The 65,714-nt window shown below is 65.8% G+C and overlaps 5 protein-coding genes across 13 annotated transcripts; 3 read left to right on the forward strand and 2 right to left on the reverse strand.

Moving 5' to 3' along the window:
• The first annotated feature begins 10,135 nt into the window (after positions 1-10,135).
• NR2C2AP (nuclear receptor 2C2 associated protein) lies at positions 10,136-12,351 on the forward strand. 2 transcript variants are annotated; one of them, XM_082330936.1, is made up of 6 exons: positions 10,136-10,142; positions 10,768-10,829; positions 10,991-11,081; positions 11,224-11,329; positions 11,665-11,732; positions 12,040-12,351. In XM_082330936.1, exons 2-6 carry the CDS (start codon positions 10,789-10,791, stop codon positions 12,154-12,156), a joined length of 423 nt encoding a protein of 140 aa, XP_082187062.1. In that variant the 5' UTR covers positions 10,136-10,142; positions 10,768-10,788; the 3' UTR covers positions 12,157-12,351. The 2 variants fall into 2 exon arrangements, with proteins under 2 accessions (XP_082187062.1, XP_082187061.1); XM_082330935.1 differs by lacking the exon at positions 10,136-10,142 and having other exon boundaries at positions 10,657-10,829.
• A 583-nt stretch (positions 12,352-12,934) lies between these two features.
• Positions 12,935-18,308, reverse strand: RFXANK (regulatory factor X associated ankyrin containing protein). Of its 2 annotated transcripts, none has more exons than XM_082331106.1 (10): positions 18,185-18,308; positions 17,528-17,742; positions 17,218-17,295; positions 16,428-16,508; positions 16,002-16,067; positions 15,722-15,822; positions 14,575-14,700; positions 13,990-14,056; positions 13,672-13,752; positions 12,935-13,303 (listed from the first exon to the last, which is right to left on the reverse strand). In XM_082331106.1, exons 2-10 carry the CDS (start codon positions 17,733-17,735, stop codon positions 13,245-13,247), a joined length of 867 nt encoding a protein of 288 aa, XP_082187232.1. In that variant the 5' UTR covers positions 17,736-17,742; positions 18,185-18,308; the 3' UTR covers positions 12,935-13,244. The 2 variants fall into 2 exon arrangements, with proteins under 2 accessions (XP_082187232.1, XP_082187231.1); XM_082331105.1 differs by having other exon boundaries at positions 13,939-14,056.
• Positions 18,309-19,098: 790 nt separating this feature from the next.
• On the forward strand, positions 19,099-27,423 carry BORCS8 (BLOC-1 related complex subunit 8). Of its 7 annotated transcripts, none has more exons than XR_014230336.1 (6): positions 19,099-19,166; positions 20,882-20,994; positions 25,397-25,461; positions 25,866-25,973; positions 26,472-26,605; positions 26,899-27,423. XR_014230336.1 is itself a non-coding variant. In XM_082331550.1 (6 exons), exons 1-5 carry the CDS (start codon positions 19,130-19,132, stop codon positions 26,589-26,591), a joined length of 477 nt encoding a protein of 158 aa, XP_082187676.1. In that variant the 5' UTR covers positions 19,099-19,129; the 3' UTR covers positions 26,592-26,605; positions 26,899-27,423. The 7 variants fall into 7 exon arrangements, 6 of the variants coding, with proteins under 6 accessions (XP_082187676.1, XP_082187680.1, XP_082187675.1 ...); XM_082331550.1 differs by having other exon boundaries at positions 26,438-26,605; XM_082331554.1 differs by lacking the exon at positions 26,472-26,605.
• Positions 27,415-33,513, reverse strand: TMEM221 (transmembrane protein 221; the record flags this gene model as incomplete). The annotated part of the gene is given in 5 exon segments (XM_082331548.1): positions 27,415-27,669; positions 27,671-27,749; positions 28,952-29,465; positions 29,740-29,825; positions 33,218-33,513. Coding segments are annotated over 5 exon segments (1,056 nt in total). The 3' UTR covers positions 27,415-27,588.
• Positions 33,514-44,792: 11,279 nt separating this feature from the next.
• MEF2B (myocyte enhancer factor 2B) lies at positions 44,793-48,486 on the forward strand (the record flags this gene model as incomplete). Its single annotated transcript, XM_082331024.1, has 8 exons — positions 44,793-44,851; positions 45,046-45,249; positions 45,320-45,448; positions 45,549-45,711; positions 46,658-46,803; positions 47,390-47,501; positions 47,597-47,687; positions 48,174-48,486. The coding sequence occupies exons 1-8, from the start codon at positions 44,798-44,800 to the stop codon at positions 48,484-48,486; spliced, it is 1,212 nt and encodes a 403-aa protein (XP_082187150.1). The 5' UTR covers positions 44,793-44,797.
• Between the last annotated feature and the right edge of the window lie 17,228 nt (positions 48,487-65,714).

The following is a 65,714-nucleotide window of genomic DNA, read 5'->3' on the forward strand; positions in this document are numbered from 1 at the left end:
CCCCCCGCAGCACCCACAGCACCCACCTCCCTCCCAGCGCCGCGATGCCTCCGCCGCCCCAACGGGGAGGGGGCATCCGCCGAGGGCCCCCCCCGGGGCTGCGCGGCCGCGGCGGGAGCCCGGCGGTGGGGCCGGCTCCGCGTCCCCTCCTCTCTGCCCACAACAAAGGAATTCTGCAAACCTCGCTGCCGTCACATCTCACAGGCAACGTGATGCTTCCCGCTCCCCCCCAGCCTGCGAGAATAAATTAGCACCTCGGAAAACTGTGATCCCGTCCAATATGGGCCCTTTGCTGGGTGCGATTTTTATTAGGCAGACAGTCTGCAGCCTTTATTTTAGAATTTGCTCTTCTTTTTATTTTTTTTCTTTTTTTCTCCCGCTTTCTGTCTCTCCCTGAGAAGCTGAAAGCGCCACGGGAGCCCCAAAGCCGGCGCAGCATCGCGGCAAGCCCCCGGCCCCATCCCTGTGGATGGCTTGGCCACACGCCGGCGAGTGGCTCCAAAAGCAGCGCCGGTGGCCAGCACCGAAAGCGGGGAGGAGAACACCGGGCCGGTGGGCCTGGCACAGAGCTGGGCCTCCAGCACCGTCCTCCCTGCCGGCGCTGGGTTTGCCGAGCCCCCGGGCCGGTGCACAGGAGCGAGGAGCCCCCAGGCAGCTGCAGACCCCTCACTGGTACCCACACCCGTGTCCGTCCATCCCAGCAGCCCTCTGTCCATCCAGCCCGGCCTTGCTGCGTGGCGTCCCCATGCTGGGGCATGCAGGCTGGGACTCATTCTGCCCATAGTGCTGAGCCCCCACTGCGCTGCCAGCCCTGCCTGCTCCCTGGCAGCCGGGGGCACCCCGGGGATGCGAAACGTCCCGGCTCCCTCCCTGCCAGGGAACCACCGGCAGCACCAACGGGGACCCGGGCGGCCAAGGCAGGGGAGGGGGCCGAGGCGCACCCAGCTCCGGCACCGCGGGGGGACGGCTCCCCGGTGGGCACCCATCCGCCAGCACCCGCTGCCCTCCTGCCAGCCCTCGCCCCTTCTCCCTGCCCACCGCCTCGCTGCCAGCCCCTCTGCGGGCTGGCCGGGGGGTCAGGGCACAGCGCCGTGCTGCCTGCCCTGCCGGCGTCCCCCAGCCCCGCCTGGCCCCGGTGCCGGTGTCCCCCAGCCTGTCCCTGTGCCAGAGTCCCCCAGCCCCTCTCAGCCCCAGTCCCAGTGTCCCCAGCCCTGAGAGCCCTGGTCCCCATAGCGTCCCTGTCCTGGTGTCCCCAGTGTCCCCCTGTCCTGGTGTCCCCACAACGCCAGTGGCCCCAGCCCCATTGTCCATCTGCCCCAGTGCCCCCAACCCCACTCCTGATCCCCCCCAACCCCACCATCCCCTCCAGCCCCCCCGTCCCCAGCCCCAACCCCAGCGTCCCCATCCCTGACAGCCCCAGTCCCCTCAGTGTCCCCAGCCCTCAGTCACAGCATCTCCCCAGCCCCAGGGCCAGCATCCCTCATCCCTGTCCACCCTGGTCCCCACAGTGTTCCCCAGCCCCAGTGTCCCCCCATCCCAGTGTCCCCAGCCCCGATCCCAGTGTCCCCCCCATCCCAGTGTCCCCAGCCCCGATCCCAGTGTCCCCCCCATCCCAGTGTCCCCAGCCCCGATCCCAGTGTCCCCCCCATCCCAGTGTCCCCCAGCCCCGATCCCAGTGTCCCCCCCATCCCAGTGTCCCCCAGCCCCGATCCCAGTGTCCTCCAGCCCTGACAGCCCCGTTGTCCCCACCGCGTCCCGCAGCCCGGATCCGTCCCGCTCCTGTCGCAGCGGTGCCGGTGCCACCGCCACCGTCCCCGTCCCCGTGCGCTCCCACCGCCCGGCCCGGCCCCGCCAGCACCGGGCACCGCAGCGGGGGCGCGGGCGGAGCCGGAGCCGGAGCCGGAGCCGGTGCCGGAGCCGGTGCCGCACGTACCTGGGGCCGTGCTCACGGCGCGCAGGGGGTCATCGCCGCCGGTGGAGCCGAGCACCCCGCCGGCACCGGGGGCTTAAAAGCGGGGGCGCGGAGGGGGGCAGCGGGCCGGGTCCCCCCGGAGGGGGCCGAGCCGGGCCGGGCCGGGCCAATCGCGGCTGGCGGCAGGCGCGGCCCCCCCGCCGGTGCCGCCGGTGCCGCCCGCCCGCACCTGCCCGCAGCGGCGGCGAACCCGCGCCCGCTCCGCGCCCCGCCGCGCTGCCCGGCGCAGGGCGAGGGGCGGCCGCGCATGCGCCGCCGCCCCCCCCCCCAAAGCGGGGCCGCCCCCCCGGGGCCGCCCCCTCCCCAGCGAGCGGGGCCGCCCCCCGCCGCGGGCACCGCAGCCCCCCGCAGCCGGGGTCGGCAGGGGTTTGGGGGGGGTCCCTAACGGGGGGGGGGGTCCCTAAGAGAGGAGGGGGGGTCCTTCCAGCCCCTCCGCAGCCCCCCCGGGTGGGTGGGGGGCTCGGGGTGCCCCCCCCCGTATGCACCGCACCCCCCCGCATCCCTGCGCTGGGAGCCGGCTGCATCCAAGAAGGATTTTAAGGGGTATCCAAAGAGGGGGGGCACCTCCCAGCCCCTCTGCAGCCCCCCCCAGGTCACTGCAGGGGCCCTTCTATCACTGCCCTGGCACCCAGCAGGATTTTAGGGCGCCTCCAAAAAAGGGGGGGCACCTTCCAGCCCCTCTGCAGCCCCCCCAAGCCAGAGTGAGACCCATCGTGTCCCCCCCTGCACACACCCAGCATCCCTGCCCTGGGACCCAGCAGGATTTTAGGGGGTCTCCAAGCAAGGGAGCATCTTCCAGCCCCTCTGCACCCCAAAATCCCTCCCAAGCCACACAGGCTGCATCCAGCAGCATCTTCCAGCCCCTCCGCGCCCCCCACATGGGGCCGTACGGGGGCGCGGAGGGGCTGGAAGATGCTGAGGATGGCTGAAGGCTTGAAAAAGCCCAAACCACCCCAATAAAACGGGTGAGACTCCAGGGAGCTGCGATACCCGAAACGAACCCCAACATAGGAGGAAAAGCAGCGCTGAGCTCTCAGGGAAGGGGTTTTGGGGAGGGGGGGTCACCTTCCCGCCGGTGAATGGAGAATGCCACCCTGTCTCCCACCACTTGGCAACAACCGGTGCAAAAAAAGATTCCCCCCCCCCCCCTCTTCATTTTCCCCATAGGATGGATCCGTGGAAACCCGAGAGCAAAGTTCTCATTTCCGACTCCATTGTGCCAGACTTTTCGCGGCGTTTCCTGCCTTTTGTGAACCCCCCCCCTCTTCGGCACAACCCCGGCATTGCCGGCACACAGAGCTCTTCTGTTCCCCTTCTTTATGTGGCTGCAGCTGGCGTCGCCGTCCCCACGTAGGTGCCCGAGCGCAGGGGACAGCGACAGGGGTTAATGCCCCCATGGTGTTTGCCAAGCAGGATTGGGGAGATGGTCCCAGGGGATTTGCTGGCACCCTGATGTCCCGGCTACTTCCCGCTCCGAGCAGATCCAGGTGGCCGGTGCTGCCACCCTATGGGTCTCCATCCCGCTGTCCTGCTTTGGAAATGGCACCCATGGGTGCGGGTTGGGAGGAGGGTGCTGCACCGGCTGATGTGCCTGGAAAGGACGGCCCAGTGTGGATGATCGCAGCTCCCGGTGGCGGCAGGACCGCTGCCCGTGCGCGGCGGAATGGGGCCGGCTCCGAAACGCTTGCCCTGCTCGTGCAAGGGCCTGGGCACCCTTCGGGGTGAAGATGCTCCCGCTGCCCCCACCGCACCCGCAGCAAGACCCGCATCCCACCTGCCTGCTGCCCCCATGCTGCCCGCAGGGCTGCCCGCAGCCCGCTGCCCAAACCTTCCTCCTGCCCGCTTCATCTTCCTAAGCTTCATCCGGAAAGCCGGCGGTGCCGGCAGGGTCTGATCCGCACGACGCATCGGGCACAGGTCGGGGATTAAACAGGTCCATCCGGGAGCCTGGCTCCTTCCCGCCCACGGCGGCAAGAGGTGGGTGCCGGGGGACCACCCCACGGGCCACCCTTCGCTAACGAGCACCGGGCGCGGTGACAAACACCCAGCCTTGACGCGGACCCGGGACGGGTCTGCGGAGCAAAGGGGCTGTGGGGAGAGCGGAGCCGGAGCCGCTCGGGGACTCAAACCTCCCCGTGGGCTCGGAGCAGCAAGGGGCAGGCGAGGGGGGAGCGGAGGGACCTTGGGCACCCACCCGTCCACCCCCCGGCGGGGAAACAGGGCCCCGGCTGGGCCCCGGCAGAGGCAGCGTGGCTGATCTGCCGCCGGCCATTTGTCTTGCTGGGGAAGGTGCCGGCAGTGAGTTATCGGAGCTCTCCTCTCGAGTGGAGATAAATGTCATAACAGACACCAGCCAGCGCGGCTTATGGATGGGGATTTAATAGACACCTCTCCCCCCGCCCTCCTCTCCGCGCCGGCAGCTGCTCCACGCCCGGGGACCGCAGCCTGCGGCGGGGCGGCGGTGGGGACCAGCTCCTCTGCTGGCACCGGTTGGGAGCCCCAGTGTCCCCCTGGCCGCTCCCTGCAGCTGGGAGGTGACTTCATGGGGTCCCCCTGCCCCCCGGGCCCAGTCTGGAGCCCCGACATCCCGCTGTGCCCATCCCTCCGTCCGGGTGGGACAGCCAGCTCCGCCTGGCATGGAGGGCTGTCCCCATGTCCCCATCCTTGCCCGGCTCAGGGTCCCTTCCGCACCCCCAGCCCCAGGTCCAGCCAGTCCTTGCGGCGTCGCCCAAGAGCACCGACGGCTCTGTCCCGAGCTGCTCCCACGAGGCACCACCCGCCATCGGCGGGTCCCCGCCGTGCCCCGTGTCCCCCACCCCACCGGGGACAGGCCGGCTCCCGGGGCAGCGGTGGTTGGGGTGACGCCATCCCTCGGTCCCGCTCGCTCACCCCGGCCCCATTGGGTTTTGCACCGGCGTCTGCCTGGGTGAGCAGGGAACCGAGCGTCTTTTTGAGCCGGAACGCTGGGTTTCTGGTGAAATCCTGCAGCAGTGTTGCCGTGACGACCCTCCTGCAGTTTCCATCCAGAGATGTTTTCCTTTGTTGTGACAGGGACGCTGGGAGGTGGCCGCTGGCGATTGGGGTGCGCAGCGGCGACGGCGAGGGGCTCCCACTGCAAAGGGCCGGGGGCCGCCACTGCCCCCGGGGGGACCCGGTGGGGCTCCGGCGTGGGGCTGGGGGGTCCCCACGGCTCCAGCGCAGCCCTGGCTTGGCCCCAGCCACCCAGGGGACAGCGGAGGGGCCAGGAGCCACGTGACGTGAGTTTGATAGGTCTCAGCCAGGCCTCGCTCCCATCAAGAACCACAACAGAGAGGTGACGTGGCCAACACACGGCGTGGGGACAGGCGTGGGGACACCGCAGGGTCGATGGCGACCCAAAGGGGATGGAGGGGTTGGCCCTGCAAGGGCAGGAGGCGAAACACCCTCGTCACCCTGATGGCAGAGCCAGTCTGGGGGGCAGTGAGGCCAGGAGCCTCCCAAGCTCCGGTGCTGCCCGGTTTGGCAGCCGGGACCCCGGCGCCGTGACTGGTGTGCTGAGCAGCACCGCCGCTGCCATCCCGCAGGCGCCGAGCACCAGGGGACCGGGGTGGCAGGGACCTTCCCTGCGCGGAGAGGGGCCCCCCACCTCCCCGCAGCTGGAGCACGGCTGCGTGCCCCGGTCCCCGCATTGCCGGGGGTGCACGGGGGGACCCCATCCCGCGCCCCACGGAGCCGCTTGTTATTCCGCTCAGGTCCGCCGGCGGCTAATGAAGCCCGTTCCAGGAGAGCTGCCACATTCATCGGGAGAGCGGCTTATTAATGAGGCCTCTGCCACCGCAGCTGGGGCCAGCGCTCGGGGCACTGGCACAGGGACAGGCAGCGGGAGGGCGGGTGGACGGATGGACAGACGGACGGCTCCGTGGCAAGGTGAACCAGCAGCCAGTGCCTGTCCTGGCTGAGACACTGGTCCGAAGCCAGGACTGGAGCGGGGCAGGATGCCCTGACCCGGGGTCCGCTCCGGAGGGGATGGGCTGAGACCCGGCGGCGTGGCCCCGCTCCCACGCTGTCCCCGACCCCTCGCCGGTGGCTCCTCGCCCCGGCTGCCGCTTGTTTCTGCTTTCGGCCAGGGCCAAAGCTGCCCCGTGGCACAGCCCGGGCATGGCGGCGAGGGCCCGGAGGGGCCCGGGCTGGGGGCTGCGGCGTCCCCCCAGGGACGCAGGGACCCTGCCCTGGCCAGGCCCAACTTCCCTCCAAACCCGCCGGCAGGATGCATTGATTTTATTTTCTGTTTCCATGGCAACTGCCTCCTTCCCTTCCCCCTTCCGGCAGCCGGACCCGCTCCTTCGCCCTCCGACAGCACCCGGGCCCCCCAGCACCCACCCTCCACCGGGGACACGGGGGACACAAGCACGGTCCCCTCCTCCTGCACCCTCCCGGCTGGCAATGCCACCAGCTCAGCACCCGCGGGCAGGGCCCAACCCTGCGCCCTGGTGCCCACCGCGGCACCGGTGGGGGATTTTGGGGGAGCAGCTGGCAGGGCTGGCACGGGGCTGGGAGCGGGCGCGGGGGACGCCAACCCCGGTCAGCCCCTCGCTGACACCAGCAATAATTAGCAGCAGGGCCGGCAGGACGCCGTGCCGGCTCATTAGCCAGGGCGGTAATTGCCCCCCCGGCACTGCCCGCCCGGGGACACGTAGCAGCATCTCCCGTTAGCAGAGTCAAGCTCATTAACGGCACGTCCTACCCCGACACCTGCTCACGGCCGATGTGCCGCGTCTCCGGCACCCCCCGCACGGCAGCACCGGAGGGGAGGGCACCGGCACCGCAGCAGCCCGGCCACCAGCCTGGTGCCCTCACCCCTTTGGGAGCAAACGCCAGTTTGTGGCTTAAAAGCAGGGCTATGATAAAATAATTATAATTATATGCTTTTATCCATCCCCTTCCAGAGGGACGCACCCGTCGTCACCCTGCACGGCTCCTTCCCAGCACGGAGATGCCACCACATTGTTATTTAGCATTAATTACCGGCAGTGCCAAATCCTGCCCTTCCCGGCCCCCCGGGACCCCCGGTCCCTCTGCGCGGGCAGGGGGAATAAAGGCAGAGGCGCATCCCGGAGAACAGGCAGGGCCCTGTGCCGGGTGGAGAGGCCGTGGCCTTGAATAACGCCGGTGCCGCATTCACCGGTAATCTCCAGTGTTTACACGGAAGTGGAAATCAATCGCCGCAAGTAATTAACGGCGAAGGGCACAACACCCGCTTCTTCTTCGGAAGCGGCTCTCGGCGCCAGCCGGGGTTGCTCAGCAAAACTCACACGCCGGCACCCGCCGCACAAAAGGCATCGGCACCCGTTTCCTGCACCGCCGGCACGAGGTGGCCACGCCGGCACAGGGCCAGCATCCCGGCGGCGCGCGGGTGGGCGCTCGCGCCCGGTGGGAGCAGGGGGGCTGGATCCGTGCCGGCGCCTGGTTTGGCACCAGCCTTTCTATTAGCTCTTGGATAAAACGCAAAGGCCCCCCCGGCGGGCGGCTGAGGGCCGGGCTGGACGGCAGCCGGGAGCCAACGTCGCCAAGCTGCTCCCGGCACAGCCCGGTGCGAAACAGCTGCAGTTACCGCCCGCCTCGTTCCTCGAGAGCGAGGAGGGTGAGGAAGACAGCGAGGCCGAAGAGCCCCCGGCCGGAGCGCTGCCCCCTGCTTCCCCCCAGGGCTGGAGGGGCCGGGGGTCACGGGGGCGAGGGGGGACGGTGCCGGCAGGCGCGGGCAGGAGGTGACGCTGACAGCGGTGGCACCGGTGGCAGACCCGTCCCCGCCGCGCAAGAAGCCGAGGGGCAATTAAGGCTCCTGTGGTTTTTGACCCAATTTCTCAGGCAAAACTCGGAGGGGGGAGAAGGGGGAAGGAGGAGGCAGACGGAAGACGTCACGCGCGTGCTGCTGTGTGTCACCGCGTGTGTGCGCACGCACGGGCACACACGTGTGCGCTCGCTGACATGCATGTGCGGCCGGGGGCCGAGCCGTGCTGCCGGAGCCCCCGGAGCCGCGCTGCGAGGGGGAGGTGACGGCTTTGCAGCGCTCGGCTGGTTTTATTTTTGCTTGTGGCTGAGCGCAGGCAGCCTCGGCGCGGCCGCCGTGACTCACGCAGGCAGCCCAGCACCCGGGGAGGTTCGGGGGGGCTGCAGACGCCGCTGTGCCGTTGCCTCGCGTTGCCTCCCCCAGCGAGGTGGCCACGGGGGCCGGCTGGGGACGTGGGACCACCACGGGGTCAGGGCTCGGCAACCCCGCTGAGCACCAGGGCACGTCCGCAAAGACCCGGGGCCGTGGGCAAGCGCGGCGGCACCATACGCCTGCGAAGGATAATTTTAAGCAGCTGCTGTGCTATATGTGTGGGGGGTGATTTCTCCCTGCACAGCGGCTCCCCGCGGCTCCCTCGCAGGCTCGGGGGAGCTCAGCCCTGCCTGGCCCGGGCGCCCGCGGGAGAGCCGGCCCTGCCGCGCTGGCCGAGGGGCAGCAGGGTGGGGAGGCAGGGAGGGCTTGGGTTTCCTGGTGCTTTGTGCCGGTGACCCGCACCGGGGGGGTGCTGGGGGGCGCAGGGGTGCTCCAGCATGCAGGGAGGCTGGAGCGCGCAGGGATGACAGAGCGTGCGGGGATGCTTCGGCGTGTAGGGATGCTGGGATGCATAGGGATGCTGGAGCTTGCCAGGATGCTGGGATGTGCAGGGTGCTGGGATGTGCAGGGTGCTGGAGCACACAGGGATGCCGGGATGTGCAGGATGCCGGGATGTGCAGGATGCCGGGATGTGCAGGGATGCTGGGAGGTGCAGGATGCTGGGATGTGCAGGATGCCGGAGCATGCAGGGATGCCGGGAGGTGCAGGATGCTGGAGCACACAGGGATGCCGGAGCACACAGGGATTCTGGGATGTGCAGGATGTCGGAGCACACAGGGATGCCGGAGCACACAGGGATGCTGGAGCTTGCTGGGATGCTGGGATGTGCAGGGATGCTGGAGTGTGCAAGGGATGCTGGAGCATGCAGGGATGATTGAGTGTGCAGGAATGCTGGGGTGTGCAGGATGCTGGAGCACACAGGGATGCCAGAGCATACAAGGATGCTGGGATGTGCAGGATGCTGGGATGTGCAGGATGCCAGAGCACACGGGGATGCCGGGATGTGCAGGATGCTGGGTTGTGCAGGGTGCCGGGATGAGCACACGGGGATGCCGGGATGTGCAGGATGCCGGAGCACGCCGGGATGCCGGAGCACACGGGGATGCCGGATCACACAGGGATGCCAGGATGTGCAGGATGCCGGGATGTGCAGGGTACCGGGATGTGCAGGGTACCGGAGCACACGGGGATGCCGGAGCACACGGGATGCCGGGATGTGCAGGGTACCGGAGCACACGGGGATGCCGGAGCACACGGGATGTGCAGGGTACCGGAGCACACGGGGATGCCGGAGCACACGGGATGCCGGGATGTGCAGGGTACCGGAGCACGCCGGGATGCCGGGATGTGCAGGGTACCGGAGCACACGGGGATGCCGGAGCACACGGGATGCCGGGATGTGCAGGGTACCGGAGCACACGGGATGCCGGGATGTGCAGGGTACCGGAGCACACAGGGATGCCGGAGCACACGGGATGCCGGGATGTGCAGGGTACCGGAGCACACGGGGATGCCGGAGCACGCCGGGATGCCGGGATGTGCAGGGTACCGGAGCACGCCGGGATGCCGGAGCACGCCGGGCTGTGCCCGCAGGGATCCCCGCACACCCCCGCCCTCGGCTCCCCCCGCCGCCGGTCCCAGCCGCGCTCCGGCAGTGCCACCTACAGAGCTGCCCCGGCAGCGCAGCCGCCCCCGCGCCCCCCGCCGCGCCCCCGGCGCCGGGCCGCGGGTGGGGGTGCCCCGACCCCGGCGCCGTGCAGCGGCCGGGCGGCGGCGGCGGCGGGGGCGGGGGGCGGCGAGGCCGTTGCGGGGGGGGCGCAGCCCCGGGGGGGCCGCACCCCGCGGAGGCGCCGGGCCGGGGGTGCTGCCTGGGTGCCCGGGAGCTGCGTGTCCCCCCGGGGGGCGCGGGGGGGTCAGGGCGCTCCCGCACCCCGAGTCCCGCGGCGGGGGGGGGGGCGGGGGGCGGTCCCGGGGGGCGGGGGGCGGTCCCGGGGGCGGGGCCTCTCCGCCGCTTCCTGCGCGGGGCGGGCGGTGAGTGCGCGGCGGCGGCGGGGCGCGGCGGGGCGGGGGCCGGGGGTCCCCGGTGCTGCTCAGGGGTCCCCGGTGCTGTCCGAGGGTCCCCAGTGCTATCCAGGGGTCCCCAATGCTGCCCGGGGGTCCCCGACGCTGCCCGGGGGTCCCCGGTGCTGCTCAGGGGTCCCCAGTGCTGTCCGGGTGTCCCCAGTGCTATCCAGGGGTCCCCAATGCTGCCCGGGGGTCCCCGACGCTGCCCGGGGGTCCCCGGTGCTGCTCAGGGGTCCCCGGTGCTGTCCGAGGGTCCCCATTGCTGCTCAGGGGTCCCCAGTGCTGCGTGGGGGTCTCCATTGCTGTCTGGGGGTCCCCAATGCTCCTACGGTGTCCCCATCGCTGCCCAGATGCCCCCAGTGCTGCTGGGTGTCCCCAGTGCAGCCCCAGGGTCCCCAATGTTGCTCGGGAGTCCCCAGTGCTGCCCAGGGTGCCCCCAGTGCTGCCCAGGGTGCCCCCAGTGCTGTCCGGGGGTCCCCAGTGCTGTCCAAGGGTCTCCATTACTGTTCGGGGGTCCCCAATGCTGCCCAGGTGTCCCCACGGCTGCTGGGTGTCCCCATTTTTGCCCCTCGCTGACCCCGTCTCTCCGCAGGCAGCGCGGCCGCAGGCAGCAATGGCCGTGGAGCCCCTGATCTGCGCCGACACGGCCACGCGGTGAGTCCCGGCCCCCGGGGGGACAGCGGGCAGCGGGGTGCCGCGGCCACCACCCCCCGGCCAGTCCCTCCTGGGTGCCACGCACCCGTCCTGGGTGCCACAGTCCCATCTCTGACGCTGTCCCCGTCGTGTCCCCGGGACGGTGGCGCGTGTCCCCGCAGGGTGAGCTCTGTGCTTAACCGGGATGTGAAGCAGTTTGGGAAGAAGCACATGTTCGACGCGAGCGAGGAGACCTGCTGGAACTCGGACCAGGTGGGGGGACGAGGACAGGGGAAGGCGGAGGGGTGGGACGGGAGCCGTGCGTGGGACGGGAGCCGGGGACGGGAGCCGTGCACAGGGTGAACCCCCCGCTCTCCCCGCCGTGACGCAGCCCCGGTGTCGTTCCTGCCTTCAGGGCACGTGCCAGTGGGTCACCCTGGATTTCCCCCGCACCGTCAAGGTCTCGCAGCTCCACATCCAGTTCCAGGGGGGATTCTCCAGCCGGCTGTGCACGCTGGAAGGTGAGGCGCTGGTTTGGGGGTGGGGGGGGCCGTCACCCTCTGTTTACCCACATCTGGATCCCGCAGCTGTTTGTTGGGAGGCGCAGAGGTGTTCGTTAGCCATTCCCCAAACCCCAGAGGGGCTGACGCCGGGCGCTGGAGCGGAGAAGGGTGGATAGCGAGGAGCTGGGGTTCTCCGGGACGCTTCGGGCGCAGACGGGAACCTGGTCCGTTAGCTGGACCGCTGCTCCCGGCCCCGCAGCAGGGAGACGGAGCAGCCGAGGCCGTGGCAGCCGTCGGAGGCTCCCCCAGCACCCGAGCCTCCGCGCGGCTGCCTCCACCTTCATCCTCCGCAGGCTGCAGAGCAGGCGAAGAGCTGGTGAAAATATCCGCCCTGTACCCCGAGGACATCAACGCCATGCAGATATCCTTTGCCGCGTTGCGGGCTGGGCGGAACGGCTTGGCGGGGGGGTTCAGAGCCACCCGCGGCTGCGGAGGGGCAGGGGGGCGACGGCAGAGCTGCGATTTAAACGACAGACCTGCGGGCCTGTGCCAAAGTGCCGAAGTTGGCACTTTGCTACCACTAAAGCCACTCAGCGGAGCTGGAGCAAATCCGGACATCACTGGCCGCGGTACACCAGGGTGCGAGCCCCACGCGGGCCCGCTCGGAGCAGGTCTCCCACGTGTCGTGGCGTCCCCCTGCCTGTTTTTCTCCTTCACGGCCCCCGCACAGATTCCAGGTGGAGGAGACGGTGCTGGATAAGCTGAAGATCACCTTTGAGAACAGCACGGACTTCTTCGGGCGGATCGTGGTGTACCACCTCGGGGTGCTGGGGGAGCGGCTCTAGGGCAGCGGCGAGGGACAGCGTGGGGCCGCTCCCCCCTCGCCTGCGTTCCCCCGCAGGGGCTGCGCTGCGCGGGGCGGACGGGACAGCAAACCCTGCCGGTGGGGACGTGCTGCCCCCCCTTGCACCCCGAGGCGCTGGAGGGAACCCCTGCCCCATCCGGAGGGACACCGGTGCCGAGATCCACGTGCTGGACTTCCGAGCCTTTGGGGGGACGCAGCCTGTGTAACCGGCCGAATAAACGGTGTCCCCGCTCCTTCCTGGCTGCTCCTTGGGCAAGCGGCACCCCGGGAGCGAGCCCTCCGGGGTTTGCCGTGGCCATGCCGGCGCGTGGCTTGAGCAGGCCGGCATGGAGAGAGGAGAAGTGCCGCCTCCGTGTGCTGTGGGCGCTGGCTGTCTCTCGCCTTTGCTGCCCACCCCTGAACTTCTCGGAGCGGCTTTTTGCAGCCTCGTGGGGCTCCGGCTCGGGATCGCGGTGTGCCGGCTGTGGTCCCGGCTGGCGGGGTGACGCTTCCCGCGGGGTTTGGCTCCTGCCTGTGGGTATTTCCCTGGCTGGTTATAGCGCTGCGTGCAGGGAGGGCTTGGCAAGTTCATGGGCGTAAGAGGGAGCTTCCCTCCAGAGACAGCTCTGGAGAGGAATACCAGGGCACTGGGGGGGCGCAGGCCTTGAAGAGGCTGCTTGGCCCAGTTCCCCTCACGGTTCCCCAGTAGCTGTTGCTGGGATCGGGGACTGGCAGTGGTGACAGGCTGAGGCAATGGACAGGGCTCCACACGGCTGCTTTAGAGTTTATTTCCAATAATGCCATACCCGAGCGCGCACACGCACGAAGCAGCCGAGCCCGGACAGGGCAGAAATGCGGCTGCCCTGAGGAATGAGCGTCCCCGGGTGCGAGGCACCGTGGTCAGGCCACCCTCCGGGAGAGGCACCGAGGGCAGGCAGTTCCCGGCTCCTTCCGCGTGCTCCTTGCTTGAAGCATGGCGCCGCTGCCCGTTTCGGGACGGCTGGGTGAAGCCGCGTTGGTCCCAGAGGAGAGCCCTGCGTCGGCCGGGAGAAGCGCTGGTGCTGCAGCAGTGCAACGCGAGCCGCCGCGTCACTCCAGCTCCTTTTTCTGAAATAGCTTGAGGATGTGATTTTCGATAACCTGTTGGACTAACGAGGGGAGAGAAGTGAAACCCAGGGAAGCCAAGCCTGCGAGACGCCAGTACCACTGTGGGCAGGACCCGATCACCATTTTGCTCCTGTTTCCTGGTGGGAGGCTGGAAAACCCATTTCTCCCGGGGCCTCTCCCCATCTCCCCTGTCCCAGCCCTGTCTCCAGCACAGCTCTGGTTTGGAGGGTGAGCAAGGGGAACAGGACGCATCGCGATTTCTCCGGCACGGTTTCTCTGCATGGCAGAGCGGGGAGCTGTGGTGGAAGGTCAAAAAAAGCCTGGAGCAAGGCTGGAAGCTGGGAATTGCCTGGAGGCTTTTTGGGGAGGGAAGGCAGGGCTCCCGGCCAGGCACGGAGGGGACACTTGCCTTTCTTGTGTCCCAGGGCCACGGCCAGATCCATCGGGGTGTAGCCAGAATCTGCCTCCGTCGTCAGGTCGGCGCCGCGAGCTGCAAGCAGGCAGCGGAGATCAGGGCACGGCGCTCCCCTGCCGATGTGGCGTCCCCTCCGAGTCAGGCACAGGGCGAGGGGACCCCCAAAAGGTGCCCGTCCTGGCTGGGCAGCCCCCCGCGACACCCCCAGCCTGCTCAGCGTCTCCCCCCAGGCGTGTCACGCTCTCTCCCCGAGGCGGTTACCAACGAGCAGCGATTCGAGGCCAAGGACTAAGTGCAGATCTTCCCCGTTACCTAGTAGGGCCTCGACACACTTGACGTGATTGCCGCGCACGGCGTAGAGCAGAGGAGTGCCGCCGTTCTGCAGGGAAAGGGAAGGCGCCGTGTCATTGCCGGCCTCGCGCGGGGCCGTGCTCACGCAGCCCCTGCTTCTCCCGGAGCGGTAGGTCCCCGACCCGCTGGGATCCCCTTTCCGCCCTCTCCCAGCCCCAGGCTGGGTGTTTTCTCGCAGAGAGGCTCTGCGCAGGTTTTTTTCTCCGTATGCAATACAATAACTTTTAAATTGTGTAATTTTAAAGACAACCTTAGGTTCTGAGCGCTGTTTCCTTGTGGCTGGTAACATCACCAGTGTGAACAACTGAGGAAACCATTTTAAATTATTATCCAGATTAATTTCTCAAAACAACTGTGTGAGCAGGCAAACGAGAGCTGCGAGCCTGGGAAGCATCTAGGAGAAAGGCATTGCTGCTAACTCAGCCCAGAACGACGTGAACTCGCTGCTGCTTTTTAAAATGAGCTTTGCGGAGCCCCGGCCGGGGCTTGGTGTGGCTCGCAGTGCTGGCGCGGTCCCCGCAGCGGCCTGCGCCCGGCGGCACTCACCCAGTCGTAGATGTTGATGTCCACGTTCCTCTCCAGCAGCATGATGACGATGTCGGTGTAGCCGCCCATGCTGGCCAGGGACAGGGCGCTCTCCCGCTCCTTCGCCAGCGCGTGGGGGTCAGCGCCCTGGGGAGGGCACAGGCGTTAGCCCCGAGGGGCGAAGGAGCCCTGCTGAGAGCTGGGGCGCTCGGCACAGCCTTGCTGCGTGCCCCAGCGGGGCTGAACGGAGCCAGGTTCCAACGCCCTGCTGGGGCAGAGGCAGCTCGCGCGTTCCCAGTGAGCTCTCCTTACCAAAGTCCTTACCGGGCATATTTTAATCATCATCAGACAGCTCAGGAGAGGGCTTAAAAGCCCTTCTCCGGTGTCAGTACACTAAGCCCGATGGCTCCTGGTACCCAGCCCTTTTTCCCAGCACCAGTAGCAGTGTTACCAGCCCTGTCTAGGAGCCCGTACAGTATCCGCCGTCTCTTTTGTTACCGATTTACCTAGAAAACCTCACCATCCTCCAAGCCCTGCCAGCCACGGACCTCTCCTGGACTTCATTATAGCCTTTATCAATGGATCACCCGGTTTATTTTGCGTTCTCTTTGGTAATGCAGTGCAATTTTGCTGCTAAGACAGGAACAGAGGCAGAGTTTGGCCAGTGCTTGCGTGGCGTGAGTGCTCGCTGGTCACCGGACACACGTGGATGTGGGACTGAGCTTTGGGGAGCGGCTTGCTCCAGCGTGCAGGAGGATCTGGTGCCTGCTCACCCCCAGGCAGCCCTCGACTGCAAGCCCGGCACTCAAGGACGATGCAGCAATGAGTTCATTAACTGCAACGATACCTCGGCGAGCGCATTTGCTGGCAGATTACAGGGCCCAAGTGATAAGCCTGATCTCAAATTACCAATAAGCAGATATTTAATTACAAACAGTTATTGCTAGCTGTGAGATAAGGCTCTTCATGCTCCTGACTTAGCTCACGGCCCAATGGGGAGTAGCATCTGACGGCGTCTGAGCCGTTTGCTCTGCAAACGTGTCCTCTTTGGTGCCATGGGAAAGATTGGCTGAGATGGTACCAGGACGGTGCTGGACAATTTGGCAGCCACTGGGATTGGAGCTGGGACGTCTCCTGTTAACGAGGTGCTGCGCGAGCGTGGCCTTACCCACTCCAGCAGGTGACGGACCGTTTCGATCTCTCCGAAGGCTGCAGCCCAGATCAGCGGCGTGAAACCTCTCTCATCAGGTTTATTTACCAAGTTCTCGCCTGCACAAACATGGATGAGACATCATAAACAGGAAGGGTAAAGCCCCCTCTGCTCCCTGTCCCCCCAGTAAACCCAACAAAGGCTGTAAAACGAAGCCAAGGGTTTATCAAAAGGCATGCTATGACCGGGCAGGACTCCGCGTGATCTGGGGTAGGAACCCAAAGGAAGAGCCGTGTACCTTTCTGAAGGTGCTCTTTCAGCTGGCTGAGCTCTCCTTGGGCAGCAAGCTGGTGGATGGACAGCGCTGGGGGACAGAAAGAATTCACCCATCAGGACAAACTTTCCCCAGCTCAGCACCCACCGTCTTAGGTGGGTCCCTGCAAGTCCGGGGTGGCGGTGACCGGACAGCCCCTGTCTGAGCCCCCAAAAACCTGATGGGTGCCTAACACCCTTCTGCCGCAGAGCGGCGAGGCAGCCAGCCACGGTGAGCACTGAGAGCAACAGCACTGCAGGGAGCAGCCCGAGAGACCACCCCGGCAGGCGCTGAACGGGGTGGCAGCAGGAGACGGAGGGCGGCTCCACCCCGCTGCCGCTCTGCTCCCTCTACACCCCGTACGCATCTGCGCTCTGGGATGCACGGCCCGCTCTGCCCGGCGGTACTCACTGTCCAGCGTGGCCGGGAGGGCCGAGACCTCGTTGCCTCGCTGCCTGTTGGTCAGCGTGTTCGAGTGCTTCAGGGGGAAGCCTGTTCCGGAGAGAGGAGAGAGTGAGAGCACATCTCCTCCATGCACAGGGAGGAACTCCACTGACTTGAGGCCGAGAACCTCGTGAAAGCTCAGGCCTCACGTGCCTTATCTCAAGCTGTTCCCTCCTGTCCCTGGCAAAAACTGGGTCCTGCAAAAAAGGAATTATTCCCTTGCAAGTAAAAAGCCTGGAGACTGAGGTCTGAGCAGTGTGCAGGGACCAACAGCTGAGCAGGGAAGATGAAACAGCCCCAACAGCTGCCCAAGGAGGGGCAGGGTCCATCTGGGGCACTGCGGGAGGCAGGGATCTGGCATTAACGGCATAATTGCAAACGGTATACTGCAGAGGACGGCCTGGGGGATGCACTCAAGTTCATCCTCATATTTCCTACCCTTGAAGAGCTCCACTTGGAAATCTCAATGTGTTTTCAACAAGCAATTTGTAGTTTAATTAGGAAAGTATATGGAAAGAGTTTGCCGTCTCCGATTCCACTGCATGGAGCTGCAGCGACCTCTCACTGCTGGCACGAGTCATCAGCAAGGTCTGGATTTGGACTTGGCCTTGCCATGTTATGGGAGGGACCGGCAGCAGTAAAAGATTCTTTTCTAGCTGCCTTTGTGGGATGAGAGATGCAGGTGACCTCTGCCACGCCTGTCTCCCACCGGGGCTGCGCCTGAGCATCTGTGAGCACCAGGCTCTGCAACACTCACTGTCAAGGGCCGAGAGCTCGGTGCTCCTCTGCCTGTCCATCGAGGCAATCGAGGGCTTCGGGAGAGCGTCTGCTCTACCTGCAAAACAAGGGCGGCCGTTAGGGACCTCAGTTCCACTCGTTGGGGAGCAGGCTGGGCTCCACGCACGGCACAATGAGACCTAACTGGCACGGCAAGCACCCCGCGTGCACCCCGACCCCAGGGCGGAGGGCAGGTTGATCCCATTTTACGGGGGGACAGACGCTGCAGGACCCCGGGTTCGCGCGTGCCCCGTCTCAACTCCCACCACCCCGTCACCCCCAGCACTCACCGTCCCCGTGGTCCAAGCGTGGCATGTCCTGCTCCGGCCGCAGACACCCCGGGGGGGCCCCGCTGTCCCCCGTGTCCCTGGTCACAGCCAGCTCTTCTGTGGCTGCTGCTCCCTTGGCTCCGTATTCACCCTCTTTCGGGAGCTCCTGGGCGTCCCCGTCGTTCAGGGGGGTCTCCCCGAGACGAGCGACTGCTCCTTCACCTTCCATGGGGCAGCTGCCACAAAACAACGTGTTAAGAAGGGGGAAAAAGTGGGGACGTCCCCCAGGATGGAGAGGGCAGCAGCGGGGAGGCTGCTGAGCCCCCGAGCACCAAGCGCTTGCGGCCACCAAACTCCTCCGCGCCGGCAGCGCAGTTTGGGGTCCCGCTTGCCGTCTCCGGCCAGGCTCCCCGCGCTGCCGGTGGAGAAAAGCTCCCGTCACAGCAGCTCTGTGAAGCTGCACCGGCTCCGGCTCCGAACCGCTCGTCCGAGCACGGCCGCCTTCCTGCTCACAACGGGGCCAAGCCAGGGCGGGTGGGAGGGAACCCCCCCTTCTCCCCCGCCACCCCACTGCCGTCTCCGGCCATCCCTGCCCGCCTCGCCGTCCCCGGGCCGGCCGGTGGGGCCCGTCCCAGCTCAGACCAGGCCGCCGTTCCCCAGCGAGGAGTCTGGCCTCACCCCCAGCATCCTCCGGCGCAGGGCCCCCCCGCTCCCCCGTCCTGCCCCAGCACTTCCCCTTCCTCCGGCCTCGGCCGGGGCGGCCTGGCAGGGCCGGGGTTGGGGGCTGCCCGCGGGGAGCGGGGGGCACAGTGGGGGCCCCCCAGTCCGGCTCCACCTGCCCGCTGACGGCACGGAGGCCGGGCGAGGCGGAAAGCCTGGCGTTAAAGCGACAGCCGCTTTCGTGGGACGGGGCCGGGGTGGCCATGGGTTGGCGGTGGCCATGGGGCAGCAGGTCGCCACTGACTTGGGGGGGGCACACCCCCACTTCCCCATCTGTCCCTTGTCCCCGCACGGAGCCCCTCGTCCCGCTCCCGCCTGAGGAGAGCGGCTGCGGCCGCCCGGGCCCTGGGGGTGGGAGCGCTCCGGCCCCGCAGGCCCAGGCGCCATGGCGGGGCTCTGAGGGGACAAGTGTCCGGTCCCGGTCCACGGGGGGGGGGACACCCCGGGCCTCCCGGCCTGACCAGGTGCCCAGCGACGTCCCCGCTCCCCTCTACAGCACCGGGGGGGCGCAGCGCTGGGCGCCCGAGGCCTCCGCCCGCCCCAGGCCTCCACACGCAGGCCCCGGGGGGGGCACTGACGAGAAAAGGGGCGATCGTGGTGTTTTAACACGCCCCCCCCCGGGGCTGGGCTGGCTCGGGGCAGCAGGGAGGCAGCGGGCCGAGCCGGGGGGGGCCGCCCCGGGGCAGTCCCGGCGCCCACCCGCGGCGTGGGCCCGGGCCCGGGGTGGGGGGCACAGCCCGCGGGGAGCGCTCGGCCCCCCCGGGGGGGGGCTGAGGCGGAACGGTCGCGCTGGGGCGATGTTTCCAGCCGGGGCTGTTTGGGGATCGGGGGGCGCCGCGGCGGTTTCCGGCCGGGGCCGTTTATGACGGGCGCCGGCGGAAGCGGAAGCGGCGGCGGGGCGGGATGGAGGAGCCGGAGATGCAGCTGAAGGTGAAGAAAGGTGGGAGCGGGCCGGGGAGCGGCGGCTCGGTGGGGCCCGGCAGCCGCGGGGCCGGTCGCGGCAGGGCCCTGCGAGTCTGAGTTGACCGGTCGCGACAGGCCCCTGTGGGTCGTGACAGGGCGCGGGCACGACAGGGCTCTGGAGCGACAGCAGAAGTCACGACAGGGCCCTGCGGGTCGTGAGAGAGAAAGGTGCGACGGGGCAGGGCGAGTTGCGACAGGGTGGATGGTGAGAGGGTGTCGCAGTCACAGCAGGGGCCGAAAAGGCACGGTGGGGTCAGTCGCGATGAGGCACTGGAGGTCGCGACAGGGCGGGGGATGACGTGCCCCGACAGGACCCCTCAGTGCGGGGCAGGCAGAGCTGGCGGGAGCCCTGCGGGCCCCTCGGAGCCCGGCCCTGCGCCCCCCTCCCCGCCTCGGCCTCTCGCTGCCTGCCCCGCTGCCTGGCTCTGTTGAACGTCTCCTGTCAGGAGGGGGGACAGACGGATGGACGGACGGATGGACAGACGGACAGACAGCAGCTGTGTCTGTCCCGGGGAGTGTAATTATTCCTGTAAAGTTTTGCATTTGTTCCCGTTTGCATTCAGAAGGCTCCGCGTGTCCGCCGGTGTTGCGGAACTGGGGTATCCGAGCGGTTGCCAAACGCTGAAGGGAGGAGCAGAGAATCCTTATCCTTAAAATAGAAAATTGTGCCGGAGCTGAAAGGGGTCCTGCGTCAGCCTGGTGAAAACGCTCCCCGATTCACCCCCACCACGAACAAGGAAACGATCTCTGAGTTTTGTGGCTCTGAGTTGTTAGGAGCTGCCAGCGTTCTCCTTGCCAACCCGCAGGGAGAGCGAGCTCAGGGCTGTGATGTGGCTGTGCCAACCACCGTGACAAGGTGCTCCCGTGCGGAGGGTGGCCCGGAGAGAGGCTGGGCCGGGATAAGAGGGGTGGAGGGCAGGGAAGCGGCTGAGCAGGCAGCTGGGAACGGCACCGAAGCTTCCCGAGCCCTGGTCTGCGGCCACCACGTCTCCTCCATGGGCATTTTTAGGATGTCACCCCGCAGTTGGGGGGTGGCTGAGGTGCAGGAGAGCTCGAGGCCCTGAGCAGAGCCGAACCCGAACGGCTGGTAACGAGACAGGGAGCCTCCAGAGCGGGAGATGCCGCGTTCCCAGCCGGCGGGGGCGGCTGCAGGGCACAGGAACGGGAGCCAGGGCGCTGCCGGGCTCTGCTCATCTCCTGCCCCCTCCAAATTGGTCACAAAGGGTCCCGTGACGGGCGTAACCCAAGCGGTCCCTGAGACCAGAACAACCAGAGCTCGCGGGGGACCGTGGAGGTGGTGACAGCCCAGGCTGGTCTGGCTCCGTCTGGAGCCCAGCTCATCGCTGGCTGCAGGTGCTGTTATGGGGAGAGTGGAAACGGATCTGCCTGTTTAGAGGGATTTAGCTTTCACATCCTTGTTAACAGACTTAATGATCCAAAATACGTGGGGTTTTGCTCTGATCTCTCCTCTGGCGCGTTGGAAGCTTTGGGCCTTTTGCTGTAAAGGCCCCTGCGGGTGCTGAAGCTGGAGGGTGCAGCGGGTGCTCTCCGAACCTCTCCAGCCCACACGTCTATGCAGGTGTCAGAGACCACGTTGGGGACAGGACCAGTGCTCCAGGGCACCCTTTGCAACCCCACCTTCCCTCCTGTTGCTCCCCGCTTTCCATAACTGTGGTGGTTTTCTTGTTGCAGTTACGGACAAATTCACTGAGAGCATGTACGTCCTGGCCAACGAGCCCTCCGTGGCACTGTACCGGCTCCAGGAGCACGTGCGGAGATCCCTTCCGGAGCTCGCACAGCACAAGGTGAGTCGTGCTTTGCTTTGGACTCCAGAGCTGCGACGCAGTCGGGCACAAACTGTTTTCCTGACTTGGCACATCGTCCCTATGCCACCTCCCTGGGGGGGAGCGGGAAGGAGGGAGGAGATCAGCCATCGGGATGCAAGGTGCTGCAGGACCCCGGCTCGGTCTGAACTGGACCCCGGCTCGGTCCGAACTGGAGGGGGTGAGGGGACGTTGCAAATTTACCTGTGGACCTGAGGAAAAAAACTTGAGAGTCCAACCATGGTCCCGCGCTCCCACGTCTGGGCTTGTGTGTGGAGACAAAGAAAAATGAGTAGTCTGTCTTGTACGGGGAGAAGGGAGATGTTAAATCTTATTGCCCCTGCCTCCGCTGCGAGGTTTTTATTTCCTACATAAAACAAGGGGGAGGGTGAGAGGAGGGAAGAAGGGGGAGCGTGAAGAAACAAGTGAGAGGAGCCCACATGAGGCAAAGCAGGATAATGAATCGCATCTCGCAGCTGTGTTCCTACTTTCCTCCAGAGCACGGAGCGCAGACACTTTAATGCCAGCCTTGTTGTCCTTCTCCCTCTTCTGCCAGTCATGATTCATTAGGAGTGATGTCTCATGAATAGATTACTGCTTCATGTCTATGCTAATGCACTGTCAGGCCCCATTTTTCACCTTTGCTTTACAGCCCTGGTTTCCAAATTAACCTGGTTTGTGACACTTTATTATTCAATTATTTATTAACGTTTTATATACGTGTCTGTGTGCAGCGGTAGGTATATAGAGATGTATATGTATGTATAGCACATGCTGATGCGATTGCATCACTGGCATGCGGGAGACAGGTTTGTAATATTATTCCTGAGCTGTCACTTGCTTTCATTTAATCAAGATAGTCCCAATTTCAGGGAATGTGTCCTGAACAGAAGGAAATTGAGCAAATTGTATGACAAGTCATGCAGAGGGAAGAGATCGGTTTCCATCGCTGAACGGTGCGTAACAGGGATGAGGGCGAGGGGCAGCGCAGAAGCGCTAATGGAAGCGACAGCCGAGCGAAGGTGCGGGCCACAGAGCGTGTTGTTAGGCAGCGGGGTTTATGCTGGGCAAGGTCTCTGAAAACCTTTGATTCTCTCATTTTCCCTGCTCGGCATGCTCATCGCAGTTATCCACACTGTTCTGTGACCTCTCTGGCTCATCTAAGTTCATTTCCTAGCTGCAGCCACCCTCAGAGAATTCTCTTTTGCAGCCAAAATTGCTGCTGTTTTCCACTTTCTTCCTGTGAGAAAGGAGGTCGTGCTGTCCTGTGGTTGCCAGCAGCAAGTACAAGGATCCTGCGTCCCCCCGTGCGACCGCAGCCGTCACAAGCGTCAGATACCTTTGGTCTTTGATGCCTTCATGTTCAGCCTTGCAGCCTCCCTCCTGCCCTGGCCGCTAGCCCCAGCTGGGGCGGCGGTGGCCTTTGTACACGAGGACGAGCTTGCCGTGCTGCCTGCAGTAACGGTGCACGTCAGGACAAAGCTGAACCGACCGCGCGGTGCCCTCTGCCCCGGGGCACGGCAGGGCACTGCCCCAGTGCCACCCCAGTACCCGTTTGCCTCTCCAGAGTCAGAAAACATTTCCTGATGCTTCCTCAGAGGTGCTGCTCTTTACATCCATTCTTTTTGCCCGCTGCACGGGCACTTCCAGCTTCTTAACTGCTTTCCTCGTTACTGGCTGTGTGTTTAATGGTGCGCTGATGTGGCAAGAGCTGGGAGAAAATGGGAAGAAAGTTATTTGTGGCAGCTGGAACAACAGCAGATCCAGAGCTGCTGCTCGTGACTCTTCCTCCAGCCTCGTCAGTTCCTGAGTTGGTTTTTTTTCCTAGGCTGCAGCATCGTGTTTGGGAGCATGCTCTCCCCCCTGCTGGTAACCAGTCCCTGGTAGGAACTGGGAGGGTTAAACATAACTCAGTTAGGCCAGCGTCCTGGCTGTGCTGCCAGGCTGCTGGTAATGGCCTTGTGGCCAGGTTCTGTCCCTTGTCCTTGATCCCAGTCTCATTTTATCCCAGTTTCAGGCATTGCTGTTTGCAGCCAACAGGCTGGGCCTGTCAAGCCCTTGAGCCCAGGCAGCCAAACCCCAGGAGAGAGGGATGTGCTCGGAGCCCTGACAGGGCCGTCGTCGCAGCGGGGCGTTCAATTAGCCGGGGATGGATATTTTGGGTTGCTCTGCCAGAGCCCATCGGCTCTGTGGCTAGAGACTGGAACAGGAGGGTGTCAGCAGGGCTGTGCACCGTGAAAACGCTGTCAGGTTTTATCTAAATCAGAGCAAAGGCATTAAAGTGAGGTGGTTTTAATTCTTCAGACCAGAAAAGAAGAAAAAGGAACATTCTATGTGGATCCATTCTCAGGTAATTTAGTCCCAAGATGTAGGTAATGTATAAAGGAAACAGGATTTATTAGCGGTTTCCAGCTTTCCTTCAGCTGTGCAGCAACTCTGTCTCTGGCTGGCTGAGTTCTCCCGAGACGCAGCCTTTGAAATTCCCAGGGGGATTAAACCTACGAAAAATTGGGAGGGAGGGGGCTGGGAGAAAAGTTTCTGCACAGAGAAGGTCACCTCTGTGCCTTTACAACAAGCAACTTTCTATGATTTGGTAAAACAATAATCTTAATACCTTCCTCACCATCTCCAACTCTCCAAGCAGATTTACCACCTCCCTGATAAGATACGGCGCGATGCAAGGCCTCTGTGCGTCGTAGCTGCGCTGCTAAGCCCCGCTCCGCGCAGAGCGGCCTTTCTGCATTTCGCCTGGTCTTTTGAGAACTTGCATCTCCTCATTAATTTACTTCCAAGCAACAGTAATGTATCATTAGTGCTATTGTGTATTAATAGCTGGCTTTAGTTCTTAAACTGCATCCAAGGGCATGTCCTGGGAATTTGAAGAAAGGACATCAAGAAAAGATTAAAAAGTGAGGAGCTCTGGGGAAAAGCCCTTGCTCCTAATTAAGGATATGAAAATCCCAGGAAGTGGTGGGAATGCTGGGAACAGACATCACCGGCTCTGGTACCGGGAAATGATTAAAATCTGCTGGTGCTCAGAAACAGCAGGACCACAGGCAAGCGGCTGTGACACATCCGACTGAGCCAGTGCGCTGTCGGGGTCTAAACGGTTGTTAAAGATCATCTGGCACCTCTTGGAGAGAGTGGCTGAGGAGCTGCAGGAGAGTTTCTGCGTCTCTTGCAGCTGCCTCCGCACACAAAGCGTGTTCCCAGCAACAGACACAGTCGTGTAAAATGCGACTGGGCTCTGGGACGAGCACGGTCTCTGTGGGGTTGCGCGTCCTGGGGCGAAGGACGCTCTCCTGCAGAGAACTGCCTAGAGCGTTGCATGTAGAGGCTTGTTTCTTTTATAGTTTAAAGCTATGTGGTCAAGCGTCCTGATGGAGGACAGGCTTTGAACAGCAGAAATAATTTTGGACGAAGTCCAAGCTCCTACCCGACCTCCCTCACTCCCAGAAAGAGGCCCTTGGATTTCCTCTGGCTTGTAACTAGACCCGGCAGAATAGACTGCAGAATTAGCTCCCATGAGAACATATTTTAAAGAGTGCCCAAACTACTTAAGGACTTTTGAAATAGTTATCTATTGAGCTACACCTCTGAATTCAGCTGCGCTTTCATTGCGATTTGTTATTTGTTTGGTTTTCCCTTTCCTTGGAGCTACAGCGTGCAGTTATGTCCCATGCCAGAACTGGCTGCGTGCAGCGCTGCTTGCGTTTGTGTGAAGTTTGCAGGGCTCCTTCCAAGCTCGTGAAAGGAAGGGCACAGTGCTGGCTGCTGCTTGGGATCAGACGCCAGAGTTTCAGAGCAGATTGGAGGACAGCGACGCTTGCAGCTGTGAAAGTGTTCACGAAAGGCAGGTCCAATGAAACGAGAACTTTCAGTGCTGTGAAAGAAACTTTTACCTGGTTTTGCATGAAGGACTAAGGACCAGACACTGCAGGAGCTGGGTTAGTTCAGATCCTGGCTGCCTGCTGGGCCAGGCGCACCAGGAGATCTGCGTACTCCGAAACATCCAGCTGGGCCGTCGCACTCAGCGCAGTCGCTGGCTGCTCACAGCCTGACTGACCTTGGCTCTCAGCTGGCTTCTGGGCTAAAACATCTAAAAACAAGGGGAATTTTGCCAGAGTATCCAGAGCGTTGGCCTGAACTCGTAGCCCTTCCAGAAATACACACAAGAAATGTTTCTTTTAAATGCCAGTGCATGGCACCCAGAGCCTGGAGTGCATCACAGGCTGTCAGGCGGGAAACAGAATCCAAACGCAATTTCCAGTGAAAAGCAGCCGGAGCCCCTGCCTGGGCAGGGCTGGCAGAGCGTATCGCTGCGACGGCGCTGCTGCGCCTGTCCGGTGCGCACCTAACGATGCTGCCCTCTCTTCTCTTTCAGTCCGACATGCAGAGCTGGGAGGAGCAAAGCCAAGGAGCCATCTACACGGTGGAGTACGCCTGCAGGTACGAGAGACCCCTCCACGCAGGAGGGTTGTGTTCGCAGGCGGAGCAGTCGTGGTAGGAACAAAGCAGGAGCCGCCTGCGCTTCCCTGACGCCTCCGTGGTGCGAGGCAGGGAGAGAGCGTGGTCGGGGCCGGGGTGTGAGGCGGTGCTCTCTGAACCGTTACCGTGAGGCTCGGGGGCTTCGCTTCGATGAGCCTGCCAGCTTTCCCCAGGTCTGTGCGCGGCGCAGACCTGCCCATCTCCTCCAGTAAATCCACCCAGCGGCTAGCCAGTGCGGCAAGATGCATATAAAGTTGTTTATTTACAGTCCTCTCTGTCAGGGGCCGTGTGCTCTAAAACCATGATGCCTTTGGAAATACTAACCAGTCCTCCATCTCCTCCACCCCCCTCTTTTCTTCTTTCAGTGCCATAAAGAACATGACTGACAGCAGCGTGTACTTCAAGAGCATCGACAGTCTGCTCAAACACGCCATAGCCATGAAGGATCAGCTGAACGCTGCTCAGGGCCGCAGGTAGCGAGGGGATGCGACACTGCCTGTTTATCTGAGCGACCGTTCTGGCTGGCAGAGGCTTTGGTGAGGTAACGCAGCCCAGTGCAAACCTGCCAAGCCGTTTTCTCAATAATATGATTCCAGACTAGGATTTGAAAGAGCATGCTGCTTGCCTCCCAGTGATCTTCTGGATTTGTTTACTGGGAAATATAATAATCTTGTTTACAAAAGGTTAACTGGAAAATAATTTCTTATTTAAAAAGGGATGTTTGGTTGTGTAATACATTAAATCTTTGTTGTGTCAGAGGGATTTTGAGTGAGATGATGCTACTGAGATGGAGTTAAGTGAGAGGCTGCGTTAGTGCTGTTCTGTTGTGTATGTGGCTCTTTTTGGGCAGAGTCCAGAGAGATGAGTGGTAGCAGAACGCTGATGCATTTTTGTATGTCTGCAGTTGAACTACAGCTACTAAAATATCTTCCAGCAGATCGTCTGAGTCTAGTGTATTTGTGTCTCCTGAGAACAGTGTTGGTCTTGGAGTCTGTCTGGGCAGGAGTGAGAAAATTCCCAAATGCCCATCTCTGATAAAACCACCACAGCGAAGAGAGAGCCTCTGTCTCCGCAGAACGACTCTGCCTTGACAGTTCTGGTTCAGGTTCTGCGTTTTCCCAGTTGCCCGCGTGGCAGGGCCGCGCTCTGCGCAGCCCAGAGCATTTTTAGCGGTTTTTTGCGGTGGCGTGGCTGCGAAGATTGCTGCCTCGCCACCCGCGGGGGCTGGTGTGTGCTGCTCCCTAGTCTGCACAGCACGCTGCAAGGTGGGCTTCTCTAAGCCGCTCTCCTGCTGCAAGCAGTGAGGTTTGATTGGAGGCAGCCCCTGGTTCCTCACATTCTTGCGGCCGCTGGTGGCCTGCCCGCCTGCCAGACGTGACTGTCTCTTTCTTTTTACAGCACCGCTGCCCCACAAGCCAAGAATCCTCCAGCCAGTTCCTGATTTCGGACCAGACTGGCCGTCCTCTGCCGCCTTCTCCAGCCCAGCTCTATGTTCTCCGACCACGGGGAGGAGTGAGAAACCACCTGCTCCGTCTGCGAAGCTGCACAGAGGCCTCTGCCTGCCTCTCTGTTCCCAGTAACAAGGTGCCGCACCTGAGCGGGCGCATCCTGCCTTTGGGGGTGCTTTGGGGAGCAGTTGTGTCCCTTCCCACAGCACTTTGCAAAAGGGAAATGGGGTGGATCTGCGTTTGTCCTTCCCGGTTCTTTTCGATGGCAGACTGCTATGAGGCGTTTTTCTCTCTACCTCTTGGCCACAGAAATATCTCAGAAAAACTAGGTCTCGCTTTCAGTATTTTGTAGATGGCTGCGTAAAGACATAATCTAGGCGCACTTCAGCTTTGTTCAGGAGGCATTCTGCAAGGAGAGTTTTTCATGTGTGTGCCAGGGAGTTGCTGCATTTGGTTTTAGTGAGAACAATAATAAAAAGAGAAAACAAGAAAGTTGTGTCTAAAACCTTCCCCTGTTGCTCGCCTCGGGCTGGGGGGTCTTGGAGCCTGCTGGCTCTGCGTGTTTCAAAGGGCATGGAGCAAAACAAAGACGTGCAGAGTTGGAGCCTTTCAAGTGAAAAAAAGAAACTGTCCTGTTCTTCTAAAAACCAACAAAAAAAGGACTTTCTTCGTCCCCTGTCAAGCAGTGGGAAGCAGAGCTGTACGCACAGCTCTGGAGGCCCCTTTAAAAAGGGTGCAGCTTCAGTGTGAATCTCTCCTGGAACCAGCAGTTCTGTGCTGCTGAAGAATTGGCCAAGGATGCAGGGATCAAAGCAGCACAAAACTCAGTTTCCAAAGAAATTGTAATGTGCTCGGGATAACAGGTGCCTTTCAGGATAACGGGACGGGAGGCGAGAGGGAATCTGTTTGAACCGGTGGCCTCCCTTCACTCCCTGAAATGCTTTACTGGTTGATAGTGGGGAAGAACCCAGGGTGCTGCTGCTCTGGGCCTGGGCAGGGCTGGCAGAGCGCGGGGCTGCGAGTAACCTGCAAGGTGTTTGTCAGCGCGGGGACAGAGCGAGCTGAACCTGCTGGTGCTTCACGGAGGCGGCCGCTGCCTTTAGTGCTTGCGCTTTCTGCCCTGGCCGCAGCAGAGGACTGGCAGTGCCAGTGCGAACCCCTGCCCGGACCTCGGCCTCGACAGTCGCTGCTGTTCTCCTGGTGGCACTCGGGTAACGCCCAGAGCCGTCCCTCTACCCCTGAGCAAAGCCAGGGCGCTGGGGCTTCTCCAGCGCAGCCCCTTTCCCTGCAAAGAGCTGTGAAGTGACCCTGCTCCGTCCTGCTCGGGGCGTGGAGGTGCTGCTGACCGAGCAGCAGGCGCTCCGCCACCCCAAACCCACCCTCTGCGGCTCGCAGACTGCTCTGGCTCCAGCTCGCTCCTTGCTCCTCCATCGCCTCCCTTGGTTTCTTACACCTCCCTGGCTGCGCGCTGCGGGGAAGCCCTGCTGTGTGAGCCGTCTCGGTGTAGTGCTGGCTCCTGGGGACGGAGGAGGCAGGGAGGTACAGCCAGCCAGAGAAATCGGCTGGGATCTGCCGGAGAAGGAGGGCAGGAGAAGGAGGGTAGGTCTGTTCGTGGGCAAGGTCCACTCGCTGCTGCTCAGCCATGCGTTCCACTTCTCCGCTGCAGCTGGGACAGCTGTGGGGTCCTGCGTGGGTCGCTGCCAGCCGCTGCCCTGCCAACACGGTCCTTGTTCACGGGGTGGCAAGTGCCGGTGGCATCGCTGGGGGCTCGGGGCAGGCAGCCGAGGGCTTCTGGCTTTGAGTGGAGGTGGCGTCTTCTCAGTAGAAGAAGCAAAGAGCATCAGGCGGTGGCTGCGCAGACTCCCCAGGGTGGAAGAGCAGCCATAACCTGCTCTGGTGAGAGGTGACCTATGTGAGGCTCTAAACAGAGATGCAAATCTTGGCCCTGGTGCCTGCAGCTCCGCTGGGACGAGATGGGGCGAAAAGGTCCCACTTCCACTCACACCAGAGTCGAGTCCTTGCCCGAGGCTCCAGGTTTGCGTGACAGGACGTTCCTCATCTCCCGGGTGACGCCGTTCCAGGGCTTGCCCTGCGCCTGCAGCAGGCCTGGCTCTGCCGACAGCGTCCGGTGCGTTCGGGGCAGGTTGTAGCTCTCCTTCTCGGAGCGAAGCCCGGGGCTGCCCGAGGAGGTGAGGTTGCTGCTGGCCGGAGAGCCCAGCTGGGATTTGCGCTCCAGGAAAGGAGGGAAGGAGAACTCCCGGTGGATCTCGGGCCGGGGCCGGGGTGCAGCCGCGTTCTTGTTGTTCAGATCGCTGGCGGAGGATTCGCCGTGCTGGGCAGAGTCGTTCTCGTACAGGGTGTGAGAGACCTCGGAGCGGCTGCGGCGCGAAACCTGGTTAGCCCGTACCAGGGCGTGCGTCACCGTGATCAGCAGGACGATGATGCCGGAGGAGAGGATACAGGCGCTGGCAATGCCGGCCTCCAGTTCGAACAGCAGGAGCATGTAGATGGCGAGAGCTGGAAGGAAAGGAGAGTGCAGAACATCTTGAAGAAGCAGAAGGACTAAAGCGATGCAGCTGACCTGCAAACTTCAGGCCCTGCGAGGGCTGGTCACCAAGAACAGAAAGTTCGCACTACAGGAATGAGCTGGCAAAGCCATTTGCAAAACAAAGCCGATGCTGAAGCAGAAACTCAGCAGCTCACAAGCACGCAGCAAGCAGCGCAGGATGTACGGGCTGGGCTGAAAACGCGCGGGCCCTGCTGAGCTGTGCTGGGGGAAACGAGCACTTGCCTGTTAGGTAGACTGAGACCCCGCAGCAGAACAAGCCGATGGCAGCATGGCGAACCGTCCGGCTGTCCAGAAGGAACCAGTCTGCCCTGCAAAACAGGTGAGAAAAACACAGGTCTGCGTAGGCTCCTGGCCCTGGTCTCAGCACAGGAAAAATGCTGATGCTCCGGCCCCTGCTGAGAAACTGAAACGCGGGTTTTGCATAGAGAAGAGGTTCAGAGCCAGGTCACAGGCCCAAGGACCTCTGCTGAACCGGGGTTTCCCCCAGGCTGCTGGGTTGCACAACTCGGGGCTGCGCGGTTCCCACTCTGGAAGAGAAGATTTTGAGATCACTTGACGTTTCAAACTTTTCCTGCCCGGTTCGAGCTGTGCTTCGGAAACCAGACGGGGCCAGGGGCTCGGGAGAGAGAGACAAGTGGCTGGAGGCTTTTTGCAGCTGATTTGCCCCTGTTCAGCAAACCCTGAAGAGCAAGCAAGGAACAAAACCGAGACCTGTCAAGCCCGACTCCCCCTTAAAGAAAGGATGACAAGTAAAGTGCTGGTGCCTGGAATTAAGCAAGGCCAGGTTCTCTCTTCACCCTTGGGACTGGATTTCTGTGCTCAGCTCAGCTTGCAAGCCTCTTGTCCGGAGGGGGCTTGGTACTTGAATTGTGCTTAAAACAGGTGAAAGGACCAGCGCCTTTCCAGCAGGGCCTTTGTTTCCCACCCACCCGCACGCTCTCCGCCCAGCCAGCCCGCAGCCCCGGCACCGACGGCTCTGCTTGGGCGTCTTCGGAGCCGGATTGACCTGGCAAACCTCAGCCCTGGCTGGGCTTTGGAGGCCGCCGTCAGCAGAGGATGCCTCCGCTAATAGGGAGAGCGGGACGTGGGCGTTAGGGGATGCAGCGTAGTGCGGCAGATGGGTGCCAGGCGACTCGGGGCGGGTTGGAAATGTGAGTGCTCCGAGGGATGCTGGCAGGACTGGGTGCTGGGAAGGCGCAAACGGTGCCTCAGAACAACTGGGGGTGCACAGGGCATCGCTGGTCCCGCTGGCCGCCTTGAAAAGTCCCCAGGAGCTGGCTGGGAACATGCCCTGGCTTCCAAGGACCAGCTGAGGGGCAGCAGCACAGCCGCCCTCCCGGCAGGACCAGCCCTCCTGTTGCTCCTCTGCAACGCCAGCTCCTTCCACCCCGCGGGGTGAATTCAGCAGCCGAGGACGCCGTGCCCTGGCCCGGTCTCCCCCCAGCATGGCCTGGCCCCCTGCCCGCCTGCCGGGCTTGTTGTAGCCCCTCGGCCGTTGCCGCCCGCGTGGGGAGCCTGCAGCCGGGAGCCGTTAATAGACCCTGGACCCGCTCCCGCTCCTCGCTGCCGGCGGGGAAGAGCAGCCGCTTTGTTTTATTAATTACCTGAGTCGGGGGGGATTAGCGGGGAGGAGAAGGACTTTGTTTGGAGCTGGCTTAGACTATTGAGCGCAGCGCTGAGAAGCGGAGCGGTAATTCAGTGTGACAGGCCCAACGTGGGAAAGGTCCCTGGGACGTGAGCGGGTCCCCTAATGAAACCGGCGCCCAGTGGGGCCGGGCCACCTCGGCCACGAGGAGACGGCGGCTAACGGCGTCGCGGGGAGAGGGGCTGCGTCCTGCCTGGGGGCAGCCTGCAGACCAGCATCCCTGTGTCCCGAGAAACGGCCCTTTTCCTCCCAAAGACGAGTGTAACCTTCAGGTCACAGCTGGGGAAACTGAGGCACGGCCAGACTAAGCGACCTGCTTGAGACCCCGGGGCAGAGGGGCACCAGCCCAGGGCTCCCAATGCCTCGTGTCGCCTGCAGCAAAGCCAAAAGCAGCCTCTCACTTCGCCGGGGCTCTGGAGCAGAGCACAGAAATGTTATTTAAAATCAAATTGTTCGGGAACGGCTTCCCCGCTGGGTGAGACGCACCCGCGGGCTCCGCAGCCGCGCAGCGATGGCCGCTCTGGCCTGTAAGCCCTTGCGCAGGTCGCTGCTGCCGGAGGACGGGCTGTCCCGCGGCCGGCACGCTCCCTCGCTCCGCCTGTGACTTTGCATCTGCCTGCCTGATTAGCGCTGCTCCTCTTTCGCACTCGGGATTTGCAAAGTTGAACCTCACAACTTCGAAACCGAGCATTTTCCAGCCCAAATCAACACCAGATCTTGGACAAATTTACAGCTGATGGGGAATTTTCTGCTGTAACAGTTTCCCAGCAGAAACTCGGCTCCCACAGAAAGCAAAGTTTGCTAGGGGAACTTTGTGTTTTGCAGAAATATTTTGCTCTCCTTCGCTATCAAGCCCAGTGAGCGTCAGCTTTGCCTGGAGGAGGCTGAGAGGAGTGCAGAGCATGAGGCATTGCCCAGTTTGTCTCATTAGGGACAGAACTAACTGGTGAAACATTATCGTTTCCTTTAAATGAGCCTTGACTTGCTTAAGTCGGCGTGGCCCCAAAATGGTCCCGTGGGGACCATCGCATGAGCTACAGGGAGGCACCTCCGCGTACAGAGCAGTTCCCACCACGGTGCTTTTAAATCTGATTATTTGCACGCTGCTTTTTTCTTTTAACCCAGGAGCGGAGCTGGGGCTGGCCGGGCCGGCGCGGGCGGAGGAGCCACCAAGCCAGGTCTCCACGGAGGAAGGAGAGGGGAATTGCTTTGGAAGCGGGTTTGCAAGTGTAAATGTGCTGGTAATGATTAAGTCAACATGTCTGTGGTTAATGATCCCAGGCCTGCGGTCATTTTGGTGCTGCGCAAGTGGCCTGGGCGATCACCCCGGCAGCGACCCGAAGAGCCCAGCTCTCCCACTGCCAAGGGGCAAAGCTCGGGTGCTGCTGGGCATCGCGGCCGAGCCCGGCTCCTCTTCCCTGCCTTGGCCCCGGCGCTGAACTGGGCCGGCAGGCTGGGCTGACCCCACGCGCTCCTACAAGCCCGGAGAGGGACCTAACGCGCGGACTGGGCTGACGCAGGGATGCTGTCGGGAGATGGAATAGCGCGCGTTCCTGCAGCCAGGTGGACGGGCTGCTGTAAGCCCGCTCCTAGTCAATACGGCCGCTACGCCCCAGTTACGGGGCACGTTTAGGGTGGAATTCATCGGCCAGAGATAACCCTGCGTCCCGGGCAGGAATTCTGTGATATCCAAGTGCTCGGCAGCATCATTCGCTCCCCGTGACCGCTTTTGCCGGGGCAGTGAATAGGGGGGCCCTGGCAAAGGCCGGATCTTGGGGTGCAGGAGGCGTGAGCCCACGCCGAGGGGACGGACGCCCCGTGACGGGTCCCTGGGCAGCGGTGCTACCCTCCACCCCTCACCCTCCCTGCACCCCCCCAATCCCTCCTGCACCCCTCCAGCCCCCTCCCTCCTCTCCAGCCCCCCGCTGCCCCCCACCCTCCCGCTACCCAAGAGCCCTCTGCGCCTCCCCTTCCCCCCCGCAGCATCCCCGGGGCCCCCGAGCACCCGGTGCCCCCCGTAACCCTCCCGTCCCCCCGAGCCCCCGCGGCTCTCACCGGTCGGGCCCGGGCTGCCCCCGGCACAGCTCGGTGCTGAAGTAGCCGTGGAGGAGGCAGAGCAGGAGGCAGCTCACGTTGAGCACCAGGCAGAGCGCGGCCAGCACGGCCGATACCGGCAGCAGCACGGCGGCCGCCGGCTCCGGCAGAGCCCCCCGACCGGCCCCGGCCCCGGGACCGGCCCGCCCCGACGGCAGCTGGAAGATGAGGCTGGAGGCGAGCAGGGCCATGGCGGCGGCCAGCGTGCCGAAGAGCAGCAGCACCGTCAGGGCTCGCTGCGGGTAGGCGGCGGCCATGGCGGGGCCGGTACCGGCACCGGGGGGCACCGGGAACCGGGGGTGGGGGGGGGCACCGGGCCGGCAGAGCCGCTCGGCGCCGCCAAAGTCGGGTGCGCTTTCCCCCTCCCCGGTGCTCCCGCTGCCGGGTCTCGGACCGGGGAGCAGCCCCGGGAGCAGGAACCGGGAGCGCTGCTCGGGGCAGCGGAGCCGCGGCCCCGCCGGTGGGGCCGCCTCCCTCCCTGCGCCGCTGCCCGGCCGGGGCGGGCCGGGGCGGGCCGGTCCTGCCCCCCGGCACGGCCCCTCGCCGCGGGGGCTGCAGCCGAGGGCCCCCCCGGGCCGGGACCCCCCCGGGCCGGGACCCCCGCGGGCGGCTCCTCCCAGCACCCCCCCCCCGGGGGCACCGGGAGCCGCTTCGGGCCGGTGGGGGCTTGGGGGGCTCCGAGGAGCCCGTCTGGGCTCGGGGGGATGGACAGAGGGACAGAGGGACGACGGGCATCCCTCGGCTCTCCCCCGGGCCAGCCCCAGCTTTCCTGCTCCTGGGGAAAGCCCGGGAGCAGCCCCGCCAGCGTAAGGGCGGCCTCGGCGCGGAGCGAGCGGGGACGAGGGCGGTGGGAAGGGGGCACCGCGGCGGCCTCCCCCTGCTTCCCCCGGGGGGAGCATCCTCGCCGGGTCAGGGGGGAGCACCCGAAATGTTCTCAGTCCCACAAGGCTGAGAAAGGACCTGCGAGGCTGCCCTGCCATCGGCCACTGGCCCCTGGGGCCAGCGCGAGCTTCCCATGTCTTATAAATATCCTGGGAAGCAGAAGCGCCTTTCCCCCCGGGATCCACCCCACCAGCGGGTCCCCCATGGGAACCGGGGAGGATTTGAGGAGGATTAATTCAGGAAAATTCACCCTGCAGGTCACCTGTTACCTTGGGAAAGACCCTGCGCCTCGGGAGCAGTGGGGAAACTGAGGCAGAGTTCCCCCTCTGAACCCTCAGCCCCCGGAGCAGCGCTTTCCCCCGCGCATGAGACGAGAGGCCGCCGGGGTCGGGCCTTTCCATGCACGTCCCGGGCGCCCCGCCAGCGCCAGGCCAGGGGACCGGGTGCGACGCTGACTCCTCCAGCCCGGTGTCATCAGCGCCTGGCCTGCGCCCAAGCCCGGCTGTGGGATCTGGACGGGGTGACCTTTCCGTCTGGCGGAGGAGCGCTGCCCGCCGCGGCGCTGCCGGCCTTCCCGTCCCGCGTGGGTGGTTCCTGCTGGCACCCTCCGCTCCGGCCGGAGCCACGCGGGACACGGGCTATTTTGAAAGCCGGTGTGTTGGCCTTGGCAGGCAGCGCGGGTTTGGCTCCCGGCTCGTTTCCAGCCCCGCTCGCGTTTTTGGCTGGGGGGGGGATGTCAGGGCCCGTGTCGCTGGCGCTTGGCCCAAAGTCCCCAAACCAGCTCCCGGTGACGGTGCCTCCATCCCTTCCCCATGGCTGGGAGAGCGACAGGGCTCAGCCGTGTCCTTCGGGCTGCGTCACTTGGGGGGCAGAGCACCGCGGGTCTCAGCCCAGGGCACCCAGCACTGCGGGCTCCCCAAAACCCCAAGATTTTGGGGCAGGAAGGGCCTCAAGAGGGAGCTCAAAGCTTTCCCTGCAGCTTGCAGGGAGCAGCCGGGCAGAGCCCAGCCTGGGCACCCCCAGGCCCGGGGGCCGGGCAGCCCCTGCGCCCACGGCCGGGGTTCGGCTGCCGCGGCTGGAAGCGGCTGGGAGCCAGGCCGAGCCCCTGGGCAGCCCGAGGCGAGGGCGGGGGGACGGGGCATGGAGGTCCCATGCCCCGGGCGGGCAAAGGGCCACCCTGCGTGTCCCCGAACCCCGGCCCGGGGCAGGACGGGGCACCTGGGTGCGCTGCCTCGGACTCGGCAGCTGCTGCGACTCCGCTCTGCGATGCTCTCGCACTTCTGTTCTCCCTCCCACCTCCTCTTCAGGATCAATTAAGATTATGAGCAGGGCTAATTAACAGTGTGCTAATTGCACTCTGAAGCCCTCTATAAATCATGAGCTTTAAAAGCAGATCTAAGAAAGATGTCATGTCCTTTCTGCCAGCGCAGCCTGCACCGAAAGCCTCCTCCAGAGAGTCCCCATCTCTCCAGCCCCTCTTCCCAAACCGGGACCGGAGCCCCGGCATGGCCAGGGTGGAAGGACGCGTCCCCGCCGTGGGGCTGGCGTGGGAGCTGATTTGATACCCCCCTCCCCACCTGCTGCCCGGGCAGCTCCGCTCACGTAACGGGAGCTTGGGAATTGCATCAGTTCCCCCTCGCTGCTGTAAACACGGGTGCTCCCCGCGGGAGCCCCGCGTCGAGCGCCTCCCGGACAGCCCTTCGCCTCCCCGCCGCGGCCGGAGGGAGCGGGACCCCCGGCACGGCCGCCCGCCCCGCGGCACGCAGCACCCACCCGGGGGACGCCCGGCAGACCGTGGGCTCGGGGGAGCCGGGGCAGAGCGCGGTGGTCACGGCCGTCCCTGCGGCTGCACCGTGGCTTTGCCCCCGCCGAGGCCGAGGTCACACAAGGACAGGAGACAAGCGGGGGCGTGAATTGGGCAGCGCCTTCTCCGGGGCTGGTTTTGGGACCAGGTTTGGACCTGGCCACGGAGCCAGGGCACATCGGCAGCCCTCCAGCTCGGCTTCTGCTCCCCCCCGGGGCAAAAGCACCTTCTCAGCCCGGCTTCTCTGCGGCCTGCGGCCGAAACGCTGACTCCCAGCTCCGCCGTGCTATTCCCCTCCGTCGGACCCAGGCTGTCCGTGGGTCTGTCACCGTGTGACGCGGCGGCATCTGCCTCCCTTCGCTCTGCAAAGTCCCCTCTGGGTCATCTTCACAGGCTTCCAGCCACAGGATCCACAGCCACCTGCACCCTCCGGTCCCGCTCGAGATGCTGCGGTGCAGAGCGGGTTTCTGCCACCGGCCCCAGGCTGGGAGCGGGGACGGCGCCAGGGAATGACAGCGCCGGGTTGCCCCAGGTGTCACCGGGGCCTGCGCCTCCGTGCCAAGCGGGGGGACGCAGCGGCGTTGGGGTTTGCAGCGGGCGAGCGTTGGGTTGCTGTTTGCTGAAGCAGCACGCGAGGTGCGTGCGGAGGTTTCGCTGGGCGGCCCCCGCGCTTCCTCGCAGCCTCCCGCGGGTTATGTCACTGCGGTCCCCACGCAGGGCTCCGGGGCCGCTCGCTGCGGGGTGGCCGCGCTCGCGGCACGGGGCCGGGCCGGGGGCAGGAGCCCGGGGCAGCCCCCCAGGGCGGGTCACTTCATTTATAAAAATAAAAGAGAAAACCGAGCGGGAGCGTGTTGGATGTTTCCTTTCGGGGCTGCAAACCAGCGGCGGGGTTTCGAGCTGATGAGGTTGGGGTTTTTTTTCGCTGTGGTTTCGCTGAGCCCTCGGTGACCTTGGGGACGGGGGACCAGGGGACCGGCACCCCTCAACCCTGTGGCTGAGGGGGCCGGCGGTGCTGGGGGGGTCCCCCGAAACCAAGAGAGGGGGTCCCAGGGATCTGGTGTGGGCCAAACCCAGAGCCTGGCCCTAAACCCGCGCCCAGGACCAACTCAGCCCGAGTCTGAACCCCCCAGCGAGGGCACAGCATCCCCAGGACCCCCAGGTATCACCCCCATCCCAGCCCCCCAAATTCCCACAAACTCACCCACCTCCTCCCTTGCCAGATCCCCCATCCCAGCCCCCAAATCCCCCCAGCCTCACCCCCATCCCAGCCCCCCAAATCCCCCCAATCTCACCCCTATCTCAGCCCCCCAAATCCCCCCAACCTCCCCCCCAGCCCCCCAAATCCCCCCAATCTTACCCCCATCCCAGCCCCCCAAATCCCCCCAGCCTCACCCCTATCCCAGCCCCCCTAAATCCCCCCCAACCTCCCCCCAGCCCCCCAAATCCCCCCAATCTCACCCCTATCCCAGCCCCCCAAATCCCCCCAACCTCCCCCCCAGCCCCCCAAATCCCCCCAATCTCACCCCTATCCCAGCCCCCCAAATCCCCCCAACCTCCCCCCCAGCCCCCCAAATCCCCCCAATCTCACCCCCATCCCAGCCCCCCAAATCCCCCCAGCCTCACCCCTATCCCAGCCCCCCTAAATCCCCCCCAACCTCCCCCCAATCTCACCCCCATCCCAGCCCCCCACATCCCCCCAGCTCCCCCGCCCCGCCCCTCCACCTCCGCCCCGCCCCGTTTCCCGGCAGAGGCGTGGCTATGCAAACCAAGTCCTGCCGCATCCACCAATGGAGAGCGAGCCCGGCAGCGCTATGCAAATCATCCGGCGGGGAGGGCGGGGCTATGCAAATGTTGCCGGCGCGGCTCGGGCAGGCGGCGGGCAGCGCGCGGCTCCGGGGACACGCACCGGGACCGGACCGGGATCGGGGCCGGGGCCGGGGCCGGGACCCGAGGGCGGCGGGGCCCCACCGGGGCCGGGCCGGCTCCGCTGCAGCGCCGGGCACCCGCGGCCGAGCCGGCGGGGAGCTGCCGAGGAGGAAGAGCCGGTGTCCAGGTGGGCGTCCCGGGGCGGGGAGGGGGGGTCCCGGGCGCACCGGGCCGCGGCCACGCTCCGCTGTCACCGCTACCGGGAGGGGGGGGGCAGTGGGCAACCGCGGTCTCCCGGACCCGTCCTCCTGCGCCGACGGCGCTCCCCTCCGCGGCGGGCGGCCCCGGGCATCCAGCACGGCCGCCCCGTCGGGGAGCCCGGGCTGGGGCAGCGGTGCCGGCCCGGGGAGGTGCCGGTGCGGCCGGGCCGGCGCCCCGCGGGCTGCCCTGGCCACGGCGGAGCCCCGTCCCCCGCCCCGCCGTCTAGGGATGGCGGGCTATAAAAAGCCTGTGGTTTGCGCCGAGCTCGGGGCGGTTATTTTTACTCGTCTCTGTGCAGGGAGGAACGCCCGGGTTTAACCCAAAAGTGCAGCCTGGATGGCAGCAGCCCTGCCCCGGCCCCCCCGCCGCCCCCGGGCCCGCCGAGGCCTTCGGGCGCAGGGGCCGAGCCCGCTGCGCAGAGGGGAAACTGAGGCACGGCACCGCGGGGCTGTTGGCTCGATGTGGAGTAAGTTGTAAGGCCGCCGGTGATGCAGCGCCGGGACACCCCGATGCAGGGCCGGGGCCTGATGTCACCGTGGCTTCGCTGGGGTGCCGCACCGTTTCACAGCACGCGCTGGGCTGCAGCCCGGTTCCCTCCCGCTGCCGGGTGGGGACGTGACCCGTCCGTGGCTCCTGCCAGCGCGTGGCATCTCCAGCATGTCGCAGCGCACGTGAGTCTCCCTCCGTCACCCGTCCCCACGGGGAGAGCGAGGTGGATCCTCTGCCGGATCCTCCTGCCCGCCGCAGCCGATTGCCAGCGCGTCCCCGTCCCCGGGGCTTTACTCTTTTAATGAGAGAAAGTTTCCCAGAGCTGCTGGCTCTGGAGACGGGGCTTTGCAGGTAATGAATTAACGTGGCAGCTGGCGGGTGAGCTGGAAGGAAACGATGGGCTGTGCCCCCTCGGTCCACGCACATCCCTCGGGGCATCGGGTACCGGTTGGGAAGGGAGCGTGGGCGACCCGGCCGGGGAGCCGGATCCTGGCCCTTTTCCATGTCGCTGGCTGCCAGCTGGACACGTCACACGCGGGTGACGTGTGGGGGAGACCTGTGTAGCTTGGCAGGGGGATATTCGGCACGCAGATGCAGGCCCCAGGTTTGGTTTAGGATGTCAAACGTTCTCGCTCGCCCCCGAGGCTGGGGCACTGATGGTACCGCGGTGCTGAGAGCCGGCCGGCGCAGCAGCGGGGAAGGAAAGCGGGTTTGGGAAGCTTTGCCTGGTGCAAGGGGACGGGGATTCCTGCTGACGCCGGGGAGAAGCATCCCGGCAGCGAGGGGGCTGAGAGCCTGGCATGCTGTGCGGCCGTGGGGGTGCCCAGAAGGAGCGGGGGGAATTAGTGTATTTAAGACCCTTGGATTTCCCTCTTCTTCACGAGAATTACAGCAGGATTGTCAGGAGCAGACCAGGTTTGTAAGCCACGCAGCCCTAACGCCACGGGGATGGGCTCAGGCCACCCATCAGCAACTTCTGGCTGCCCCCGGCAAACCCTCAAGCAGCCCCGAGCATCATTTCCCGTATCGATGCCCAGCTGCAGCCTGGGGCGGCCCAGCCCCGCGGGACCAGCGTGGTTCTTCCCTTGGCTGCTGCCAGCGGCGTTCCCAACACCGAGCAAAAAAGGTGGTCTGGGCCCCGGAGGGGGTCCCTGTGTCCGTCCGTCTTTCCAAGGGAAAGAGCTGTCTCGTTTTTCGGGGATGTTTCAATCCTTCCTCCTTCCACACAGTCATTTTGGAACCGAAAAGCCTCCACCCATTGCCGCGCTTCGCCCGACGGCACCAGGCCGTGGCGGTGCTGGGTGCTGGTGGGACTTTCGGTCTGTGTCACCCCGAGCGGGGCTGGAGCCAGCGCGGGGCCGGGGCTGGGTGGCAGCCGGGCCCCCCTGAGCCCAGCTGAAGCCTGCATTTGGCTCTGGAGAGGCGTGGGGCAATGCTGTGGCTGGGCCCCGTGCTGCGGTGGGGGTAGATAGCTGAATTATAACTGCCCCCAGGGGCTTTGCTGGTGCTGGGGTGATGCTGGTGAGATGGGGAAGGTGGTTAGTGGAGCCAAACCCCTTGTCCTCAATGCCCTGACATTCCCTCGCTGCCCCGGCGGTCCCCAAGCCCCCGCAGTACCCCGTCCCCTCCGGAATTCTCCTTTCCCCTGCTTCCCAGCAGGCTCCTCCTGCCTTCCCCACTCCCCTTCCCGCGCCGCCACTCTGGTTTATACTGGTTAGTTGTTTAAACAACCTATAAAAAGCAGAAGGGCCTGTCAGCCCCCGGCAGAAACCCTGGTAAACTTTGACTTTTCCCTGCGCCGGGCTCGGGATGCTGCTTGCACCGCGAGGCCCCAGCGCTGCTGTTCCCTGGGGACCGGTGAGAGCCAGGGCCATGTCCCCAGCAGGGAGCAGGGCAAGGATGGATGTGGCCCACAGTGGTCCCAGCGCCATGTGTCCGTCCATGGCGGGTGGTCCTTAAAGCCCCGTTTCAAGCCCGTTGCCCTCCCAGCCTCAGCGAGGCAGCGTCTGGCCTGGCCCCCACCCCGGCATTTCGCTGCTCCTGGCTCAGATTGTCCCCTCCCAGCCGAGCTCGCTCCCTCTCCCTGTAAAAGATGGGATGGAAACTCTTTCTCCCACTTTCATCAATGCTTTCCTCCAACAAAACGCTGTTTGGAAGCCGCCGAATGCCAACAGTGCGTACTTGCTGGCCGCTCTCTTCCACCCCCGTTTCTACCCAGCCACCTCCAGCTTTCACATTTGCAACAAAATGCCCATAATTTGGCAAAAACGGCCTTTTTCCCCAGTTTCTGCGTCGATGCCGCTTTGTCCCATGGGGATGGGAGAGGTGGATGAAATGGTGGGGAGCTCAGAGCCCCTGACCTGGGGTCTGCGCGCTCCCCTAATAACCCATACGCTTTGACTTTAGGATAAACTTGGTGGATTTAACATTTCTGGGCTCATTCGGGGATGGAGAAGGATATAAAGGTGTCAAAGGCAGCACTGGGACCCCCGGTACCGTGCCGAGCATCCCGCACCGTGCCGGGGCTGCGGCACACGGAAAAACACGTCACTCTCAAGGGGTTCGCTTCGTCTCGGCGCGCTAATGAGGAGCTGGGATAGGAAGTTTACACGCTCCGGCGTGATGCAAATGACCCCTAAAGATATAGAGGATCCGGGGAGTTAATTATAAACCTCGTTGCAGCCCAGGGGTCGGGGTGACACCTCGCTGCGGGTGCTGGCAAAGGGACAGCGGGGCCGAGGGGCTGTGCCCGGGCGTGGAAGCGAGCCCGGTGCGTGCGAGCGAGCAGAGAGCCGGGCTAAAGATAAGCGCGCGTGGGAGGGAGAGGAGGCCGGCGGGATGCCAGGCAGCGCGGGAGCCTCTGCCCGGCGCAGGCAGGGGAAAGCGTCTCCTCTCTGAAAGGTTTTGAGGGCTCGAGAGCTTTGAGTTTTGTTGGCCTCCTTCGTAACGATGATGCTGAAGGATGCTTCGTCCCTGCAGCTGGACCACGGTGTGGGTCCCCATTGCGGCCACGCTAACGAGGAGCCATTTGTGTGAGGTGGGACCCGGTAGAGACTAATGCAATGAGAGGCTGCGGGGTTTCCCCAGGGCCGGCACCCCAACCCCGCTCCCTCCTGCTCGGGGGTCCCCAGCCATGAGCCCTCACTGGCCGCCGGCTCCTTACGGGAGCCAGGCTGCTCCCTTGATGCTGTCCCTGGCCACGGGGACAAGGCTGGAGGATGCCACCTTGCTGGGCTGCAGGATGGAGGTGGCAATGCCGGGCAGAGCTGCTCCGTTGCACCCGTCACCGCCAGCTGCGATAATCGCCTGCAGCCGTAATGCTGCTTATCGCCTTATCACCGGCACGGCAATTAAAATCCGGAGTGAAAGTCCCCCCTCCCCTCCCAGCCCTTAATACCTGCCCGGGGGGAACCGAGCGCCCGTGTCCTGCCGCACTGCGGTGGCCGAGGCACCGAATGCCATGGAGGCAGCGAGCCGCAACGCCTTGTACCCCGCTCCCGGCGAGCATCCCTTCCCTGCCGCGCAGCTGGGCCAAACCCCGCGCCCGTACTGCAAGACCCCAGCACATGGCGCGGTGCTGCTGGCAGCAGTGGCCCGGCCGGGGCTGCGCATGTCCCCACGGGTCCCACATGGCCGCGGTGGCCGAGCGGCCGGGGCGATGCCCCAGGAGGAGCGGAGCTGTAATGAGCTGCTCGGGGAGGCGGCTGATGAAACCGCCTCGCGTGTTGCACGAGGCCTCAGACGGTTTCCCCGGCGGCGGAACGAGCCGCCCCGCGCCCAGCCCGCGGTGAGCGTGCCGTGAGTCCGGCCCTGGCGGGTCCCCGGCTCCCCCGGCCCAACAGCACTGCGACTGCTGCTTCCTCTTGCCTCCCACCCCTGCCTGCTATCGTGGGCTGTGTCCCCCACAGCATCGCCCTGTGGGTGCCGGTACCCCCCTGGGACCCCTGCAGCATCGTGCCGTGGGTGCTGGTACACCCAGAACCCCTGCAGCATCACCTCGTGGGTGCCGGTACCCCTCCAGGAGTCCCGCAGGATTGCCCCATGGGTGCTGGTACCCCCCTGGGACCCCCACAGCATCATCCCATGGGTGCCAGTCCCCCTCCAGGACCCCTGCAGCATCACCCCGTGGGTGCTGGTACCCCCGGGCCCTGCTCCGGGAGCACCCTGCCTGGATGGATAGGCAGATGCGGCTCCTCCGGGGCTCAGAGCCATGCTGGTACCCTGGGGGTGGCTGCTGGCCCCCGGCCCCTGCCATGGAGCAGCACAGGGCGGGGGACACAGCCCGGCGTTGGGCAGGCTGGGGCCGGGGAGGGCTTGCAGGATCAGTCCCAGTGTAGGGACCATCTCCCTCTGTGCTTCCCACACAGAAGCTGGGGTGCTGGAGCCGGGCATCGGCGTGCCGCGGCAGCTGAGGAGCTGGGGGTGGTGGCCCAAGCCGAGGGGGCCCTTGGCAGCGTTTCATGCCCTTGCTGCAGACCGGGGGACACGTCCTTCTGTCCCCAGCACCCTGGAGCCTTTAAAAATCCCCCTGGGGTGAGGCTGTGCAGGGACGTGGGGACCCGCAGCCGGGTGAGCATCCCCTGACCCGAACGGGCCAAACCCCGCTGCAAGCCGGGGCCCCCGGGGAACAGCTCCTGTTTCTGCACCCCAAATTAAAGATCATGGGATGGGGGTGGGCAGGCGAGGGCTGAGCCCTCCGGGCAGCCCCGGCCTGGTGCCGTGCCGCAGGTGTCGGCGCCAGGAGGGCAGGAGCAGCCCTGGCCCCACGCGGGCAGCAGGAATCGTTGGGAAAACCTCTGCCTTTTCACCAGGGAATCATTGGCTTTTTCCGGGGGGGCCGGGGTGGCCTGGGCACCCCCCGTACCTTGGTGTCGTGCGTGGGCCCCGGGACACAGGGTGGCAGTGGGGCCGTGGGAACGGCAGTGCAATTTCCTTCCATAAATTAAAATTAGTTTTGATCAGCTAAATATAGCAGCTGAGCAAGATGGTAAATGGCAACGTGCTTGCGAGGGGGAAGCGGGACAAGCTGGGGCATTGGGGGAGCAAAGGGATGGCCGGTCCCCAGCCTGCACCCCTGGGGTGCATCCCTGTGATGGGGGGGCTGCTGGCCGGGCTCGGGGGGCTCCTGGGGTGCTTGCCATCCCCAGGGACCTGCAGCACGGAGCTCCCAGCCCCGCTGGCTTCCCAGCTTGGCTCTTGCCCTGCAGCTGTGGCTTGGGGATGGCGGGGACCGAGCTGGGCCAGGCCTGCGCCCAAATTGGGGTAGAGAGGCTGGGTGCATGGGTCCCATTGGGAGCGTCTTGCTGCCACCCATGGCTCTGCACCGGGCTGCAGTGGCAGCGGGGCATCCCAGAGGGGTTTTGGGGTGACCAGTGCTGGGGGACAACAAGAAGAGCAAGAACTGGGTCCCTGCGGCAGCAGGGGGATGTCACGGGGGGGTGTCACAGCCCTGTGCTGGGCTGCGATGGGTGCTGGCACCCTGCAACCTGGGTGGGATGAAGGGTCCCCGACCCCTCGCCCTTCCCACCGCCGGTTCACGTGGCCCGAAGAGGTGGGTGGTTTCGCTTTGCTGTCTCCTCATACAGCCACTTCCTGACCTGCGAATGGCGGAGGTCAAATTTAGTCTGTTCGCGTAAGAAAAAAAAAAAAAAGAATTAAAAAAAAAAAAACCCTTGAACCTAAAAACAGCCCTTTTGTTTTACGGACCCTCCCCGCAGCCAGCCCGGCCTCCCTTATAACCGCCCTCCCCGTCCGACGGACCTGCCGGGGGATAGCATCAGCGCACGGGGCTCCGAGCAGCCCCCGTGGTTCGGGCGGGCACTTGGGGATGCAAAGACTAAATCCCGTGCTCCCGGTGAGGGACCTGGCATCGCGGCAGGGCGGCTTTCCGGCCGGCACGCGCAGGTGCTCGGGTCCCCGGGGCCGGTGTGGGGTGGGGGCGATGGAGCCGGGGCGGTGGAGCCAGCTGAGCAGAGCTAAGGGGATTTTTCCCCCTTGCCCCAGCAGAATTTCCCAATTTTTTTTTCATTTTTTAGTTTGTCACCATCTTTGCTGAAAAAAAATTGCTGAAACTTCCTCTGAAAACCTTTTTTTTTTCAGCGAAACAAATTTTGGTGGCCGGAGAGGCGAGGAGGCACATGCAGTGCCGGGGCGGATGCTTGCCCAGGCCGGCCCAGGGCTGCAGGGGCTCAGGGGCTTCTTGCTCTCTTCCAGCTCCCGCTCGAGTGTAGGAGGTGAAAATGGGCCGGAAAAAAATACAGATCAGCCGAATACTGGATCAACGGAACCGGCAGGTAGGAGCCGCTCGGGGACGAGGGGGACGGGGAGCCACGAGGCCACGAAGGGAGGCAAAGCCGCTCTGCTCCCACCTTCCCCATGGGTGTCAGATCCTCCGGAGCCGGAGGGGGTTTGGGGACCCAGGAGGAGGGTTTGGGGCCGTATCCAGGGGTCCTGGGTGCAGCATCCCGTCCCCTTCCCTGCTCTGCAGGTGACCTTCACCAAGCGGAAATTCGGGCTGATGAAGAAGGCGTACGAGCTGAGCGTCCTGTGCGACTGCGAGATCGCCCTCATCATCTTCAACAGCACCAACCGCCTCTTCCAGTACGCCAGCACCGACATGGACAAGGTGCTGCTCAAGTACACGGAGTACAGCGAGCCCCACGAGAGCCGCACCAACTCTGACATCCTCGAGGTAGCAGCGGGGGGCGGCCGGGGGGGCCGGGGCGGGCACGGGACCCCACTCACCGCCCCGCTCCCCACAGACGCTGAAGCGCAAGGGGCTGGGGCTGGAGAGCCACGAGCTGGAGCTGGACGAGGGGCCGGATCCCGGGGAGAAGGCACGGAGGCTGAGTGAGGGCATGGACCTGTCAGTGGCACGGCCCAGGTTTTACGTGAGTCGCTGCCGTCCCACGGCGCGGGGGGCGAGGGTGCCCGAGGGACCCCGAGGGTCCCCATCCCCTCCTTATCCCTCACCTCCGCTTCACCCTGCAGAGCCCGGCGCCGCTGCCCGAGGCAGCCTACGGCAGCTCCCCACCAGCCGCCGATGGGTCCCTGGGCAGCGCCAGCGGCTCCCCGCAGGGCCAGGGCCGCCCGCCCGCCTTCAAGCCAGCAGCGCCAAAGCCACCGGGACGCTCGCCGGGGCCGCTGCCCCCAGGTAGGCTCGGACCCATCACCCAGGGATGGTGCGGGGAGCCGGCTGCAGGGGAGAAGGTCCCCGTGATGGGCACCCCATCCTCGCCAGCCCCGCGGGGATTTTCCCAGCCGGGCGCCGCATGCAAAGCTCCTCTTGCAGCATCTCCCGGGGACTTACCGGGAGCAGGGCCAGGGCGGGTGCGTGGGTAGGTAGCGCTGCCGCAGCTGTGGAAACACCGTCCCCTGCCTCCCTCCAGCTGCTTCCTGCGCCCTGCCGGCACCCGGCACCTGGCTGGCCCCGGCACCCTGGGCACCCCACACCCACAGCTCCCTTCCGTGCGGCACAGCTCGGAGCTGGGCGTGAGGGGCTCATCCTGCCCGGTGGTGATGGTGATACGGGTGCTTCCGAGGCCACACAGCAGAAAAGCAGCTGGAAAAAATGATGCTGGGGCTTGACCAGCGGAAAGCCCCTGGGTGGGCGGGAGGTGGCACAGGGACGGCTGGGCAACATTCCCGGTGCAGGATGCGGGCGTGCAGCATCCCCATCGGCCTGGAAGGGGACGGCGCGGTGACCCCAGCCACGCTGGACGTCCCCGCAGGAGGTCCTGGCCGCTCCGTGGGGAGCTGGGACAAGGGTGCTCCCCGCGGCAGGGTCTGGCCAGGGAGGTTTGCAGCCTGCTGGCCCCGGCGCCAGATCCAGCCACCACCTTTGTGCGCTGTTTCCGCTCGCAGCGTGCGGCCGCAGCGGGCCGGGGGCGGCCGCCGCAGCCCAGGTGCGCCGACGGCCTCGCGCAGGAAGTGGGTTCGCCGGAGCACGGCACCGTGCACGCACGCACGGCCGCTCGCGGTGACGAGGGCACCAGGGCCACCAGCCGCAGCCATGGGGATCCCCCCAAGGACCAGAGCCCCCCAGACCCCGCATCCCTTGGGGCCACTCTGTGCATCCTCCTGTCCCTCTGTCTGTCCAGGTATCGGCTACCCCCTCTTCCCCGCCGGCAGCCTGAACCGAGCCCTGGCCACCAAGACACCCCCGCCACTGTACCTGGGGGCGGAAGGCCGGCGCGGCGAAGCCCATGGCAGCTTGGCGAGTGGCCGGAGCGGCGGCAGCGCGGCGGTGAGTGCTGTGGAGGGGACATCGGCTCTGCGGTATCTGCTGCCTGGGCTGGCATGTGGGGACAGCACTACTGGGGGGACCCAGTCCCAGTGTGGCCCATCACTGGGACGTGTCCCCTGCATGCAAGACAAAGCCCCCCCAAATCTGGAGCCCCCCGGGCTGGGCTGGCTCTGGGTCCCCAGGGAGCCTCTGATGCCCAAGGAGGGGGCCGGGGCCCCCAGGCCATGGGGTTTCCCTGGGGGTCGGTGCCAGCGGGGTGCTCGGTGGCCTTGGGCCCCCCCTCCCCAGCAGTGACACCATGGGAGGGGACAGCAGGGCAGGTGGTGAGGGGACCCCCCCTGCTCGCTGCAGCCAGGCATTTCCCAGCAAGTCGCCATGGCCAGTGTCCCCGGGGCCATGCAGACGTCCCCTCCCCAAATTCAGCGAGGAGCTTCTCTGATCTGCTCCCACCTCCTCTTCCTCAGCCCCACACCGGGGCTTTGCTGGGGGCAGGGGAAGGGGCTGGGGGGGGGGAGACGCTGCATCGTGGGTCCCCCAGGGGGTCGGCAGCACGAAGCCTGATGGGGGGCACCCCGCTTTCCCACAGCGGCCGCTGTACCCCACGCTGCAGACCCTGAGCCCCGTGCTCGCCCCGGGCAGTGCCGGCGTCCCGAGCCACAGCCTCGCCGGCTTCCCCTTCCTCGCCCCGGCCCAAGCGGGTAAGTCCTGGCCCCTTGGCCCCGGGACGGCGCGGGGCCCCCCCAGCCCCAGACCCCCCCCAGCCCCTGCTGACTCTTGGCCTCCTGCTCGGCAGAGTTTGGGGCTGGCGAGGCCCCGCCGCCCCCCGCCTTCCTGCAGCCCGGCCCCACGGCGTGGCAGCACCCACGGGACATGGCAGCGCTGGGGTAAGGATGGGGGACGGCGGCGGGGTGGGGGGGCGAGGGGAGCACGGGTTGCGGATGAGCCTGTTCGTGAGGAGCTGCTGCACCCATGGGTGCCACCTCCCAGCCCTGGGTGCTGCCAGCACCCAAGGTGCCAGCCCCCCACGCACCATGCTGGAGTCTGTCCAGCTTCACCCCAAAACCGGGGTGCACGGGGTTGCCCCCCCTCCGCTGCTGTCGGCAGAGCCTATTTTGAACCGGCTTTCCCCAGGGGGCCTGGCCCCATGTCCCCCCTCCGTCACGCACCGGGTTCCCAGCAGCCGTGCCAGGCGCGTGGGTGGGTGGCTGCCCGGTGCCCGGCTGGGTCACAGCCGGTACGTGAGACGAGTTTGGGGGGTCTTAGCACCGCTAGGGAGGAGGGGGGGGGTGAGCTCAGCCTCTCCCCACCCCATGCACCTCGGCAGGGGATGGAGGGAGACCCGGCCTCACTCCTCCTCCCCTCTTACCCAGGGTCAGCAGCCGGATCGTCCCCGCCGAAGAGCCGGCCCCAGCGCCCAGTGCCTCCCCGCAGCACCAAGCCATCAGCATCAAGTCGGAGAGGGTCTCCCCGGGGCTGGGCTGCCCCTCGGGCACCCCCCAGCCCCCCCTGGCCAGCCTGGCCTCCCTGAGCGAAGCCTCCCGAGGCCCCGGAGACCACCAGCCGCGGGATGACTACGCCAAGGGGTACCCCTACCCCCTGGGGCCCCCCCAGCCGCTGGCGGAGGAGCAGCGGGCCCCCGTCCCTGCGCGGCGGGCGCAGGCCATGGACGCTTGGCAGAGATAGCGAGGCCGATGGGGTGCAGGGGGAGAGGCCGAGCCTGGGGGAGCAGCCCCCCACTTCGCCCCCATCCTCGGAAGCCCCCCGTGCCCTTTGCAATGCTGTCGGGGGGGGGGTCGGCGGTGCCGCAGGGCTTCCCGCAGGGTCCCGGTCCCCCACCCTGGGGCTGCAGCTCCCGGCAAACCCCCTCCTCGCCCTGGTGCCCCCCACATGCCGCTGGCACCCCCTCCCTGCAGCTCTGACCCCCAGCCCCCTGCGAGGCCAGGACCCCATGGGTGAGGAGCGTTACCCCAGTCCCCTGTCCGGTTCTGGACACTGTGTACATCCCCGTCCGTCCGTCTGTCCCTGCGCCAGCGTGTCCCCAGCGAGTGGGAATGGCTGAGAAGTGCCACGGGGTGGCAGCAGGAGTGAGAGCACCAGCAGCAGGTCCAGCCCTGCACACCCCTGGCCCAATCCTGCACCCAGCCCGGGGGCTGCCGGGGCCCCGCAGCGAGGCGGGAGGGAAGGCGGGATGGAGGGAGGCAGCCGGGGGTGGTGGGTGCTGCTCCCCCGGCCCAGGGGCTCTTTTCTATTTATTATCTTCTCACCAATAAAGAGCTGGGGGTGTCAGGGTGTCTGGCGTGAGCTTCTTGGGGTCAGGCAGCATGACTCGGGGTGGCTAACGAGGTGGCAGGTCATTAATGTCCCCAAGGGGAGAAGTGGCCCGTGCCCTGGCCCCCTTCAGCTCAGCGTCGCTGTCCCCCGTGTCCCCCAGGCTCAGAGCCACCTCTCCAGGGTCACCGACCAGCAAGGCGGGCGGCAGCCGGGTCCCCCCCAGCCCTGGCCGGGTCCCAGGGGCCCAGCCGTGCTGCTCCCACCCCTCGGCTCCCTGGGAGAGCCCAAAAAGCCGCTCTTCAGGTCTCAGTGCCGCAGCCTGGCCCTGGGAGCGGGCGGGAGGAGGAAAAACCCCTTCTGTGCCCTTGGGGTCGGCGTGGGTGGGGGCGAGTGGGGGGTTAGGTGGGGGGGTGGGAGCGGCCCGGCTGGGCTCTGCCTCTCACAGCTCAGGGCTGGGGCTTCTGCTGCTCCCTGGGGTGGGGAGCATCCCCCGGGGCCTGCGGTGTGCCGGCCATGGCCACGGCCCCGAGAGGCGAGCCAGGAGCGGGGGCCAGCGCTCAGCGGTGCCCATCGTCTTCTGGGGCTGGGGGGGAAATAGGCACTGCCTGGGCACCCACAGGCTGGGATCGGGTGGGGATGGGGGTCCCTGTGCCCCGGCCGCTCACCAGCGCTGAACTCGGCCCCTTCCCGCAGCGTGGGGGGATTACTGACGGCCGAGCCCCGGGATTAAAACATGGGCGGGAGATTAATCCTGGGAAGAGTTTGCCCCGTTTAATAGAGCCCAGCAAGCGACACAAATACCAGCCGGGATTAGGGGCTGGAGGCAGCCCCGCCAGCCCTGGGCTGGGCCCAGGTCCCCCCGGCTGGCGGGTCCCCTCCCGGGCCACCCTTGGGGCTGGGAAGGGGCTTCTGCGTGCGAGGAGGAGGCGAGACACCCGGGGAAAGTGTGGGGGCTGGGGTAAGAGACACTGATTGAATAGCAATGACTGCATGATTTATGGTTTGCATTATTGCATGGCTCATTTGAATATATGCTAATAAGGCTTTTCTCCTCGTTTTGTTTGTAAGATTTAGATTTGCTATGGCAACCCGCTGGCATGGAAGGAGCGCCAGGAAATGTCAGGGCGAGGTGAGCCCCGGGGAGGGGCTGGGGCTGCCGGGGAGCCTCGCCGCATCCCACCGCGGGGACACGGGAGCGGCCGGCGGGACCCGGAGGGCAGCGGCGGGAGACCCGGGAGCCGACCGGAGCCGTGCATCCCCCCGGCTGCCTGCAGGTCCAGTAATGCCCCGTTGCGACAGGTCCTAAACTGGGGTGGGGGGTGCCCTGGGGTGCCCCCAGCCCCACTTTGGTCTTGCAGGGAGGCCCCTCTTGCCCTCTGCCCCCAGCCTCACGCCCCTGCCTACCCGCCGAGCGTCCCCCAGCGTGGCAGAGGCGGTGGGATGCTCCATTGCACTGGACCCAATGGTGGCACCCAGGGACTCCCAGCTTTGTTGGGGGGGACAGGGCTCGGGGTGACACTGGAAGAGGCAGAGCATCTGCGTTCGCTCTCTGTCCTCCACCCATCCACCCTACGGGGTCCTGGCCCACGGTGGAGGGATCTGGGCCATCTCCCCACCTCTTTGACCCCGTGTTCCCTTCCCAGCTGCCCCAGTAAAGCCCAGTTACCTGCAGGCCCAGCATGGCGGGGGGCTGCGCAGCTCCAGGAGGGTGCTGGGCCCCGGCACTCGGGGCTGTGGAGCTGGTGGAGCTTTGTCTCCCGGCCGGTGCCGGTACCTCTCCCTCCGCTGGGGTGGGATGTGCTGTCGGGGCTCTGCACCCCGATTTGGGAGGCTGTGGACCTTGCAGTCAGGGTGCTCCCTTGCTGGGAAAAAGGCGGACGGGTTGGTTTGGGGGGGACTGTCCCCTCCCAGAGCTGTGGGGGAGCAGCCCCGTGTCGTCGGATCCCAGCCCGGGGCGTGGGGGTGATGGTCCGTGTCCCTCGGGGTCGTGGTGCTACCGAGGGGACATCCCGGGTGGGGATGGGGTCCCCCCGCCGGGGAAGCGCCAGGCCTGTCCCGGGCTGCGGGAGCGGGTGCGGCCCCTCGGAGCCCCACGGCCACGCGTGACGGCGGAGCAGCCCCGGGAGGGCGGGCAGGGCCGGGGCGGTGGCCCCGGGGCTCAGCCGGGGCTGGGCGCTGCGTGTCCCTGCAGCCGCCCGACGGGACGGGCCCGGCCGCCCGCTCCAGCCGGGGCCCGGGCTCCGCTCCCGGGTTCCCCGGAGCCGTTTCACGCCGTATAACGGGGCAGGAACGAGCCCCGGGCTGGGGGCGAGCCCGCGGGGCCCGGGGGGCCGGGCTGCCCGGCTCCTCCTCGCCTCCCCGCCGCAGCGAACCGGGCCGAGCCGGGCACCGGGGGCCGCCGCCGCCTCCCCCCGTGTGTCCTCCCCGAACCCCCACTTTGTTGTTTTGCAAAAGCCCTGAAATATTCATGGCGCTGCGCCGAGCGCCTCTTAATGAATTTTTGATCAAAACGTTATCAGGGAGCCAAAATACGCCATCCCCCCCCCAAACCCCCGCCGCCGGGGTGGGGGGGACCGGGCCCGCCGGTACCGGGGGGCTGGAGCAGCCGGGCCCGGCCCAAGGGCCTTTTGCTGGGGGAGGCCCCGGCTGCGGGGCCGGGCAGCCCGGGGGTCGCACGGCCACCGGTGGCGGGGGTCGCACCTCGGCACCGGGCATGGTTACCCCGGGGCCGGAGGTAAGAGTTGGGGTCTCCGAGGTGCAGGCCCGGCCTCCTGCTGCCCCCCGGGGCCGGGAGGGACCGGCCGGGCCCCCCCGGTTGGACGGGACGGGCGGTGGGCGGCGGGGGCAGCGCGTCCCGGGACCCCCCAGCCCCGCCGGGAGAAATATTCGTTGCGGGGGAAATGCATAAGCGGAGCTCATTAGGGGAGAGCACGGAGCCGGCGGCCTCCCCGGCAGCGCCGGGCCGGGGGCTGCCCGTTCCGGGGGCGGGCAGGGCTGGGGGGCAGCGGGGCGGCACCGGCCCGGTCCCGGCTCCGCGGCGGGGGATGCGCAACCCCGATCGCTCCGGTGGCTGGAGCCAGCGCCGGCCCCGCTCGGCAGCTCGGGGTCGGCGGGGGGGTTGTGTCCCCGCCCGGGGCTGGATTTGGGGCGCAAACCCCGCCGGGCGCTGCGCGAAGCCGCTTTTGCAGCCCCCGATTTTTTAACGCGCTCTGAAAATCCCGGTGCGCCGGGGGGGGGGTGTCCGTTCCCGGCCACTTCGGAGCTTGAAGGTGTTAACAGCCGAGGCGGGGAGGGGGGGGATTTTTGGTTTAATTAAAAATTACCCGATTTCTGCTTCATTTCCACGGAATAATCCTGCTCCGGCCGGGGAGCGGGGTGACCCTGCCCGCCCGCCGCCTCCCGCGCAGCCTCTGGCCGCGGAGGGAGGGGGGAAAGGCAGGAGGGTCCCGTCCCGTCCCCCCCCCTCCGCTCCGGACCGGGCCCCGGGGGCTGCCCCGACGGAACCGCGGTACCCGGGGCCGGGCGGAGGCGGGGGGGGGGGGATCCGGATCCGGCCCTGCCTCCCGCTGCCCGTGCGGGGCCGCATCCGCGGGGTCACCGGGATGGTGATTAGTAGTATTTTTTTTTTTTTTAAATAATAAAATCCCCGTTATTTTTAGGTTCTGCTGCCCGAGCCGCCCCCCCCCAGCCCGGTGCATTCCCCCAGCGCAGGGCTAACCTATCCCGCTCCCGACGTGAGGACGTCATGCCTTACGTAGGAAAATATGGAGAAAGCAAGGGAGGAAAGGGAAAAAAAAAAAAAAAAAAAAAAGCGCATTTTTCCCTCCTTTCTCCCATCTCCATTTCCAAAAGGGACAAAATGGATGTTTGGCGGAATCCGCCCCCCCCGGGCCCGGCGGCGGCGGGCGGGGGCTGCCCGGGCCCGCTCGGGGGGCTCCCGGCGATGAAGCCCCGGGCAGACGTTAGCTGTTTAACCCCACGTAAAGGCAACGTGATGGCGGGGGGCTCCGCTTCCCCCAGCCCCGCCGCTCCTGGCGCTCCTCTCCGGGAGCCGCAGCCCGGCTCCGCAGCGCCCGGGTGGCTCCGGGCTCCGCGTCCCGCCCGGTGCCGGTGCCGCCTCCCCCCACCCCCGCCCCGGAGGCTGCCGGTGTCCGGCGGCTCTCGGCTCACGCCGTCGCTAAGTCATTAATGGATGCGGAGGTGCGGAGGGAGGTAAATAATCCCCCCCCCCCCTTTTTTTTCGTCGCCGTTTTCCCTTCTCCCTGCCCCGCACTGAACTCCCCGGGCCGGGGCAGCGGGCAGCAGCGGGCAGCAGCGGGCAGCAGCGGGCAGCAGCAGCGGGCAGCTGCCGGTGCTGCCCGCCGGAGGGGCAGGCAGGGCTGTGCGGGCACCGGCAGCCGCCCCGCTCCCCCTCCCGCTTCTCCCAACTTGGGGGAAGTCTGCGAGGGGGGACCCCGCGCCTCCCCCACCCGGGCCTTTTTCTGGGGGGTGGGGGGTGGGTTCTGCCTCCCCCCCCCCCGGGTCGGGGCTGCGGGTCCCGGCAGCCTGGGGGGGGGGGGGGGCGGGATGGGGGGGGCGAGGCGTGGAAAGCTGCCCTCCCTCCGGCTCCCGCAGCGCCGGGAACAATGGCCACGGGCTCCGTGGGGACAATACCCGGCGGAGCCGAGCTGCTTGGGTTGCAGGACACGTCCACCACCGCCTCGGCCACCCCGGGCCCCGGCCCCCCGCTCCCCCGGGGCAGGCACCCCCCGCTCCCCCGGGGCTGCGGGACAACGCGTGGCCACCAAACTTCGGGAAAAGTGTCCCCCCCCCCACCCCCCGGGGGGCGGCTCCGTCCCCTCCCGGCCTCGGGGACCCCCCCGCCCCGCCGAGACCGGCGGTCCCCGCTTCCCATCCCGACTCTCGCCGCAAACTCCACCGGCTGCTCCCGGCCGGGGCTCAACAGGTCGGGACCGCCCGGTCCCCAGGTGCGCGCTCCGCCGCTCCCCCCCCGCTCCCCCCGCCCCCCCCGAACCCCCTTCCCCTCATTATTCCCGTTATCCCGAGGCAGCCTCCGTGCCCAAACGGCGGCATGTGCGAGGCAAACAGAGCGCGATTGTTCCGAGCCTGGGAACGCGCGGAGGGGGCGCGGGGGCCGCCGCCCGCCGCCCCCCGCCCGGCCCCCGCTCAGACGCGATTGTGATGGAAATGGGCCTTTTCCCCCCGCATGCTGTTGAACTTGATGTTGACTCCTTTTCTTTGGGGGTTTCACAGCTCTTCGGCCACTTGGTTGTGTGGTGGGTTTTTTTTTTGTTTTTTTTTTTTTTTTGTGGGAAAATTTTCTCCCGTGCTCCGGTGTGAAATTAATTACTCAGGGCCTCTAGATGGCAACGGGACACAAAAGGGGACAGCCCGAGGGAACTCCGGCAAACTCCCCAAAGCCACCCCCGGGGTTTATAGCCCCGGGGCCGGTCGGACCGACTGCCCTGCCCTGCCCGGTGCCCGAGGTAAGGGGCTGCCGGAGCGAAGTTTCGGTGTCTGGAGCTATTTTTTTAATTATTATTATTTTTTTTGGGGGGGTGGGGGGAAAAAAAGGGGAAGCAGGGACCTGGGGGGTTGGGGGTGCTGCGCCGGGGCCGTGTGTTGTGTGGGCATCCCCCTCCCAGCGCTGCCTTGGTGCGAGGCTCTATCCCAGCCGCAAAAACCAACAACAAAAAATTCCCCACGCAAAAGGCCGGGGCTGAATTCGGCATTTCTGGAGAAAGGGAAAAAAAAAAGATCTAGTTTTATTATTATTTTTTCCCCCCTAAAAAAGTAAGGGGGTTGTTGCGGTGCTGAGGCGCCCGGCTCTGCCCGGGCGGGCGCGGCGGGGATTTCCACGCCGTTGTTTCCCGAGCGGGGAAACCTCTGCCGTGCGCGGGGGGAAACCGTTTGCCCCCAGTTTGGACTGGGAGGGGGGTGGTTTGATTTCCAGTCCCCCTCCTCGCCCTTAGTTTCAGCGGGTGCCGCGTGTCTGCGTCCTCCGAGGGGTTTAGCAGCGACCGGGGGACAAATAGAAAATCAGATTTTCTCTTGAAGCACTTTGCAGGGCAGGCTACGGTTGTTTTTTGAGAGATCAATCTTTGCAAAGCGTTCGGGGCTTTAGGAGAATATTTCTGCACGGGAACAGGCCAAAAATACGAGCATCAAATCCCCTCCCGCTCTTTGTTGCTACAGCACCTTTGGGTGACAGCGGCTGCCGAAAGGAAAATCATTAAAATCTGTTAAATCTTTCGTTTTCGCCCACATCGATATTTCCAGGCGGGCAGGAATCCGGGTGGATTTGGCCGGGGGTTTGGGGACCCCTTTTCCTCGGGGTGGGTCCCACCCTCTCTGGTGCTGGTTGAATTGAGCTGCGAAGCGATGTGCAGGGGAACGAGTCGTTGTGGTTTAAATGCAAATAATTCCCAGCGACAACGCTGGGATCAAACGGGGAAAAAAAAAAAAAAATGGGGCGGGAAAAGGGAAAGAAAAAAGGGGGAAAAAAACTCGGTGGGAGGAAAAGGGCGAAAAAAGGAAAAAAAAAAAAAACCCCAGCTGAAAAATCCGCTTTCGCGGGGCGCCGGGCCGGGCGGGCGAGCGGCTCCGCTGCCCGGGGAGCGGCGGCGGCGGCCCGGAGCGATGCTCCGGTGCCCGGGGAGGCTCCGGTGCCCACGGCGCGGGGGAGCTGGGCCGCCCCCCGCCCGGTAAAGACAGACAGACAGACAGACAGACAGACAGACGGGAGCGGGGCTGCCCCTCCGCCAGGGTCTCCTGTATTTCCCCGGCAGCAGAGGCCGTGTCCCGGCTTGGCCCTTTGGGCAGGGCCGGGCTCCGGGTGGGTGTCCCCGCTCCACGGGTGGAAGGGACCGGCTCTGGGGCATCCCAGCCCCGCCAGCCGGCGGGACCGAGCCCGGCCGACCGGGCAGGGGCTCCAGCGCCGCCCACCCCCCGCCCCCGCCGCCGGCCTCGCCGGGAAAGTTGCTCCAAGTTGGGAGCGATGGCGGCGGCTCCTCCTGACGCCTCTTCTCTCTCTTTCCCTCCCCAGGTGGGCTCGGCCGAGCGGCGCCGCGGGGGACCGGCACACCGGGCCAGGCGGAGGTAACGGCAGGTCCCCCCCCCTCTTTTCCAAAAGCAGCCCCGGGATGCGGCCGGTTCTTACCGGAGGGATGCGGGGCAGGTGCGGGACCCGCAGTTAGTGGCGTTACCGGTAACGGTGGGAAGTTGCGGGGGAGCGGCACACCGCCGCATCCCTCCGTGCGATGGGAGAGGGGGGCCGGCGGCTTGCGGGCTGCCCGGGCTCCGGTTCTCCGGTGGGAGCCGGGCCCCCCGCGCCGCTCCGAGCCGAGCCCGGCCGCGCTGCCTCCCGCCGAGGCGGCCGGCGGCTCCTGCGGCGAGCGCCGTGCTCGCACCGGAGCCCAACATGGCTGCTGTAGTGAAGGTATTTGATTCACACGAGGGTGTAGGCGAGGGGAAGAAGGGGGGACGAGAAGCGCCGGGGCCGGAGCCAGCGCCCGCAGCCGCCGGGGCGAGGGGTACAGGCGGGCGACGGCTCGGTGAGCGCCGGGGAGGAACGGGGCCGGGCGGTCCCCGTGGAGCCCCCGCCGCCCACACGCGTGGGGCGGCCGCCCTTCCCGCGTCGGCGTTGCCAAGCCTCCCCCCGCGGCCCCTCGGGGGCAGGGAACCGTGGGGAGCGGGGACCGGCAACCGGCGGGGGCGAACCGGGCCGCTGCGGCCCGCCCGGGCCCTGCGCGGCGGCTCCCGGGCCCGCGGGCGGCGGAGGAGCGGGGCGGGCGCGGCTGCTGCGCCCCGGCCCCGCCGGTGCCCGAAGCGGCCCTTCCCCGAGCCGGGCCCGGGCCGGAGGGTGCTGCCGGGGCGGCGGAGAAGCTCCGCCGGTCCCGTTCGTTCCCTCGGCGGAGCTTTGGGGGCCGCGGTCGTTGGTGGGGTTTTACCCTTTGGGGAAGGACAGCGACCGGGCCCGCCCGGGGAAGGAGCGGTTCGGTAGCGGAACCCACTGGGGCGGCGGAGCGGGGCCGGGACCGGCGGTGCCCCGGGCGGTGCGGACGGCAGCGGGGCCGGGACCGGGCAGGAGAGGCGTTTCGGAGCCCGGCTGCGGAGGTAACGGCACCGGCTCGGCCCACGCGTGGTGCGGGCCCACGGTGCGGGGCGGGGGGGGAGCGCGGGCGGCAGCCACCGGCAGCGTGCGGGGGGACGAGCCGTTAATTCGGCAACCGGTTGCCTCGCTGGTACCAGCTTCCCGCTCGGAACGGTTGGCCTTGCCGCGGTGCACCGGAGCGACGGGAACCGCGGGGCTGATAACGATAATAATTAATAGCGCTAACAAGAATTAATTGGAAGGAGAAGGACGGAGGAGGCACGGCCCCGCGCGGCCCCGGGCGCGGCGGCGGTTCAGCACCACGGAGAGCGGCGGGGCCCGGGGCCGGCGGGAGCCTCCTCCGCCCGCGCCCCGCCGAGCTGCGGCCGCCGGGGCTCCCGCCGAGGGCTCCCCCGTCCTGGGGGGCCCCCGGTGCCGGGCACGAAGCACCGCTGCTCCCGGGGAGCCCCCGGTGCTGGAGGGTTGGCATCTCCGCAAGCGGCGCCGTGCATCGCTCCGGGCCCTTTCAAACGCCGGTATTCCTCTGCACCCGGTATTTTCTCTCGGTAGAGGTGTGCCTATAGACACGGGCGGGTGCGGGCAGCGGGGGCCGGGACGGATCCGTGCCTCCTCCCCGAAACGCGGAGCCCCTGAGCGGCAGCCGGGCCCCGCCGCGCTGCTCCCGGGCCCCGCTGGAAGCGGAGCCGGCCCGGGGCTGCCCGCGGCCGGGTCACGGCGCTGCTCCCGCCGCCGGGGCCGCTGCTCTGCCCGGGTCGCCCGTGGGTTTCGTTTTCCGCCGTTTCCACCGGAGCGAGGTGCGACGAGGCGGCCCCGGGAGGGCTGCGGAGCCCGGCGGGCCGGGGGCCGGGGCTGGGGAGGCTGGGGAGAGCCAGGGGGCCCTGCGTGCGGGTGGGCGTGCGGGTGGGTGTGCGGGGCCGTGCGTGCATCAGGGCGAGTGTGACCATCGGTGTGAGCGCCCCGGGGCGTGCGCCGGGGGTGGGTGCGCACCTGCGTGGGCTCCCGGGTGTGCGCACGGGTGCCCGGGCACCCCGGGGTGCGGGTGTGCACACGGGGGGCACGGCTGTGCCCGCCGTTACGCTCCCGGTGTGAAGCGGCTGCGGGTGCCGGGGAAAGGCCGCTGCCCCCCGCCCCTGGCCGGGGCTGCCCCGCCGTTACCGGGAGAGCGGAGCGGGTCCCCTGCCCCGGGCAGAGCCGGCCGGGACCGGCCCCGGGCGGCCGCACGGGGGGGACGTGGAGCCGGACCGCGGCACCGCGCCCCGGGCTCTGCCCCGCCGCCCCTCCGAGCCGCGGCCCCGCTTTGTCCCGGGCCGGGGGGGTTCCCCCGCCGGCCGGGGGGCAGAGCCGAGGCCGGGGCGGTCGAGGGACCCCGTTACCGCCGGGACGGGGGCGGGGGGTCGAGCCCGGTTTTACTCCCGAGCAGCCGGGAATTTTCCCCTTGGCAAGCGGGGCCCGGGAGCGCAGCCCCGACGGGAGGGTCCCGCCGCCCCCCCGGCCGCTTCCCCTCCCCGGCCACGTCGGGTTTAACCCCAGCCTTTGCCGGAGGGGGTCGGCTCCGCCACAGCCCTGCCCGAGCGGGGTTACCCCCGGGGCACCGCCGCCTCCCCGACGGGGCGGGCCGGCTGCTGCGGGCGGCTGGGGCCGGGGGGGGCCCGGGGCGAGCAGACGGGGCCGGCCCCCGGGGACAGCGGCTGCCGTGGCGAATGGCGCTGCCCCCCCGGGGGGGTGACCCCTGCCCCGGCCCCACGCCCGGGCTGTCCCAGCCCCGCCGCTCGGGCTTTGTCCCCGCCGGCCGCCCCGTCCCTCCTCCCGCCCTCCCCCGCCCTCCAGCCAGCCTCCGCCGCCGGCTCTGCCTCAACTTTAGAGGCAGGTCCCGGAGGCGGCGGGGAGCGGGAGCGGGACCCGCACCGGCACCGGCATCGGGCGGGGAATCCAGCCTCCCTCCCGGGCCGAGCACCCTCCTCACCCCGCCAGCCCGGGAAGGATGCGGCGACCCGGAGCCGACGGCGACCGCGGGCAGCACCGGCCCCAGCGGGGCGAGCAGGTACCCCCTCCCCGGCCCCCTCCCCGGCCCCCTCCCCGGTCCCCTCCCGGGGTCCCCTCCTCGGGTCCCCTTCCCGGGGTCCCCCGTCCTCTCCCCGTCCTCCGCTGCGGCCGGGGGCAGCCGCTCCGCCGAGTTTCCCTGCCGGCAGCCGCACGGGCGGAGCCCCCCGGCTTGGGCAGCTCCCCGGCAGCGTCCCCGGCCGGAGCCCCGCGGCCGGAGCCCCGCGGCCGGGGCCCGGGGTCCCTGCGGGCGAGGACGGGGCCGCCCCAGGGGTGTCCGTCCCCCCGGGGATTCCCGGCCCGGCCCCCCAGGATACGCGGGGTCCCTCCCGGGGTTGCAGGGCCCGGCCGGGAGGAAGGGGAGAAGAGGAGGGCAGAGCGGGGGCGCGGTGGAAGCCCCCGGGGGGGCCCTTTCGGCTGGGCCCGTCCCTTCCCCAGCCGCTCTCATGACTCAGCAGTTCCGTGCCAGTAATTACAGTAATTATAAAGTGGGAGCGGGCTCCGGGGTGGGTCTGGGGGCGAATGTGGGGCTGGGAAGGAGGCAGGTCCCTGGGCCGCAGGCAGCGGGGATGGATCCTGGGGGAGCATCCTGCCCCGCGATGGCCCCGGGCCATGGGGGGCTGCGTGGGGCTGAGCCCGCTTTAGGGTGCGGGTCCCCTTTGGGGTGCAGACGTCGGGTCAGGGCGCTCGGGTGGGCTTTGGGGAGCGCCGGCGTTGTGTGTTGCATCCCAAGGTGCCGGGGCAGATTCCTGCTCTCCCACCGAAACCGTTGGGGTTTCTTCGTTCTTGGCGGCGAGGGGACGCGGATCGCGGCCGCGCCGGGGGGCTCCGGCACCGGAGCAAAGCACCCCTGGGCGCACAGCGCGGCTGAGGCCCGTTTTATAAAGACCTGGGTTGGTTTTTCTCTTTGGTTATCTAGCTGTATGAGTGTATGTGATATCATAAAGCTAGAGAACCGAATGTAAAAACCCGCTCGCTATTCTCCGGGAGAAGAGCCCTGCCCTCCCGGCAGGAGAGGGGCTCGGTGGCCGCTGGCCTCCCCGAAGCACTGGCCCGGTTCCTTTGCAGGGGCAGAGCGGCTGGAAGCCAAACGCGGCTGTGGAGTGGAAATTTCAGTGGGGTTTTGTCTTTAATCATTTTTATTGAGGCCCAGAGCTAGCGCCCATGCCTGGGTGATTATTTCGATTCCAACCCGGGGTTCCTCAGGCTACGTACAAACCCAGCACCTTTATTTTATTAATTTTTTATTTTTTTTTCCGCTGTGGTTTTAATTTCCACGTCGACAATTAAGCTCGCTTGCGCCGGGTGTGCCGGAGAGAAATGAAACGGGGCCAGCTCAGAAATAACCCCCAGAGAAACCCTGTTTATAACGAAGTAGAAGGAAAGTTGCTTAAATATATTACCGCATGCAAATTGTAATTTAGCGCAAACCCGTTTCCGAGGCTGGTTTATCTACTGGGGAAGAGAAATAAATCATCACCGCTCGTCGGTTATTCTGCATCTGCAGAGAGATTGCAGCTTTGTTCTTCGGAGAGAGGGATTTGGGAGCACTGCTCCGAGGGTGCTCCGGTCTCGGCCTCCCCCCGGTCCCTCCCGGACCCCCGCCCGTGCTCCCGCTTTGCTGCCCGTGGGGTGGGTGCTGTGCGCAGCCAGCTCCCTCCGTCCCTCCTGCTTCCTCCGGCTCCGCTCGGTCCCGCGGCGCCCGGGGAGACGCCGGTGCGAGGGCCGCGGGGCTCAGCCCCGGCTGCCCAGGGGCTGCGGGGCCGTGCGGGCAGAGGAGCGCTGGATCCGGCCCCGATGGCCGATGCTGGAAGAGGGGAAAGGCTGTAAGTTGTGAGCCCGAAGGCTGAGCGGTGCCCGGTTATTCCTGGGCAGCTCAGGGAAGGGGGGAGCGGTGTATTCAGGTGTGTGTTTCGGGGTGCAGCTTGGAGCGGGCAGCGAGGGAGGCCCCTCCACGGCCGCGGAGTCCGGCCCCGCGCTCTCGGGCGTTCGGCACTGGTCAGTGGGGAGGCTCCGCGGACGGACCCAGGCGCTTAAGCCATTGCAGGATCAGGCCCTGACCGTGCCGCTCTCCCGCGGGAGGCAGGCACGGCACGAGGGGCGCAGCAGCCCGTCCACCTCCACCTCGCTGCTCGGTTCTTTAGGGCAGCAGTTCCCTGCCTGGGTTGGTGCTGAGAAATGAGAAGGGGAAGAGCAGCAGCTCCGAACACCCAAAAGCTCAACGCCCTGATCCCTCGCCCCATCAGCCTCTCCCTGGCCTGCGCATCCCGGCCAGGCTTTCGCTTCTACGTGGGGCTGCGCCTCCTCTTTCAGCTGGTGTTGCTGGAATCCGCAGCAGAGGAGGAATTTGGGGTACAAGAGGCAGGGGTGCACCTTCCTCCCTCTCGACAGGTCTTGCTTTGTTCAGGCAGGAGAGGGGCAGATTCCTTGTCGTGGATCTCTGTGATCCCTGGCACTGATCCTGCACCCCCAGCCGGCTCAAACACCCTCGGCCCAGCCAGTTTGGGCTTTTTTCTGGGCAGAGACCCCCTATATAGTGTGGGATAAAGCAGGGATGGCCCCCGTACACCCCAAAATATGGTGTGGGAAAAAGAGGAGACGGTCCCTCGTACACCGCGTGCCCCACGGAACCGCTCTGCCTGCGGCTCGGGGACGGGGACGGGAGCGCGGGTGCTTTATCCATGGCAGCGCCGAGCTGGGTGAGAGCCTTTGCTGCAGCGCACCGCAGGGCCGCTGCGGCGTCCGGAGGCACCGGCTTCTCTCCTTGGTGGAGACACAGGTCCCCGGGGGGATGTGCCCCGTCCGATGGCTGATGCCACCCTGCGCTCTGCTTGTGGGGCCAGAGGGATGGGACACTGTGCCAGGAGGAAAACCTTCCCTGGCTCCTCGCTCGTCTGCCCTGCGCTCCTCCAAGGGACGGCAGGTTTCTGTCGGAGCAGCCTTTCCGTGCCAGAGCCGCTTCCAGCCCTTCGGCCATCTCAGGCTCTCCAGGATCTGGACCAGCCCTGAATCCCGTAGCTTTGTGTGCGGGTTTGGGCAGGGTTTGGGCAGAGGCTGCCTGCACCGACCTGCCCGCGTTTCCGTAGCGTCGGCGGAGGAAGGCGCTGGCTGGTGGGAGCAGCGTTTCGGCAGCAGCGAGGCCGCGTGGGGACAGCCGGGAGGATGCAGAGCGGCGGCCGTGCAGCAGCGGGAGGGATGCACGGTGCACAGCACGGGGAGCTGATGCTGTGCGTCAATCCTGCCCTCGCTGCTTGGGGTCCCAGGCTGTAGTGTACCCCAAAACACAACACTGTGCACCCCAAAATCCCGGCCGGGAGCAGAGGGGGAACCGGCGCAGGCTCTACCGCGCTCGGGAAACCTTCTCCTCCCTCCTGACTACTTGTAAACCATTCAGCAAGAATTTCTTAAAATAGGTTCCACTTTAAGGACTTATCTGCTGAATACCATTAATTTTCTGGGGTTCGTTAAAAGCAAACTTGGTATCATAGCAACTGAATCTATTCCAGGGAAGCAGCCAATTGCGCCGCGCGGTGTGTGCAACCGAAGGCGAGAGAAAGGAGCCTTTCAGGTTTATTCTCGGGCTTGTGCCTTTGCAAGTGAAGTTTTAATTTTCAATGTTTTATTCCTTGCAGAATATTTTATAATTTCTCCCGGTGAATCTGCAGGGAGAGGAAAATCACTGCGCTGGCAAATATTTGCAAAATCGCCTTCGTTTTGTGCCATCCACGTGTGGGCAGAGGCGGTGGCAATGGGATGCGGCGGGCGCTTGGGCTGGATCCGGCGCTGGCAATGCGGCCTCATGCTCGGGACAGCCGGGCTCGGCCCGCCGGGCTTGACACCGCCAGCCCCGATGTCGCCCTCGGGAGCGATGCTGAGCGTGGGCGTCTCCGGCCGCCCCGGATGGATCCGGGACCGCCCAGCGGGATTGGGGGCGGCTGGTAAAGCGGACACTAATCCCCGTCTCATTTCCCCGGCCTCGCTAAAGAAATAGTCATTATTTTCCTTTTAATCCCATCTCTCTCCTCTTTTCCATTAGGCCCCAAGCCGCAATCTTGTTCCTGGGGGATGTTACGCCGAGGATAATCCCAGGCACTGCCGGGGCGCTTGGCCCGGCTACTTTGGGGCAGGGGGGTGGATTGCAGAGCCGGCCGGCCCTGGGGGTCCCCGCTCCTGGTCCCCGGCACCAGGAGAGGAGCCGGGCTGAGCATCCCGGTGCCAGCACAGCAGAGTGAGTGGGGGGCAATGGGGTGCTCCCCAAAACCCTGGCCCGGCCGTGGAGATGGGAATAGAGAGCTCGTGGCTGGCTTGGCTGTTGGGATGCCGGGACGGTGCTGCCGCCCCGTGTCGGCTGTGTCGGCTCGGGTGGTCAGGATCCAGCCCCGGGCTTGGCGTGGGACTGAAGGAGCCCTTCGTGCTGTGGCTGGTGCGAGGGATGGAGGGAGCTGGGGGGATGCCGGGATTTGGGGTGCCGAGAGGAGCCGGGAGGCAGCTCCACCTCCGCCCCACGGCCGCCAAGCTCGGCTGGGAAACACGAAATGGCGGGGCCGGCACCTCGCCTGCCGGAGCCCTAAAAATAACGCCGCCCAAGATTGCCTCCCGCCACCAGCAGCACGATGCTCAGGTTTCAACTGGGGATGGGTGGTGGGAGCCGCGGTCGCCACCAGCATCGCGCGCGTGTGTGCCCGAAGGTCGCGGCTCCCGGCCTCGGCCGTTAAACCCCAATCTCCCTCTCCCTGGGCCAGGGGGTCCCCGTGCCGCGGCCCCGGTGCCGCTCCCTCCTCCCACCGCGAGCTGATGATTTTCCGACTTGATAGCAGGGAGGGAAAGAAAAGTCATTTATGATAAAAAGTATCACTTAAACAGACAGAAAGGGTAAAAGCCCTAGACAAAAACATATCCCCAAGCAGGAGAAAATGAAAAACACTGATGTGTTTAACTTTAGGCCATTTAAAAATAACTATTGAACAGGCAACAGTAAATAACAATTCCTTCCCATCAGGTACGTGTCACTGCGGCGGCGAAGCTCCCGTTTATTTACCCAAAGCTGGCGGAGGATGGCCCGGCCGGCTCTTTAGCCGCTAATTTTTATAGATGTCAGGCTGAAGTCTCCGGCCTGGATAAATCAGGTGCCGGCGGTGCGAGAGCACTCAGCCCTCCTTCGGTGCCGGAGGGCCGCCGCGCTCCCCGCCAGGGACCCCCACCCACGGGACCCAGCCCGGGGGGGTGAGATGAGACCCCGCGTGCGGGGCTGGTGCCCAGGACGTCGGGGTCTGTTCCCAGCCCACCAGCTCCACTCCATGCACCGGAGCCTTTTTTTCTCTCTCTTTTTTTTTTTATGGAGAAATTATTATTTACAGTTTAATATCTTCATGTTTCTATGGAAACTCCATGGCTGCGCTGGGTGGAGAAGCCAAAATGGCAATATTTGAAAGCGAGAGGAGCGGGGCGGGTGCTCGCCGGCGCCAGGGTGCGGGGAGCGGGGTAGGGGGCAGGCGCGGGATGCGGGGGGCCCCGCCGCGGGTCGGTGATGCTCAGGGTGCCGAGGACACGGCCTTGGGGGCTGCGCTTTGTCACTCCTGCCAAAGCCAAACCCTTCATCCGGGCTCCTCGGCAAGCGGTTTTTAAGGATGCTCCAACCAAGCAGTGTTTGCTGAAGCCTTTTCCCTTCCCCAGGCCAGGAATCCTCCCGGCGCAGGGAAAGCGCCTCGGGGATTGACGGTGCTTCGATGGGCGAGGGTTGGCCGAGCCCCCTCGCCGCGGGCACGCGTGGGCATCGCGCACCCGGGGAAAGCGCTACAGCCCCGAATGTAGGTCACGCACGTATGTGCAGCATCATATACATACGTTGACTTCAAAGAACTCATCCTCGCCGATAACAAACCCGCGTGTGGCTGTTAAACAGATTTGCGTTTCTAAATGGTGAACGCGGGGCACGTGCGTTCCGTACCGGGGGCCGGGGGCACCCCCCTGCCTGGCACCGGCGCTCATGCGGAAAGAGCGGGGCGGCGGTGGAGACCTTCTTCCCCTAATAGCCGGTGACAGGGACTTGCTAGTGGCGATGTCCCTGCGTCGGGCGCGGAGCAAGGACGGAAGGTGTGCGACGTCCCCGCTTTTGTCAGAAAGTATCTATCAGAGCGGCGGGGAAAGGTCAGCGGGAAAAGCACGCGGGGAGGCACGAGCGGGCCCCCAGGATGCTGTCCCTGCGTCCGTCTGTCCTGCTGCTAATACCAGGCAGTGATGCCCCCCCCGCCCCAGGATAGCAGGAGATTAGCTTAAAAAATCCCAGCCGCTTCAAAAAATAACAACTGTGGGTTTTGCTGCCTGTGCTTGCTGGTTTTTGAGCCTTTGGGGGTGGTGTTTTCATGCCTTCCTCTGCCGCCACCAGAAATGTATGTATTTATTTTTAATGAAAAGCACGATCCCAGTGCTATTCTAGGGCTGGGCCCTGGCAAACATGGGAAGATTCTGGGGCTGGGGCTGGCGGGGG

Source organism: Platalea leucorodia (assembly GCF_965183815.1).
Source record: "Platalea leucorodia genome assembly, chromosome: 21".
NCBI lineage: Eukaryota > Metazoa > Chordata > Aves > Pelecaniformes > Threskiornithidae > Platalea > Platalea leucorodia.

What these genes read in the sequence shown, in the direction of transcription:
- RFXANK (XM_082331105.1), bottom strand. Translation starts at nt 17,735, where the DNA reads ATGGAAGGTGAAGGAGCAGTCGCTCGTCTCGGGGAGACCCCCCTGAAC. An exon ending in TCCGTCACCTGCTGGAGTGG is followed by an intron (nt 14,701 to 15,721) that starts GTAAGGCCACGC and finishes TGCCCTCCCCAG; the next exon opens with GGCGCTGACCCCCACGCGCT. An exon ending in GGCCCTGGGACACAAGAAAG is followed by an intron (nt 13,304 to 13,671) that starts GCAAGTGTCCCC and finishes TCCCCTCGTTAG; the next exon opens with TCCAACAGGTTATCGAAAAT.
- NR2C2AP (XM_082330935.1), top strand. Translation starts at nt 10,696, where the DNA reads ATGCTGCCCAGGTGTCCCCACGGCTGCTGGGTGTCCCCATTTTTGCCC. An exon ending in CCTGCTGGAACTCGGACCAG is followed by an intron (nt 11,082 to 11,223) that starts GTGGGGGGACGA and finishes TCCTGCCTTCAG; the next exon opens with GGCACGTGCCAGTGGGTCAC. An exon ending in CCGGCTGTGCACGCTGGAAG is followed by an intron (nt 11,330 to 11,664) that starts GTGAGGCGCTGG and finishes CATCCTCCGCAG; the next exon opens with GCTGCAGAGCAGGCGAAGAG.
- BORCS8 (XM_082331550.1), top strand. Translation starts at nt 19,130, where the DNA reads ATGGAGGAGCCGGAGATGCAGCTGAAGGTGAAGAAAG. An exon ending in GCAGCTGAAGGTGAAGAAAG is followed by an intron (nt 19,167 to 20,881) that starts GTGGGAGCGGGC and finishes TTCTTGTTGCAG; the next exon opens with TTACGGACAAATTCACTGAG. An exon ending in ACGGTGGAGTACGCCTGCAG is followed by an intron (nt 25,462 to 25,865) that starts GTACGAGAGACC and finishes TTCTTCTTTCAG; the next exon opens with TGCCATAAAGAACATGACTG.